This window comes from Rutilus rutilus, assembly GCF_951802725.1.
Source record: "Rutilus rutilus genome assembly, chromosome: 7".
Lineage (NCBI taxonomy): Eukaryota > Metazoa > Chordata > Actinopteri > Cypriniformes > Leuciscidae > Rutilus > Rutilus rutilus.
The window spans coordinates 21,950,410-22,001,931 of NC_140221.1; the positions used below are offsets into that span (position 1 = coordinate 21,950,410).

The following is a 51,522-nucleotide window of genomic DNA, read 5'->3' on the forward strand; positions in this document are numbered from 1 at the left end:
GTCAATAACATGGGTGGTTTAGTACTTGTACAGAAATGTAAATTTATATTGTGCTGAAAGAGCATTTGAAAGAATTCACATCAACTTTCAAAATTGTGATAAAACAAACTCTTCCTCATTACCAAGAACAATCATGACACTAAATGACAAGAGACCAGCACATATCCAAAGCTTTGAGCAAAGGCATTTCAAAGAAATGGGAAATCGAAACTGCTGTGCTTGTGAAAGTGAAACTGGGAACTGTGCCGTGCTATAAACCCCTGATCTTCTGATGGATATAAGCAGCTAATCGTCTTCAGTAATTAACAGCCTTAGACAGTCATCAAAACCTTAAACACAATGAAGACTGCTGCAGTTAGTGTTTTTCTGGTCTGTCTGCTTGCTGCAGAAGTACACGGTGAGTGTTGCTTATTAAGACCTATAATGCACTATTGATTCTGCAAAGGTTATCTCTTCTAAATAGTTTTAACCTCAAATAAATTATGTTCTGCAGCTAAAAAATCCTTAAAAAAATCATAATAATTATCTTCCAGGGCAGAACAAGATTCACAAAGGCAGGTGCTTCTGTGCTGGCAAAGGAGTGGATGTGGTTTTAAGAAAGAACATTGAAAAGTTGGAAATCATGCCTCCAAGTCCGTCTTGTGGAAAACAAGAGATTATGTAAGAACAAAAAACAATGATTTTACCTGGATATTCACACATTCTTAAACACATTCAGCTAATCTTTCCTTTTTTTTATTTCCAGTGTCACTTTGAAGAGTGCAGAGCGGAAATGCTTGAATCCAGAGTCTAAATTCACCCAGAAGTTAATCAGGAGGGTTCTTGAAAAGATGTAAGTGTAATTTTTTTTTTTTTTTAGTTTTGCTGTATGTTCAACTAAAACTGAAAAACAGTTTTTGAAATGATTAATTTTATGAAAATTCAATAAAAAGTTTCTGACCTTTACAGGGCCCAGCAGTCAGAGACGCTCATGTGAATCTGGATTAGCTGCTGTTTTACGCCCCTGAAGAACATCCTGATACCCATGAAATGCTGTATAACCTCTTGACATTAGACTGGAGAACATCTGTATAAACTGTTTAGTGTAAATATTTGCTTGTTAATTTATGCAACTGACTATAATTATAAAATGTTTTATTTCTTTTAAAATTTTATGTATATTATTGTTTTATGTACATTTTCTGTGCAGTGCATCTGTTACAACCCACTTATGGCGTTTAATTATTTCATTGTCCATCTGTGTCCAAATAAAAAAAAATTCTTAAATGAATGGGCTCTGTTAATTCTTAGGGAATTTTATTTTATTTCCCACCGTGCATGGTCAAAATTATATAGCATTTTTAGTGTACAGGACAATGATGCATCTTCCAATATATTATCAAGGGAATAAAGAATTTGCTAATTTAGTTTTTAAAGCACAAATTTGAACATCAGAAACATCATTTGATCATCATAGGGTAAGATGACCTTGTACAAGAAGGCTCCTGTGAGGAAGTGCCCTAAAAAAAAAAAAAAAAAAAAAATTCATTACATTTGATTTATGCATTTTGACAAGTTAGTTGAACAATTGAGAGTGTTACGAACTGCTCCAAGACACAAAGGTTGAGATCCAAACGCAGCTTTATTTGAGTAATCCAGTATCGTATAATCTAACCACAAGCAAAGGGTCAAGCACAGGAAAGCAGTCCAAACAAACAGGCAGGCAGGGGTCAAAGGCAATAAGAGAATCCAAGAAACAGGCAAGAACCAAGAGACAATGAAACTAGGGAGAATGCTCAGAGATGCAGTGTAAACAGCTAACAAAACCACACAGTGAATGACAGAGTGAACCAGGCTTATATACACAGAGTTAACAAGGCTATGAGGAACAGCTGATGACAATCATGGTTGATTAGTCTGGGCAGTGGGTTATGGGTAATGTCCGAGATGGTGTGGCAATAGTCCTGTGCTGCGTTCCAGTCCAAAACTGTCATGCCCTTCACTCGCAAACTTCCCTCCGTCTCGTTCACTCGGATGTACGTCATTGCGAGTGCCCACTACTGGCGGAAACTGCAATGGGCTGAACTGGAACGTCCTAAGCCCTTGATCACTTGGAATCAGCTGTGGAGTTGATTTATTATTTACATTTTTTTTCCTTTAAGAATTTGTTTAATGCAGCATCCAAATGTTTATGTGTGTTTGGGTTGTTTTAAACAAAAAATATATATAATTAATATATCATAGAGTTGTCTGTTGTGGTGGTGATTAGATGAGATATGTGGTGACGTCACAAACGTACTGCATTGTGGGACATATAGGTGCCTGAAGTGTACATTTGAAGCAGACTCGCTCCCTCGGTCAAAATCGAGGGAACGAGGGTCTGTCCATATAAACTTCCCTCGTCCACTTCACGAAGTGGAACGCACTTCAAAATGGCGGCAGGGATTCCCCCAAGGGGAAGTGCTTAGGGAAGTTCGCAAGTGCGTGTCTAAAAGTGGACTGGAACGCAGCACTGGGTTTGGCTATCAAGGGCACTTCAGCTGTTAATCGTGACAGAGAGACAAATCCAATAACATCATCCCTGTCAAAAAGATACATCTGAATTACATAATTGTTCTATGAATCATAAACAGGCCCAGAATTTTTAATGGACTGAAGGAATGTCATGATAGCAAAAACTGAATTCAGATTGAATGATTCTGCTCAGTGAAGTATATTGAAGATAAATGAAAATAATAGGGCTTCTGCCCAAGATCTTACCCTTTCTTAAAGACTATAGCTGTTCCAAATTAGACAGTTTAGTTTTAAAGCTTTAAAGTCGAAATGAAACGGAAGTTGTGACAGTCTTTTCTTCCAACTGTCTTTACTTCCCATTCTGTTAAGTCATGGCGTAACGAATACTGTTTCCGGGTCCAGGCCTCTACTCATTTCCATTGAGAACACTAACATATCACAGATTTAAAAGCTTTTAAAAACTCATGGTGTCTTTTTGATAAAGTATTGGATAGCTTGTGTCCATAATTATTACTCTATTCACTTCAACTTCAACTTTTTATTAATTACAAATCTTTCTAATCCAGAGGAGACCTGTGTGTGATATAACCATTAAAAAAATATGCTAATGATAATTTGATGTTATGTTTACTTAAGAGTGTTACTATGAAACAATGAATATGTTTTGATGATAAGGATGAATCACAGTGGATTTTGACTGTTCAGTCTCTCAGTAACTGCTATAGAATGAAATATTTCATTTGTCATTTGTAGAGCTGATTATAGCAGAATTGAACTTGTTTTATTGAAGACAGTTATTGAAATGAACTAAATTGAGCTGAATAATTATCTTGTTACATAAGCTTTACAGCAGAATTTGAATTTGCATCATTAATTCTGTCATGGGGGTGTGTGGAGATGAACCCAATTGCAGACAGTAGTCACAGCAACACAGTTTATTGTACAAATAACAGGAAAAACAAAGCCCACGAGGGGGCAAGACAAGACAGGACTACGAGTGACTAAACTATATGACTCTGACAATTAACTAGACTAGACTATAAACAAACAGCAAAAACAGAACTTTCTCTAGACAATACTCTTGACAGGACACTCACAAGGTTTCACAATGAATAACACGCCATGTTAGACAATGTACCAACACAGGACAGAGAACATGAGGGGATTAAATAGGGAGCAAACTAATCAGGAACAGGTGAAAGCAACAATCTAATGATTACAAGATGAGATAACAAGAGGGCGGGGTAAGGTGACAAGACAACGCAAGCACACAGCCAAAACAACATGGGCCTGTCATGATCCTGCCTCAAGACCAAGGAAAATCAGAGACAAGAAGGCAGAATCATGACCAATTCTGTTACTTTGTTTATATAGCCTATATATATATTGTGAAGCTGCTTTGAAACCATTTCTATTGTATAAAGTGCTATCAAAATAAATGTGACTTGACTTGACTGCAGAATAATATATTTAATGGGTGAAGTACTGTACATTCAATTTTGCCTCTGCAGAAAAGACCTTGGAAAAACTCAAGTGTGCAGTTTATAAGAAAATAACCTATTATCAGAAAGTGAAAGCACAAAAGGACACTCCAGTCATAATAGAGTGTCATTTTAGACTTGGGAGAAAACAGAAGTTGTACTGAATAAGGACCAAACTGATTACATGTTTATATCAGATGTTACAGTTTTGTATTATAAGAATAGTTCATATATAAATAAAATATGTTGAGAAGTTATCAGATGTAAGATTTAAAAATAGTAAAGCAAGTAAGACAGTTGGAGTGATTTAGACATAAACTGAAATATTTCGCTTATAATAAGATAAAGTCATTCTTTGATATTGTGCATTATTGGTTTGTCTTTACAATATTTCTGATGTGTGTGTGTGCATAAACACACACACACACACACACACACACACACACACACATAGTGAAGACAAAGCAATAATGCACAATATGAGTTTAAAGAATGACTTTTTAAATCACAAAACTGTTTTACTTCCTCCCCTACACCTACTATTATATCTTATATCTGATGACAGTAAAACTGTACTGTGATATATGTAAACATGATGACACAGCACTTAAAACACTTAAGTGCAATATCATCATAGTGTAATTGACATCATCTGCAATGTTGTTACTGTTAATTTCCCAGAAACTGGGTCTTATGAGATCTTATGAGATACAGGAAGTGTAACTGGAACTCAGTAAGATTCCATGCGCTAAAGCATCAAAAAGGGAAATCCCAGAATGTCTTAGACTTGTATAAAATGAAGCAAGTCAACTCATTTACTCACATTTGGTCAGCTAAGTGGTTTAAGGTGAAGACCATCAAGAGATTGAACAATGAAGACTGTGGCCGCTCTACTTGTTTTTATCAGTTTGGCTATTGTTGCTATCGAAGGTAATATTATTTTTGCTTATTTTAATATTTTACTAGCTCAACACAATCTGTTGCTTTGTTGTTTCAGACTAATCATTTTCATCATTTATTTCTACCATCCTCTAGGGCAGCCTGGGCTTGGAATCCAAAGATGTTTATGTCGGAGTCCTGGTGTAAAAATGGTGATGCCAAAGCTGATAGAGAAGGTGGAAATTCACCCTGTTAGTCCATCCTGTGGACGTCTGGAAGTTGTGTAAGTATATTGATTATTTATCTATCTATAGATTATTCATCTATCTGTTCATAAGATCTATATAGGTGATTTTTTATTTTTTAGCTTTATCTATATTCACTTAAAATAACTTGACTGTGTCTAAACAGTGTCTTGCTGAAGAACGGTGGGCGAAGATGCTTAAACCCAGAGTCATTGTTTACCAAGAATATCATTGAGAAGATTGCAAATAAGACCAGGTGAGTCTTATCAGTGACATTACAATTGATACTGAAAATTTGAGCTAAACATCTTTCATATGTTAAAAATGAAAAAAGGATAAAATGAAAGAAAAAAAATATATATCATATTATATTATATTATATATATGTGTGTGTGTGTGTGTGTGTGTGTGTGTGTGTGTTAAATATGATGATATAATATGGAATAATGTTTATTTATGTTTATTCTTTTTAGGAGTGCTCAGCGAAAAGTGTGAAGTGGGTCAACTGCATTTTCAGGTGTGAAGGTTGTGGCCAGTGTGGATTTTTATTAAACAGTCATTAAAAAGCTGTATTGATTAATTTTACAATAAAATATGTTATACAATATTTTATATTTTATATATATTTAATTTTTATACAATAAGTTATGAGTAGTTTAATTTATAATACAAAAAAAATAACATGTTATCACAAGTTTGTGTTTATTGTCAGAGAAAATGTTCAAATAAAATCTTATCAAGGTTTAATCATTTTTGTCTGAGTTAATGATCTTTGTTAGTGGTTCCTGGACAAATATTAGTTATGCCATATGTTATATACTGTGCATGGCCTCTGTCTCTGTGTGTGTAGGAGTAATAACACTCCTACTCCAACCTAGTTTTAATCAGGTTCCACAGGCTCACAACGCTTGTTATAAACATTCTCTGTCAACTCAGGTTTAATCCAAAGATTACGATTAAATTTGAAGTATGTGCACCTGAAAGTGTGACACGTGCGGCAAACAGCAAATCACACAGAACATGGAGAGTGCCAGTTTGATTCACTTCTTGTGAGAGATGGTGGATTCACTTCCCTGCTGAAGATTAAAGGGTTAGCTCACCCAAAAATGAAAATTATCCAATAATTTACTCACCCTTAAGCCAACCTAAGTGTGTATGTTCAGCCAAACACAGTCGGAGTTATATAAAAAAATATTCTGGCTCTTCCAAGCTTTATAATGAAGTGAATAGTACCAGAGATTTTGAAAAAGTGCATCCATCTGTCATAAAAGTAATCTATACAGCTCTAGAGAGTTAATAAAGGCATTCTGAAGCGAAGCGATGCATTTTTGTAAGAAAAATATCAATATTTATAACTTTATAAACTATAACCACTGGGTTCCGGTAATGGCCATGCGCAAGTCTGTTTCCGGCTAAAGAGTGACCTCTGACCCGACATATGACATATAAATGGATGAAGTTGTTAGTATAAACAAATATGTTAATGAGTATATAAAAAACTCACACTACTCATTTCTTCAAATATATAAAGATGGTTCGAAGAGTATAGAGACGGGAAGGACAGGGACTGCATTCTATGTTCCAGAGTTTAAGGTGAGGAAGGCTGGAAGGATAACAGATGGCACATCAGTATATACAGCTGAGATGCAGCTATTCTAATGGCACTAGAGTGGGTTTATGAAGTTAGACCTGATAAAGTAATAATATGCTCTGATTCAATGGCAGTTCTTGGGAGTTTACAATCATTGGAAACAAATAGAACTGACATTTTAGCAGAAATCATAATCAGGTTATACAGTTTACGACAGGTGGGAATAATAATTCGATTTATGTGGGTTCCAGCACACGTGGGAATTCAAGGTAATGAGGAAGCAGACAAGATAGCCAAAGAATCATTAAAAATGAAAGAACCAAATATATACATTTCACTCAGTAGTTTAGAAGGAAAACATTTTATTTTAGAAGTGTGCAATAAGAAATGGCAGACAGTTTGGGACTCGTGTCATACAGGTCGGCACTATTACAAGGTCCAAAAAAACATAAAAAGAGGCAATATAATTCACAACTTAAGTAGAAGAGAACAAGGTAGTTTCACACATTTAAGAACAGGGCATACTTTACACATTATAGGGAAGCATAACACAGGTTGTGATGTCTGTTTAATAGAGGAGACATTGAAGAAATGTAAGGCTTTTAATAAAGTAAGGAGGATTCTTAAGGAAGAATTACAAGCAGTAGGGTGCCAGGAATTCACTATAACCAACTTATAAATGATGGTCCAAATTCAGGAAAACAAATAAATGCAGTCATGAGATTTATTAAGAATAGTGGGTTATATAATAGGAAATAGTTCATTCTTTTCACACTCCATCACAGTAGGTGGCGTTATGCACCTTTAAAGTTGGTTTGCAACCCGCCATAAAACCAAAAGAAGAAGAAGACATATGACATAGGATCAAGGGGGTAATCCATCAGCCGGAAACCGAAGCTTCCCCGGGGGCCGCCATTGATTAGCAGACCATCACCTGCTGTTCGCATCCATTGACTCCTATTCATTTTGGCATCACTTTGACAGCGAATAACTTTACATCTGAGGCGTTTAAAGACTCCATTTGTCCATTTTTTTTTTTTTTTTACACGAAAATGTATAAAAGGCTCCATTACCTTGTATCTTACATTATGGCCCCGTAGAAACAGTTTTTGTAAAAATAGGCTAACGATTGCGTCATAACCACGCGACTCTCTGTCGCACAGTAGAAAGATTACCGTATAGACAGGAGGAGAAGCTCGCAGGCAATCGGGGGGGACGTGGAGGCAAAATGACAAAATTATTAATCAGAATACTTAGCAAAAGTTGCTCCTGCTCCTAGCTCATGGACACCTCCTACTCTCGCTCTCCGTTTCTGCAAGTTTCGGAAGGGAATGATTCAGATTTCTCTTGGCACAGCTACTAGAAGACAGAGGTTGCTCACGTCACATCTACGTCGTCAAGCTCAGTTTGAGTCTGCGCAGTACGGTCAGCCATCAGGAAGTGAGTGCTTCTAATTGACTACACTTTTCTCCATTGAAGTCTATGGCCCTGTCCCAAATGGCACACTCCGGACTTGTGGACTTCCTCAGAGTCCACACTTTGGTGACGTCATGTAGTGCAGACCTATAGGGCCCTTGGCGCGAGTCCACGAGGGCGCATTGAGAGGTATTTTTGGGACAGACTCGATCGTCAAGCCGGAAATAACGGTCTGGTTGTTGTTGGACATGAAGAAATCACATTTTTGCGCTCCGACGTCTTATCTCCATGTCAACTACACAGCCTAATTTTACAGTTCTATATTTTGATATTGCGCATGCCACCTGGGCATTAGACAATAGATACTTTTGCTAATTTGCTTTTAGATATTTTTGCTTATACTACATGCTTATTTAAATGATGTATACAGTTGTACATAATAATACATAATGTTCCATTTGAACTAAGATTACAATTTTAACACAAAATGAAAATGTGCATGAGTTTCAGATGAATTTACAGGTTTCAATATTCATACTATGTTTACATATGACTCAGTAAAGCCCTGACATTCGGTTCTATTTATTTAATGAATCATAATGTGATCGTATTATTCAACACACTATTATTATGTTTGAGACATCAACCACTGGTCGATGACCATAATGTTTGTATAAACTGTAGGTAACAACTGGTAAAATGTACATCTAGGTCATAAAAAACATAATATTTTCTTCTCAGCCATGTCAACAATTATCTGTGAGCGAAATTTCCTCCCATCCGTTGTCTGATTGGCCTGTCGCAAGGATTCCTGGGTAGTTAAAGTGTGTGAAGCCTGCATCTATGCGGGCTTCGCGGAAGACCGCTTCAAGGGTACAAAGGGGGCGCTGCTGAACACACTTCAGAGCATTAAAATGCTGAATGGGACGGCCTACAGACTCGTAGACTCGGCGAGCACGCGCAAGAAGAAGAAAAAGAAGATGAAGAAAATTGTCTCGGGTTACTTGACTGTAACCCTGTTCCCTAAAAAAGCAGGAACGATATCATACCCTAATGAGAACGTTCTTTGTTCAACCGGCTGTGAAGCATGTGTGGCAAACACACCAAGAACTTGGCTTAAGAGGTTATAACCTCTAACGATGACGTCATTGGAATGCAAGTTCGTGAGAGGATATAAATGGCATGAAACGGACATGTTTCCAGGTTACAACTTTGTCTGAAGAGACTAGACACGCCCACCAGTGCGGCAATGGGAAGCAGCATCTCATTCCTGCTTTTTCAGGGAACAGGGTTACAGTCAAGTAACCCAAGATGTTCCCTATCAAAAGCTAAACTCGATGCTGCGTATCATACGCTAATGAGAATGAGAATATGAACGCCACCGCACTAGCAAGTGTCTGGACCCTTCAAGGTTGTGTAGTGTGTCCGCACAAATGTTGGATGTCTCAGATATTACCTTGGGATGTTGACTCAAGGACACGGAAACCCGGAACAGCATGAACATCCAAACTATAAATCTGTTAAATATGTGTGGAGAGGACCAGCCTGCCGCATCACATACATGTTACAAGGGGGTGCCCCTTGCCAAAGCCTTGGGGGATGCAAAGTTTAAGCAGGATGGCGAGACAGACAGAGCCTGCAAATCCCCAATTCTCTTTAGAAAAGTAATAACCATGAGTGTCATGATCCCGGTATTCTCTCCTGTCTCTGTCTCCCCCTTGTGGCTTTTGTTTCTTTGATTCATTCATCTCTCTCTGACACACCCACACACACACACACGCTCGCTCTTCATTCACACACACCTCGCCCGGACACACCCACTTACTATTACGCTCATTCTACGCCAGCTGTTTTCCATCATTCTTCTCTTTACTCAATCTATCTCCTCACCTGCTTCCACTTTCTTCTAATTAGCGTTCCTACTTCTAGTACCCCTTTTCCCATTTTCCTCTGCCAGATTATTGTCAATGTTTCTTACGTCACGGAGCTTACCTGCTAGAATCTTGTCTTGTCCTGTCCTGTCCTGTCCTGTCTTGTCTTGTCCTGTCTTGTCCAAGTCCGGTATTGGTACACGTGTTTCTGGAAGCTACGCGCTGTCTGGACTGTTTAATGCTGAAGCTTTTCTCTGCCCAGCTACTCTGCATCTGATGACGAGAGACGGACCCCGAGCCCAGTTTGATTTGATGCTGCTGAATGCTGAGTTGAATGCTGAGTACCTTTGTGGGACTGTTCCTCGGTTGATTTATTAAGAGACTTTGAGTTCATCCTATTTTCTACAACAAGAGACATTCTGTTTGACAGCTACGCAGCCTGCCTAATTTCCATTAAAGACCTGTTGATCTTGAATTGCTTTTGGGTCCTAATTCCTGAACGTGTAACGTGACAATGAGTAAAAAAACATCTTTAGAGTCAGAAGCTTGACAGGCGCTGACTCTAGTGGCTCTAGTGGGACCTGGCCTTAGTTCTTGAGGGCCTATTCAAGAACTCAAGAACTAAGGTCAGGTCCCACAATGGGACTTTCACTCTGGTGCTGGTGTACCACCAGCCTTGGAGGGGTGATGGGGGTATGTGGCAGGCAGAGCAGGGGAGAGAGTTGTGGGAATGAGTCTCACGGAAGGAGAACCGGAAGGATAAAAGGAGGAATGACAACACTGCAAGACGGAAGAGGACCAGGGGTGTATTCCAGAAAGCTGGGTTAACTTACCATCAGATTAACCCTGAACTCTGGGTTGATTAACCCAAAACCGGCTTACTCGGGGTATGTCGGTTCCAAAACACCTGTGTTGAGTAAGAGTTAGTTTAATCAACCTACTGCTAATAACCTCGAGTTAATGCGCGTGCACGGCGAACATATAAAGGCATTTTCAATGGAACGCCGAATTCAGGAGTCACCATGGAAACTAAGGGTGAAAAGTTATGTGCCGCGTACTTCTCCGAAGCGGAGTTAGAAGTTTTAATGTTGGCTTATGAGGAGTTCAAGCCCATTATAATGAAAAAAAGCAATACAGCTGCCTATGCGAGGGAAAGACAATTGGCTTGGCAAAAAATAACTGACAGAGTAAATGCGTACGTTTTTTTTATTTTATTACATTTTAAATATGCTTGCCTTTCTTTTGTTAATTTGCAAAGTTGAACAATTGTCTTTTTGAGCATGTGGCATGACTCGACAAGCATTTACTTTTCTCTACATCAGTTTCTTAAGAATACAGTGCAATGTATGTTGACAAGAAATATTTAGGCCTCTTGTTTTATAAGGTGTAATCCTTCTGGAGCCAAAATAACTCTTTCCCAAGTCAAAATGAAACACAAAAACATTCTCCAAAAAGGTCATTTTATTTTAACTGTTGTAAGATCAATGTCTTAAGTTACTTTTACAGTATTCTTCCTATATAGCTAATAGAAAGAAGGCTGAGGCCCGTCTAACTGGCGGGGGTCCACCTCCACCTCCTCTCACCCCATCTGAGGAGTTGGCTCTTTCACTTAATAAAGGTCGCCCTGTGGTCGATGGTATAACAGAGGGCACTTCGTCACGAATCGTCAGACTTTGCTACCTCCCACAACAACTCAAGTGACTTGGTACAATGTAGGTATACCATATTAGTACTTATGATTATTTAGTCATACGTTTGGACAAAACAATCATTAACTCCTGTCATTAGGAAGAAGGCTAAATGCTTCCCAAATGCAGTCATTTTCACTTGTGCATTATGCATACATATTCTATTTTACAGCATATATGCTGTATACAGTAATCTGTTTTTTTTTTTATTCTTGCATGTTCCTAATGCCTTTATTCAGTGTCTGTCATACTTTAGTAATTTACACATTGAGTATCTTTTTTTCTTGCAGTTGCTGATGGACGCATTGTATTATTGGATCCTCCTGAAACCACACAGTCTGTCACAATTGTTAGTGATGCATTTTAAGAACCAGTTGCTTTTAGATCTTTCACTTTGTCTGCCAGACAAAGTAACCTTGCATATTTCCACTCTAGGTAGGATGATGATGAAGAGACCACATCTGCTGTGACTGAATTAGAAAGTGCTGGAAGACCCACAGAGGTATGATGCATAAACTGGACAATGCATAGCTTTTCAGATGGAGTGAAAAATGTGTCATTTGTCCTGTGACAGAATCTAGCTGGGGATGTACATGCAGATGAGGGTCCATCTACCTCTACACATAATCTTAGCAGTGTAAGAACTTGTCCCTGGTTGTCCTTATTTACATAATGTTACTATGTGGCAGATTTTCTTCTTTAACCATCTTATTTACTTTGCCTTCCTAGTTGTCTGCAAAGGACCTGTATAAGGTCCATCTATTAAGGCAAATTAAAAAAACTGACATGGACATGGACCTTATACAGCTTCAGCTAGAGGAGAAAAGGCTGGCCATTAAAAAGGCCAAACTTGAAATAGAACTACTGGAGCATCGCCTTAAAGCTGCCGTCGGCAACATTTTTTGATCATATTCAGTGAAATCGACACTATAATCCGATAGAACAACATAAATAAGGTGTTTTTAGAAAAAAACCCGAGCTTCTAACTCCACCTGGAGCGTGTTATTTGTTTTGCAAAAATCCACCGCTCCCGGATCATCGGGTCCAATCAGCGCAGGGGGGTGTGAGATCTGACTGTCAATCACAGGTCGTGCACACGCCACCAGTGTTGCCAACTTAGCGCCTTTGTCGCTATATTTAGCGAGTATTCAGACCCCTCTAGCGACACATTTTCAAAAAAGCGACTAGCGACAAATCTAACGACTTTTACTGGTATTTTTGGAGACTTTTAGAGACTTTTTGACGTGAAACCGCACATTGTTCTTACTCTTCTCAACGAGCAGCGGGTGCTGCCGTTTGACCCATCCCTGTGGCAAAGCACTCACAGGCGGCACAGTTCTCGCGCACCAGCCTCTTCCAGCTGCATTTTTGGACGAACCTCAGTAACCTCCAAATGTTGCCAGCACAGTCCTGCGAGCGCGAGGTTTAATTGCTTTCTCGTTGCCGTCACGCACCTCTTCGTCTACCCTGTTCAGTGAATGGTTGAGAGAGGAGCAGCAGCACGGCAGCCAACAGACGTGAATGAGCAGTGTTGTTTCCACGGACTTATCACTTATCTTTTGTTTTATATTTAAAGAATTTAGTTTGACCATTTTTTCCCTTTCTTTTCTTGTGCTTATCACTTAATACTCACTATCACAGTGCATTAGTTCACCCAGTTCCCGAACTCTCTCAATTCAGATAATTTTACACATATAAAAAATAGTCATTCAATAGCTACTCGTTCTATTGTCTGACAAAAAATATAGTAAATGAGAACAGCTTTATTGGACATTCGGCTATATTATATTACATTATATTATATTATATTATATTATATTAAATTAAAATACAGTATGTGAGCATGATTTTAATGAGAAAAAACATTAGGCAGGCAGAACGCAAGTATGCCGCGATGACGTCATGAATATGCTAATTGACGTATTACGTCATCTAGCGACATTTAGCGACTTTTAGGGGAGGCGTTAGCTACTTTCCTTTGAAAATAGTTGGCAACACTGCACGCCACAGATCCCACTCCCCCGTCGCGCACGTTACAATCACATGCACACGCCTGAAGTTCGCGCAGTAACGAAGAGTGATGGCGGAAAAGATTCCAATTCCTCGGTTAACCTCAAGAGCTAGGAGGTCAGAGCTTGCAACATTGCTTCTCGACAGGTAATTGTGCTTTATCAACCATTTACTTTACTCCATGGTGTTGATCGATGCTGATGAGACGGGCGCGTTCACAGAAAATCTGGTGCACACGCACTGACCCTCAAGAACTCGATGGGAGGGTATTAGTTGATAGTGGGGGAGGGGCATGAGAGTTGTAAACATTCAAAATTTTGGCTAAGTCCACTCAATCTTCCAGGGTTGCCGACGGGTGACGGCAGCTTTAAGGTGAGAATCATATGTGAACATGAATCTGTTATTTGTTTTGTTTTTTGTGTGTGTGTGTGTATAAAGCAATAAATGCACATCTGTCATGTCTCTTTTATTTCAGGATATGAAGAAATAGAACACATTAAATAAAGTGATTTTGACAAATCATGTCTCTAAGCATTCTGCCATCTCTGTGGTCTGCTAGATGCAATCGGTGTTGTTCTAGGTCATCTTCATCAGGACAGGGGGGATGCCTCTCTCCTCTTATTGTGGCAATGTTGTGAAGTACCACACAAGCAACTGTGATGTCACATGCCCTATTTGGAGTGACCCTGAGCCCACGCAGACACTGAAACCTTGCCTTCAGAATGCCTATTGTCATCTCCACCTTGGCCCGTGTTCTGCTGTGAGACCGCTTGAAGCGTGTCTGTGGTCCGGGCTCAGGATCAGGGTAGGGTGTCATCTTATAGGGGAGGCAAGGGTATCATCTGTCCCCCAGCAAGTAACCATAGAAGTGTCCTGTAATGTTTGAGGTGTTTTGTAAATGTAATAAAGTCTACAAGCATTTGTCTAACAAAACGTACCCTGTTGAAATTTGTTGCACAGAGATGACTCTCTAAATATTCTGGCATCATGTACAGACCCAGGCCATTTTGCCCCAACATTAGTGATGAGGTGGGTTGCATCACATATTACCTGTGGAGAACAATAAGTTTATTATTTGTAACACCAATATTAAGGAGCCAAAATATAGCTATTACCTGCACATTGATGCCATGCACATACTTCCTATTAACATAGTCTCCCTCATTGATAGATGGAGCTTTAATAGGAATGTGGGTGCCATCAATGCACCCAATCACGTTTGGGAACCCTGAAATTAAGATTAATTACAAGTTTAAGAAGTCTGTGTAGCCTTTACGTGTGTGTGTGCAGTCAAAATAAACCTATTAAGAAATGTCATTTAATTGAAGTAGATGACAGAATTTCTGAGAGCAAACCTGCCACCCTATAGAATTCTTCTTTAATAAAGCGCACAGGTTTATGGCCAGGGAACTGTACAAAAGTGTGTAGAAACCGTTTCAGTGCCATGCATACTGTACGAACGGCTCTACACACTGTTGCCTTTCCCACATGTTCTGCATCGCCCACATTGTAGAGAAAACTCCCCGTAGCAAAAAAGCGCAGAGCAATACAAAGAATTTGTTCGGCGCTAAGCGCTGACCCGCGGTTTGTCACGTTTGAGATGTGTGGTTTTAGTAGGTTTGTTAAATAAATTAATGACTCCCTAGAAAAACGATAGCGCTCCTGCAAATATTCGTTAGGATAAGAAAAGACATCGATACGTGGTCTTATCACCCTCTCACGGCAAAAAAAACCCTGTATAATCTGTTCCTCTACGTCCACAGGATCCTCATCAAAAGGGCACGCCATGCTCGGAAACCTCTCTGAAACAAACTAACCCTGCAACATAACCTGCTCCGGAGCAGGTTATCCTCAGAGAATCAGTTGCTATGGTTACTTAGATAACCCGAAAGTTACCTCCGTTTTTGGAACCGAAAGCAGAGGTTATCCGCTTACTTACTCCTAAACTTACCCAGGTAAGTCACATAACCTGCTTTCTGGAATACACCCCAGGCCTGGACTTTACGTTGTGTTTTGTGTATGTTTGTGTGGCAGTGGTCCGTGAAGGACTCCCACTTTACTTTCGTTTTGATATTTGTGTTTATTTTTTAATTAAAGTCAAGTTTATCGTTCACCGGTTCCCAGCTTCTTCTTCCTTGAGCCTTAAACCTTTGTTACATATGATAATTATTTTTGCATATTCTATCAAAACTGACAGTTATGACAGAGGTTTCCACTCAGGAGGCTTCTTGGCCCAGCCAGGTTCATCATACCCTATAGTGGGGCAGGGCAGTATAATCTCCTTTTATGTTCAAATTTGTGCTTTAATTAGCGAATGCTTTCTTCCCTTGATAATATATTGGAAAATACATCATTGTCCTGTATGCAAAATATGCTAAATTATATATTGATATATGACTGCACAGTGTGTAATTCAGTTTTTGAATTAACAGAGCCCAATCATTTAGGGATCTTTTTATTTTATTTGGTAACAGTGAACACAGAGGGAAATAAGATAATTAAACAAGTGGATTGTATAGCACTGCACAAAAGAATAACATAATGACATAAAAAAATTTAAACATTTTAGTAAATTACTACACAGTCAGTTGCATAAATTAACAAGCAAATATTTACACTACTTTATACTTCACTATGTTTATACAGATGTGTGTTCTCAAATGCAGTAACTGTCAACTAGAGGTTATACAGCATTTCATGGGTATCAGGATGTTCTTCAGTGGCGTAAAAAACAGCAGCTAATCCAGATTCACATGAGCGTCTCTGACTGCTGGGCCCTGTAAAGGTCAGAAACAGTTCATCATATTATTTTAGAAATGTTTATATAATTTATGAATTTAATAAGTAGCAATTTGGTGCTAATTTTTAGTTCAACACAGCAAATAAATTTACACTTACATCTTTTCAAGAACCCTCCTGATTATATTCTGGGTGAATTTAGACTCTGGATTTAAACATTTCCGCTCTGCACTCTTCAAAGTAACACTGGAAATAAAAAAAGGAAAGATGAGCTGAATGCGTTCAAGAATCTTGAGATAACAGTATGATCATTAATGTGTGAATATCCAGGTAAAATCATTGTTTTTGTTCTTACATAATCTCTTGTTTTCCACAAGACGGACTTGGAGGCATGATTTCAAACTTCTCAATATTCTTTCTTAAAACCACATCCACTCCTTTGCCAGCACAGAAGCATCTGCCTTTGTGAATCTTGTTCTGCCCTGGAAGAGAATTTTTTATTTTTATTTTTTAGCTGCAGAACATAATAAACTAATATTTAGAAGAGATACCTTTGCAGAATCAATAGTACATAAGGTCTTAATAAGCAACACTCACCGTGTACTTCTGCAGCAAGCAGACAGACCAGAAAAACAATAACTGCAGCAGTCTTCATTGTGTTTAAGGTTTTGATGACTGGCTGTCATTACTGAAGACGATTAGCTGCTTATATAGCCATCAGAAGATCAGGGGTTTATAGCACGGCACAGTTCCCAGTTTCACTTTCACAAGCACAGCTGTTTCGATTTCCCATTTCTTTGAAATGCCTTTGCTCAAAGCTTTGGATATGTGCTGGTCTCTTGTCATTTAGTGTCATGATTGTTCTTGGCAATGAGGAAGAGTTTGTTTTATCACAATTTTGAAAGCTGATGTGAATTATTTGAGCCAAATATACATTTAGAGACCAAATGTAATACATTAGATTAGATTAGATTAGATTAGATTAGATTAGATTAGATTAGATTCAACTTTATTGTCATTACACAAGTACAGGTAGAAGGCAACGAAATGCACATTCCTCCAGAAGTACTAAACCACCCTTAAAACTGACATTCATCTATAATTATAATGTCATTTGTACAAACAAATGTAAACAAACAATCAAATTTGCCACAAATGTGTTAAAAACCATGTGCACACATTGTTAAAATGTTTAAAATAATAATAATAAGCACTAACATTTTGGATCATGAAATGACCAATACAGTGATGATGAAAATTAGTGACATCACAGCAAACTAGGAAATGAACTAAACTTCTGTTTTCAGAGGAACAGAATCAATCATCAGTTTTCACTTCCCCTGTATCTGAAAATGGATTCTTAATGAGAAGCTCACATTTAATGGTAAACAATTACCAGCAAAAGACAGGACATTTTGTCAAAAAAAATAAATAAATAAAATAATCCACTATAAACTGCTTTAATTTAGAGTGAGTGATATAAGGGGAGTGGATTTATTGCATAAGATAAATGTCACTTTGCTCACAGCTGATTGTTCCAGTTTTGGTTTGCAATCTCTAACCAAGAATAAAACCTGCTCTGGGCCATGGCCAGAAACCCGCTCAAAACCAATCCACCTTCTTGAGCCTGAAAAAACAGAGTTTGTTCAAAATTACCTGGGTAGCAACTGAAACCGGCTTCATGCAACAGTCCACTGCACCAGACCCTACAACACATGTAATAAAGGCCTTCTGAAGCGTAAGTATTTGAACACCCTGCTATTTTGCAAGTTCTCCCACTTGGAAATCATGGAGGGGTCTGAAATTGTCATCGTAGGTGCATGTCCACTGTGAGAGACATAATCTAAAAAAAAAAAATCCAGAAATCACAATATATGAGCCATCACAAAATGTCCTGAGCCATCCTCAGTTTGTCAAGGTCTTGTCTTTCACTAAATGTGTATGAACTTACCTGCCTCATTCTTCATTTGTGCCTACTTGCCTTCATCATGCTATCCTCTCTTCCAGTCATCGAGCATCTGAAATACAAAGAGCTCTGTTCAGTTTAAAAGAGCTCTGTTCGTCTGAAATAAGAATGTCATTTTTGGGTGGGCTATTCCTTTAAGTCTGCCATTTTACCTGCCAGCAACTTTGTGCAATAAACAGGACTGCATTCCTGTTTTCTGTCCCTCTGTTACATGACAGTTTTGCTTCATTAAAAGTTATATTGCAAGAGATTGCGTTGATTGTTCGGTGTATTTTCTATCTTTCACTGTATTGATATACCTTAATTTGTGCACTAAATATACAAGAGATTGTGATGTGCTTAAAAACAGTTAATAAAAGCCATCAAAATAAATCAGTTATCATGTTTTACTTGCCCGAACTTTCAGTGTTTTGGTATGACGTCTAATATTACTCCCACCAAAACATAATTTACATGAATATTTCTGTCTATTTGTGCAATATTTACGTCCTCATTTATGTAAATTTCAGGCACTTCTGAGAAATCACAACTAAAAAGGAGAGGAAGCTGGAGTAGTGGGGAAAAAACGAGAACAAAAACTGAGGGCAAACCCCTGGTCCTAGAGTATTTAAATGAGCTCTGAATGCCTTCAGTCATAATCTCACTGACCCAGACAAGCACAGTTCACCAAGAACAAGACAATGAAGACTATTGCAGCTTTTGTTCTTCTTGCCTGCCTGATTGCTGTAGGAGTGAAAGGTGAGTTTGATCTCTGAGAGTTATAGATCAGAATCTTTTAGAATATCTTGTATCTTTGATTATGGTGATGTTCTGCAGCTAATACACTGTAATTAAATGTATTTTCCAGGGCAGGAAAGGTCTTCAAAGGGCAGGTGCTTCTGTGCAGACAAAGGTGCAAACATGGTTTTAGTGAAGAACATCGAGAAGGTTGAGATCATCCCTCCAAGTCCATCTTGTCGCAAACATGAGATTATGTAAGCATAGCCTACATTTGTATGCATTCATTTATTTAAATGTTCATCAACTCCACAAACTCTCCTGAGTAAGATTCAGCTCATCGGTTTTGTCGTTTCACAGTGTCACTCTGAAGAATGGTGCAGGACGGAAATGCATGAATCCTGAGTCAAAATTCACAAAAAATGTCATAATAAAGGCTCTTGAAAAGAGGTAAGAATATCTGCTTTAAGTTTATTTACTTATCATTTATATATTCAATACAAAGACATAAACTCATCTGGCAGAGGGAGACACATAGCAATTAACTAAATTAATTAACACAATTATATTAAATTCACTTTTTTCTGATTTTGCAGGAACAAGCAGTCTGTGCCACACAGTACAACTGTCACTGTGCCACTGAAGAACATCCTAACACCATCAGCACCAACATCCTTCAAATGACTTCATATGTATTCATACACTGCCTAAATAAGTTGGGATTCAATTTAGAAAAAATAACTTAAAATATTTAGTAATACCTAAGCTGGTTAAATTATTTTTATGTGAGCACTGCGTTGTAAAAAGCCTTCATTTTTTATTTCATATTTTCATAAGACCTGTGTCATATGTATAGTCTTTTTTAAATGTGATGTATGATTTTATTTTCATTGTCCTCAAAGAAGTGTTAAATAAAGCTTTTTATCTATGAATTACATCTTCTGACTTCTGAATTTCTGAGATTCTGAATAAAAATGCATATGATGCTTTATGATAAACAATAGTTCCACAGGAATCACTAAAACATCACAAAATTCAGTAAAGCTTTCAAGATTACTATATTGAAAACACTGTTTCACAAATACATTTTAGTGCATTTAGTTGAGACTAAATTGACTGGATTTAATGTTCCTGTCTCAGTTATAAGCTGCAGTTTATGACTGATCAGGGCTGCGTTTCCCAAAAGCATCGTGAGCCTAGCTGATCGTAGAACAATTGCAATAGTCTCTACAATCAATTTAGGATTACAATGCTATTGGTAAACCCAGCCGTTGCTGGTAGAAAGACTTTTGTCAGTGCAATCTAATGTAGATTTATTAGTCATATTAAACAAAAGTTTGACATGAATAAATAAATGTAGATAATTCTACATAATAGGGTTTACAAGGTTTATGTATAGGTATAATTTTATAATGTAGGGTTTACAAGGCCACATACACATATGTAAAGTGATATATATACACATAGGCTACTGTATATATTTCAACTATATATGTCAACTGCCTCATTTTTTTCTTTATATGACGTTGGACATAAGCATGTCCAATTTTATTTTCATACATACTTGTGTATACTTGTGTAGAATGATATATCTCAACTGATTGATTGCTTGTACAATTACAAAAAAACCTAAACTATATTTTCGACTCGCTCTAATCTGCTAATGGGCTTTATGCACAGCTGCACTACTTCCTGAACTTCAGGCAGGTCCTTTGTTTCCTGTCTGCCATTATTGGACAAACTGATTAATTCAGGTGGTCAGGCACACCTGGATTAATCAGTTTGTCCAATAATGGCAGACAGGAAACAAAGGACCTGCCTGAAGTTCAGGAAGTAGTGCAGCTGTGCATAAAGCCCATAGCGACTATAAGTCATGAAGATATTAAGATATTATAAACATTAACATCATGATTTTCTGTAAAGCATTATACAAATAAATTTGACTTGACTTGATAAATCAACTGAAAAAGCCACATTCCCATTTTACTCACATAATTAAAACCAAATCTACACATAAAGCTACTTCCAACAGTGATCAAAGGAAGCTGTAAAAGCTCCTCTCATAAACATGGGAACTTCCACTCTGGCTGTTGTTGCTTTTTGCAAATCCTCATTACTAATAGAAGAAAAAGAAATTACCAATTTGTCTCTCTTGAAACCGGTAGAGAGGAGGTGGTCACTCATTATCAGCTCTATCCTGCAAACAGATCATCATTAGTTCTTTGATAGCTTATTTCTGACGACGGTTCATATTTCATCATAGAGAATGTCATGAAAAAGAGTGAGTACTGTACAAATAAACAACAAAGTATGTGTTCGTTGTTATTTTCAGTGTTACAGCGGGCGTTGAGGACCCATACCAGCATTGTACAGTATATTTATAAAATTATACACGTAGTTATACCAGTCTTACACCAGTTTTTTCCCACATTGATGTAATTTGTGCATGTTAGCCTTTCCAAATTTCAATAAATCACTGTTTTCATTAGTACAGAGACTTTTCACATAGAACATGCAATGTAAAGTAAAAGGGTAATGAGACCGTGACCGACCTCTATTGAAAAAGAAGTGGTGGATCTGTGTGGTTTGTGGTTTACATCACACTCAGCTGTCGGCATGAAGCCACAAGCTGATACTCAAACCAACAGCACACTGTAGTTCAATAAGCAATGAGTTGTTATTGAGTGACGTACAGTTTTGACACAATATTGTCAATTCCTTTTGTCCATTATTCCTAACAAATATAGTTCAAAATAACCCGAATTCAGCCTGAATGATTCTGCTCAATGAAGAATAATGAAGATGCATGTGTAAAATTGATAAAAGATGAATATCTGTCTGGCCATCTGAGATTTTTGTATGGAGAAAAACATTGGGGTCATGATCTTTCGATAGTATTACATCATATCATGGGTGAATATTAGCACCATTCATTGTTTGCTTTTGGCATCTAGTAGTCTTTGGACTATGGAAATGGTGACGTGACGTCAGACTTAACAAGCAGATTGTGACGTATATCCAAGTGAAACGGCTTATTGAAGAAAGAACAAAGGTGGGTCAGGACTTGATTTTGTCCATTAAGAATTGGTTGGATGGTTGTGGATTGCTATTGCTGTAATCTCATGTGAGTGACAGGTTGATCCTGCCCTCGCGCCAGTAAACACATCATCAGAGAAGAGAAGAGATGTCGCTGCAAGAGGAAGGGAAGTTATTTTGATTAAAGATTACGAGTTCATGAATTTTAAAAGAAAATTTATTTAGGATAAATCATAAACGAAACACAAACTTTGGTTGACAGTTCAATTGATTGTGTGAGAGTCAAATTCTGATTGTTTTCTGAACAGACATCCACAATTCCAACAGTAAAAGACAGGAATACAAGTGTTAATTGAGTTTGAGGAGAACTAACTCCATAACAACACAAAATATGGACCATGTCTGGTTACTTAAAATCCTGGTTTAGTTAATAGAAACTGCATACAGTTCATTGAATGTATTTATGGTGCAAACAGTAACTCATATAATGAAAAAATGTCTCTATAATAAAAAGTAACTGTATATTATACTGTTCATGCATAATCACTCACAAAGAGTGGCATTTCCAGATTTCACAAGACTTTCAGTTTCTCCTTCATTTTCATCAGCATGATTGTGACATAACATGACTTCAGCACAATGTCTATATAAAGAAAAAGGTAGTGAAAACACTTGATGATGTTCCAGTGAAATGAGAAAGTTTGTGTAATGCCCTGATTTTTTTTATGTCTCAAACTATTAGGTATTTCTACATTTTAACTCTGATCAAAATTTCATCATTAGAACATTTTTATTATTCAAATATTAAAAAATCTGAAAACAAAAGTTATTTGCTGTATATTTAAACTGTATATGGCATAAGACAAACATTTTTTCAATTAAATGCTGAAGGTTTGGTTTACGTAAAGTTATTCTGAAACATATTTGGCTCACCAAGCATGTGTCATTTGAATAACCCATGAGTGCTTATAGAATAAATATAGAATAACCTGGACACTTTTATCAAACATTACCATGTGTTGCACCTGGACTGATGTCATCAGTGATGCTTCCAGGGGTCATCATCGGGTGTTTCGGATCTTTACAGTCAGACACTCTCACCGAAGTGACCCAGCTGCCTCCTTGGCAGACTTTATGCCCCTTAAAGTACTGGCCCCATTGCAACCCAGCATCTTATAGGCCCTGCAGAGAGATTGGGCTGCAAATCCTCTGTATCGCCTCAATAGGCTCAGAGCCTCGCAATAAGTTACTGCAACACTCTTGTACCAGACCAACAACACATTTATCCTCAATATTTATGTTAGCATCTTTTCAAAATCATGTCTGACAAATATTGTTTACACCGAGGACTTTTCTGAAAGAGGTTGTGAAAATGTTTGACCATCTTCCACAGAAAACGCGTTTTGTCCCACATCCTATTTTGTGGTTACTTAATGCCTTTGTAAAATATCTCCAACATCCACAAGCACACCAGCAAGACCAGTGGGTGTTAACCACAATTTGTGATTTATTTATTTATTTCACAGTACAAAAAGAGGATGCACTTTCATCACTACGAGGGTAAATATTTGTACATTTTAGAAAGCTTAGGGTTATTAACTACCAGATCACCAGGATTCAGTTAGATTTAATCCATAGCCTAGAGGTTGGTTGCTTCTTGCCTACCACTGTGTGTTTTACCTTTATTCTTTCAAACAATGGTTCATTAGTCTGCTCCATTATAGTATTTTGTTTCATTAAAAGTTACTGTATATTGCAAAAGATTGTGTTGATAAATAGTTTTATTGTGCATTTTCTTTCTTTCTCTGTATTGCTACCTTAAATTGTGCACACAATATAAGAGATTGTGATGTGTTTAAATACAACCATTAAAAGCCATCAAAATTAGTCATTTACCATGTTTGACATGCCCTAACTTTCAGTGTCTAATAGTACTCCCACCATTACATAATTAACATAAAAATTAATTAAAATCATTATTTCAGTCTAAGCAATATTTACTTCCTCATTCATGGAAAGCTCAAGAGTGGCCTAAATCAAAGCTTCTTTTTTTCCCAAGATGGTTTAGGAGGTGCTTCCGAGAAATCACAATAAAAAGAGTAAAAGGGGAGGAAGCTGAATAGTGAAAAAAAGAAAAAAAAAAGAAAAAGGAGAACAAAAACTGAGGGGAAACCCCTGATCCTAGAGTATTTAAATGAGCTCTGAATGCCTTCAGTCATAATCTCACTGACCCAGACAAGCACAGTTCACCGAGAACAAGACAATGAAGACTATTGCAGCTTTTGTTCTTCTTGCCTGCCTGATTGCTGTAGGAGTTCAAGGTGAGTTTGATCTCTGAGAGTTATAGATCAGAATCTTTTAGTATATCTTGTATCTTTGATTATGGTGATGTTCTGCAGCTAATACACTGTAATGAAATTTATTTTCCAGGGCAGGAAAGGTCTTCAAAGGGCAGGTGCTTCTGTGCAGACAAAGGTGCAAACATGGTTTTAGTGAAGAACATCGAGAAGGTTGAGATCATCCCTCCAAGTCCATCTTGTCGCAAGCATGAGATTATGTAAGCATAGCCTACATTTGTATGCATTCATTTATTTAAATGTTCATCAACTCCACAAACTCTCCTGAGTAAGATTTAGCTCATCGCTTTTGTCGTTTCACAGTGTCACTCTGAAGAATGGTGCAGGACGGAAATGCATGAATCCTGAGTCAAAATTCACTAAAAATATCATAAAGGCTCTTGAAAAGAGGTAAGAATATCTGCTTTAAGTTTATTTACTTATCCTTCACATATTCAATACAAAGACACAAATTCCTCTGGCAGAGGGAGACACATGGAAATTAACTAAATGAATGAATTCATGAGAAAATAAAAGTAAATTAGGCTAAATGAATTGTTTCTGATTTTACAGGAGCCAACAGTCTGTGCCACACAGTACAACTGTCACTGTGCCACTGAAGAACATCCTGACATCAACACCATCAGCACCAACATCCTTTAAATGACTTCATAGACTTCATTGGAGATCAATGTAAAAAAATAAATAGATCTTAAAATATCAAAATATTCAAAACATTTCCTAACGCCTAAGATGATTAAATTGTTTTTTTTTTTTTTAATCTGAGCACTTGGTGTAAATAGCTTTAAAGGTTGTTGTTGTTTTTTGTTTTCACAAAAATATTTTCATAAGACCACTGAACAATGTGTCATATGTACAGTCTTTTTATAATTGAATGTCTGATTTTATTTTCATTGTCCACAAAGAAGTGTTAAATAAAGCTTTTTATCTACAAATTACATCTTCTGACTTCTTTTAGAGTAGTTCTTGTATTCTGAGATTCTGAATAAAAATGCATATGATGCTACATTTATGATAAGCAATTCACAGGAATCACTAAAACATCACAAAACTCAATAAAGTTGAGCAAGTCCCAACTTTAAACTGTGGCAAGTCCCAGTTAGTCTAACAAAGTGCAATTTTTTTAATTATGTTTTATTAAAGTTCGGGAGGAGCACGTTCAGATAATTAAACACCTGTGGAGCACATTCAGATAATCAAAGCTAATTAAACAGGAGTGGAGCACATTCAGTTAATCACATTCAGTTAACCTAGCCAATAGCCTACAGCAAACTTACTAGTTGACAGTTAGCCTTTGGCTCAGAGGTAGGTGGCTGGAATAATATGGATTATAATGAAGGAGAAGATGAAGAAAGGGAAGAAAGTAGGAGACGGATGAGTGACAAAAGAACCAAAGGGAATAAAAGAGTCAGAAATGAGAAAGATAATGACACAGAAAGTGAAGAAGAGGGACAAGTCATGGTTCAAAAAGAAAGAGAGGAAAAGTATGTAGTCATAATAACTCGACGAGCCAGAGCTTAACGTCAGCCATGACGAACTTGAGCTTCACGTCTGCCTCAACGAACCTGCACCTCATGCCAGTTCTGACGAGCCTACTCCTCACACCAGCCCTGTCGAGCCGGCACTTCTGGTCCCGCCCGCTGCACAGGAGACTGTTCGTCGCTTGTCCGTCGAACATGCAGTTCCTGAGCCATTGTCAGTTCCTGAGCCCATGTTAGTTCCTGAACCGGTTCCTGTTCCAGCCTATGTCCCCGTAGGTTCCCCCAAGTATATGTCACGATGTGGGTTTTGTGTCCTGTCAGATTCTATGGTTCCCTGTCTTGTCTATTAGTTATCCCAGGTGTTTCTGATTTACCACGCCCCCTTGTTATCTTTGTCTAGCTCGTTTGTCCCTGATTATTTAAACCCTGTGTTTCTGCCTTGTCTTTGTGAGTTCTTGTATGTCTTACAGTTTGCTGTAGCATGTTAACGTTAACGTTAGTACGGGGGAGTACAAACAGATGCAAATGGTAAGATAATTGAAGAATTGATGGACGAAAGAGAATTGGTCAGTCTGGATGATGGAAGTGGAACTAGGATAAATTTAGTAACAGGAATGGAATCTGCATTAGACCTAACATTAGTGTCTAACACTCTGGCTGGAAATACTAGATGGGAGGTCTGGCTAACAACTACACTGGGTAGTGATCACTACCCAGTTTTATTCAGAGTAGGTGGGAGACAAGAAATAAGGGTAGAAGAAAGGATCCCAAAGTGGATATTTGAAAAAGCAGACTGGGATAAATTCAAGAAGATGAGTGAAGAAATAATGACTAGGATTGATACAGCAGGAAGTATAGAGGAGATAAGTAACCAAGTTACTTAAGCAATCATAATGGCAGCGGAAGCAGCTATTCCTAAAGGGAAAATCAGAGGTAATCGGAAATTGGTGCCTTGGTGGAATGAAGAGCGTCAAAAGGCAGTGAGGAAAAGAAATAAAGCGTTTAAACTAGTAAAGAGGGGTCACAACATGCAGTCACTAATTCAGTATAAAAAAGCGCAGGCAGAAGTGAGAAGAACTATTCGACAGGCAAACAGGGCGAGTTGGAGTAAATTTTGTGATGAAATTGGAAGATCAACACCTGTGGGTAAGGTTTGGTCAATGATAAAGAGGATGGGTGGAGATAGGAGACAGTGGGAGTACCCAGTGTTGATATTAGAGGAGGAGATAGGTGTCACTAATCTGGAAAAGGCAGAAATAATGGCAAAGTCGTTTACAAAGATACACAGTTCAGAAAATTTATCAGAAGAAGAGAGAAGGAGAAGGTCAGTAACTTTAAATCAAAATATGCATGCGTTAAATAGGAAGGAAGAGACTGGTAGAATCATTGATGAGCCTTTTTCTCTGGCGGAATTGGTTAGAGCGATCAAAAGAGCAAAGCCTACTTCTCCAGAGAAGGATCAGGTGTGTTATGTAATGTTAAAACACCTTGGGGAAAGATCACTTTTAAAGGTACTGGAGGTATTTAACAAGATATGGAAGGAGGGAAAACTGCCAGTTGCATGGAAAGAAGCAGTAGTGGTTCCAATTAGGAAACCTGGCAAAGATCCAAGTAAACCAATAAGTTATAGACCAATTGCTCTAACATCTAACTTGTGTAAGATAATGGAGAGGATGATAACAGAGAGATTGTCGTATGAAATGGAGAAAAGAGGATTACTGGTAAGTTGTCAGAGTGGTTTTAGGAAGGGAAGGAACACAATGGATTCAGTAGTAAGATTAGAGACTGAAATAAGAAGGGCACAAGCAAATAAAGAGACTGTAGTTGCAGTATTCTTTGATATTGAAAAGGCCTATGATATGATGTGGAAGGATGGGTTATTAATCAAGTTGGATAAAATAGGGATAGGTGGGAATTTGTTTAACTGGATAAAAGATTTTCTGTTTGGTAGGAAAATTCAAGTGAAAATAGGGGCAGAAATGTCAAGCCAATATGAGGTTGGGAACGGGACACCTCAAGGAAATGTGATAAGTCCTTTGTTATTTATTATAATGATAAATTATGTCTTTGTAAATGTTTCAGAAGACATTGGAACATCATTGTTTGCAGATGATGGGGCAGTGTGGAAAAGAGGAAGGAATATAGAGTATACAATTAGGAAGGTACAGAAAGCAATTGATAAAGTGGTAGAATGGGCTTATGACTGGGGATTTAGGTTCTCAATAGAAAAGACTCAGACAGTCTTTTTTACCAGGAAAAGAATTCAGGAAGAAATTAAGCTAATGATGTATGGGAGAGAGTTAGAGAGGGTAAGTTCCATTTAAGTTTTTGGGAGTGATTTTAGATGCAAGTGTTGGATTATGGTAGTATAGTGGTTGGGTCTGCAGCTAAGTCTCTTTTAATGAGGTTGGAGGTTATTCAGAATCAAGCTTTAAGAATTTGCTGTGGTGCTTTTAAAACTTCAGTACCTGCCATAAAAGTGGAAATGGGAGAATTGCCACTGGAATTAAGAAGGATTCAACTGATGGCTAATTATTGGGCTGGATTGCAGGGCCATAATGACTTCCCACGAAAGCAGTATTGCATGATTGCTGGGAAAATGGAAGAAAGTTAAAGGAAAACTTTGGTCGAATTGGAAATAATGTAGCAAAAGAGTTAGAAGTATTTAATCTTAGAATAAGCCCTATGGTAGTTTTTCCCAAGATTGCCCCTTGGAAGATGACATGGCCTGAGGTAGACTGGTATGTGCTGATTTATACAGATGGTGCTAAAAAAACAGAGACAGAAGAAACAGGGTTTGGGGTGGCAATTCCAGGGAAAGTCTAATAATTTAGGGGTATATACAGTAGAGATGATGGCAATTTTAATTGCTTTGCAATGGGTGGAAAAGGTAAGACAGGAAAAGGTTTTAATATGCTCTGATTCTTTATCAGTCTTGGCAAGTTTAAGGTCATTCCATTCAAAAGCTCGGCAAGATATCCTGTATGAATTAAACACAAGATTAAGTCATATGGGATGTCAGGTCAAATTTATGTGGGTCCCAGCACATGTTGGCATTACAGGTAATGAGATGGCAGATAGGCTGGCTAAAAGGGCGCTAACAAAAGAGAATGGAGAAGTGCATGTTAATGTTAGTAAAGCAGAGGTTAAAAGCATAATTTGGGAGAAAATAAATAAAAGGTGGCAAGAGAGGTGGGATAGAGAGGAGAAAGGGAGGCACTTATACCAAATTCAGAGAAATGTTAAAGAGGATAGGGTGGGAAGTGGGAATAGGAGAGAAGAGGCTGTGATGTTGAGGTTAAGGTTGGGACACTGTTCGCTGAATAAAACACTAAAGATGATAGTGAAGCACCAGACAGTTGTGTGAGGAATGTCGAGAAGAGGAGTCAGTGGAGCACAAAATTATGAGTTGTAAGAGATATGAAACGCAGAGGCAGGTAATGAAGAATAAGTTGAGGCAGATTGGGGTGCAGGAGATTACATTAAAAGGGTTATTAAGTGCAGTAAATGGGACACAGAGTAGAATATTGATGTCTTTTTTAAGGGAGGCGGGAGTTTTCAATAGGATTTAATCGATAATTAAAGTTTGTTTTGTGTGTGAGTGTTTATTTGAGGGAATGAGTGTTATGTAAGTGTAGGAAAGAGAATGGACAAAGCTGTATTGTAATCTATTATCTGATCCACACTCCGGAGCAGAGGGGGGCTGTAATGCACCAAAAAGCTGGATGCCAACCGCCGTAAAATTGGAAAGAAGAAGAAGATGGACAATAAGGCCCGCCGAGCACCATGCTCGCGTCTCGGGCAAACCCGCCCACTTCACGCGAAGGAGCGGGCCTTCCTCCAGCGTCAGGCCGCCGCCCTCATTGAGCCGCGCCGCAGATTCAGTCCCGGCCAGCCCACACTCTCAACCTCTGCCGGGTCAAGTCTGTGAGTGCTCAGCTCAAAACCATTTGAACAGAAACCATTTAAAACGCGTATTCCCCTGATCAAATTGAGTATCCAGATGGCATGACTGTGCTCGTGATTCAATTACTGAAGCGATGCGAAGTTCAACCAGGGACAGAAACCGAGAAGTTTTAACGGGGTCGCGATGCTTCCTTACTGTGGCTTAAAGGGACCGTGTGTAGGAATTTCTCCCATCTAGTGGTGAAATTGTATTTTGCATTCAAACGAATAATGCTCTCCAGCGCCTCACTTTTTCAAATGCGCGTTGCATCTACGGTAGCCGTTATGTACTAAAAAGCTATGACAGGATGTCTTATAATAGCACTTCGAGTTTTTCTTCGGGTGAACAGGTTTGTTATTTAACCCTCTGGGGACGGATTGGGCGGTACCGCCCAAAATGGCATACTTTTACAAATGTGTAATTATCTTAAAAACTATTAATGATAGAGAGATGCGGTCTTTTTTGCCGTCTTCCTCAGACTCCGCTGAAAACAGTGGTATATGGTGTACACACTTCCTTGTTGTGCAATACCACTGCGTAGAAGGCCAATGAAATCGATGTTGTTAGGAATATTCCACGCACAAAGACCAATGGAAAAATTGCCGCTGGGAGGAATATTTTTCTTGCCCAATCAGAGGAAGGTTACCATGACGTATTCTAGCTAATCAGAGGACTCTGTAGCCTTGCAAGGGGTGGTACTATAGTAAATGATATGACGCAAACAGCGTCGAGTGGAGAAGGAGACAGAGAGCGAACGGAGCGTAGAATTACACACACAGATTTATATGAGAGAGACAGAACAATTATAATGTTTATATATATAGCATATTAGCAATTATAGCATTATTATTTTATTGTTTTAGCACTTTTATGATGGCAAGCAGTAAAATATTTACCTCAGAACAAGCTCTGGAACAATTAACAGTTACTGGAAAGTGACGAGGAGAAATTCGAATCACTGGCATGCCTGAGAAAAAACGCCTGGGACTGTTTGTATATAAAGTTCATTATTTAATTGTTCTTTACACTTTTGATTGAACAATTACAAATGTCTGTCAAGTAAAGGGTTTGAAAAATATATATTTTGTTCAAAAACTGTTCACTATTGTTGTGTAAGGTGTGATTTTCAGTAATAAACTTCATACTTCCTTTATAAACACATTACATGCATTCTTTTGTTAGCTTAGGGTCTTCTGAATCCATAGATACCAAACACATGGTGTTCCATCTCCATTACTTGGTTTATAAGCCCAAATGTAAAAATAGAGAAAACTGACCAAAAAGGGCTTAGTCCCCAGAGGGTTAAAACAAACTGAAACTTGAAACAATGAAAAAAAGAATGTTACAGTATGAATTACTGACTGTGAAAAGCATTAACTATGGTAATTAGTAGTAATGCCTTCTTTACTCGTTATATTTTTTGAAGTACGTGCATTGTTAGATATCATCATCATCATCATCATCATCATCATCAGCGCCTTCTCTAACGTTACTTTACTCAATAGCTGCTATTCATCAAAGAGCCTGTTTAACTTTCAACTATAAATGTTCTACTGTCTATATAATAAAGTACACAACCAAGCAATAAAAAAAAAAGCTTGTAATTAAGACCGTAACATTGACTTACCTGTCAAGAAGAAAGCAGGCAACTTCAGGGTCTCTTTTGAAAGCTTTCTCCTGCATTAGCTATCCCGACATTAACCCTTGTTTTTGTAATCTCCGGTCACGTTTCCTTTTTACGGTCTATTTTGGACTTTTTCGACGACGAGGACTCATCCTGTGACTCAGCATATGTATGAATGAACGGTGTATAAATAACCGTGCAGTGCATCCTTTTAAACTTGCCGGGGCAGTGACAAGCGCCTCTCACTGCTCTGCTCCTCCGCTTCTGCTGGCTTCAGTCACGTGACACTGATTCTGAACGAAAACGCGTTGTGGAAACGCGTTGGCCTAGTACTTTTTGTCCCTCTCTGCTATTATAGTTTTTCAAGATGGCGGAACTACATGGAAGCCTCCGTGGACCTACCCGTCCCATGTATATAAAGATAATAAATTCTTCGTTTACGAGGATTAGTCTGATCATTGGCATAGGTATTTGTACACCATTGAGGGCATATTTATTCATTACAATATTGATTTTAGATAATAAAATACCTAAAAAGCTACACATAGTCCCTTTAACATACAGTTCCCTGATTTTTCTCTCCTTTCAATCACCTCATTCATCTCCCATCTCAACAGCGTTAAGGGCCTCCAAGTCGGGTCCATCAAAGGCTATCTTAGCGGCCTCCAATTTTTCCACAATTTGATTTACAGTGCCCCCTCCCCAGAGATAATTTACAAACCTCCCTCCTGATCAAAGGGATGCAATGATCCTAGCCCACCCGCTCTGACACCAGACAACCTATAACGCTAGAAATCCTCACCAAATCTATTCATACCTTTCGCACCAGTTACCAGCCCCTCAATACCGCCCGCACACTCTACTGAAGGGTTGGGGTCAGAATCCCTTGTCTCTTCAGTTTAAATACATATATCCTTTTGAATGATTACTTTATTCTTATTAAAAATTCAATAATCAAGTATATCCATGTATTCTTATTGTCTCTGTAAGTGTTTAACCATTTCTTTTAGGTGCATTCCAATGTGTGTACTTGGGTTGTGTTCCCATGCAAGGGGCCTTTTGATGATAAGGCGATGATAAGGTGAGTGGCGAGAGGGACTCTGCACCCAGGTGTTGCTTATATATCTGCTTTGGGTGACTTGTATAAGTTCGAGGGTCACTATATCTATATATCTGCATCTATATATCTGTCTTAGTTGACTTGTATAAGTTCGAAGGTCAATGTATACATAATTTCACCTGATGTTAGTTAAGTGAACTTCCTCGTGTATTTCGTTAGGGAGTAAAGGGGCTTATTGTCATTCCTGCTTTCCTTAGGAGTGAAATGTGTTATCAGTCTGTTATGGTGTGCTGCTCTTCTGATAATGAGCTCAGGCCTTCTTCAGCCTTGAAGAGGACTGTTGTTCATTAGTGTTGTGTGTGTGTTTGATGCTGGCTCTACCAATTTAACTGCAAACTATTCTTCAGTAAAATTGTACTTATTTGATTGAACTTCACGACTCCTGGTCTTCTTTCATCATATCTGGTCCTGGGTCTGACAACTGTACCCCCCTTACACTACGCTATGTTTCCTTTTTCCACATCGGGGCAGGAACCTAAGCAGCCTAAAAAGGCCTCTCCCAGCAATAGATCCAAGCTCTCGGAAGATAGTCCTTAGATGCTTTCCAAAGCTACATCAGGACCAACCGGTTCCACATTAAAGTCTACCAAACCCTCATCGATTAAAACCCTCCCGGTCATCCAACTGGGTTTTCTTTCTCCGTCTAGTGAGCATTGGTATCCCAGCGGACGTAGCATGCTGCTATGTTTCCTCCTACCACATCCAGCGAGCATTGGCCCGGCGTTATGAGCTGTTCCCGTCTAAGGTAACATGGGCCCTCCTGGTCAAGCAACCAGGCTTATTCTCAAAACGCCAGCCGGCCAAATCTCTGCGTTTTGGGTGGTCTTTAGTCTGGCGGCTGTCCTTTGCTCTTTTTGTTCGAGTCCCGGCTGAGCCATGAGTTAGCAGGTTCTCTGTGATTTCCTCCAGGTACAACAGTTTCCACCACAGTTCAAACACTGCAGCAAAGGTAAAAAAGGTATTACATTAACAAGTTATGGGAACGTTCCCTGTTAGCTGGGAAGGAGTTGTGTAGCATGATCCAATTGGAAGGGCCTGATCTTCCTAATGTTGTATAAAGGCAAATCTGCAGAACCAGGCATTTCTAGCAATGTGGTCCATGAAGTTTAACTGATCATCAATCATAAATCCAAGGTTCCTGGCTTTCTGGAAGGAGTTATGGTTGACAAACCTAGCTGAATGGAGAAGTTGTGATTAAGTGTTGGGTTGGCCGAGACCACAAGCAGTTCTGTCTTGGCAAGGTTGAGTTGAAGGTGATGGTCTTTCTTTCAAGCTCTGAGCCCTGAGGCACCCCATAGCTAGATGTTGCGACCTCACCCTTCCACGACATCCTGAAGGACCTAACCTAGACTTTTGTCTCCGAGCGCAGAGAGAAGGAGGGGAAGTGTGTGTGCCTGCTGTTAATATGTGTTTGTCAGTTTGTGGTGTGAAGAATTGGCCACTGATGGTTGTCACTTTATTTATGAAGAATGTCGCAAAGTCGTCAGCTGTTAGAGCTGAAGAAGGAGAGGGAGGATGAAGACAAAGAAGAGAGGAAAGGTATGTTGTTTTAGTAGTGGAGACATTTGCAGACAGTGACTGATACAAACTCAGTCAGTGGGATCTTTCGGTTTGCACCACTTCCTCTTTGCAGCCCTGAGTTTCACGAGTTCACACTTATAAATAAGTCAGATAGAAATTAGGGGTGACCCCGAATAGTCGAAGATTCGATGCTTCGATTGGAGGAGCCTGATTCGACTACCGATCTCATAGTCGAATCTTCGCAGAGGTGTAATGAAACGAGGATCATGCCACTTTGGCTATATGAGGGCGCTCAATGTCTGATTTCACATAGAACTACCGGTTTTCTGTCAATACGTTAATATTCAGCCTATTATGATAATGCTGTATATAAAAATGTATAAAGAAAGAAGCTTTTAATAAATATTTTTTTAACGTGCGTGAATAAATCCAAACACCCCGTGACAGATTTAAGTTTCACTTTAAATCCGTGACCGACAGAGGAGCGTCTTGGCGGCAAGGATTTAAATCTTTAACAATGTCTGGGATAAGAAAATCTAAAGTGTGGATGCACACCATCAGAAAGGATATTCTCCAAGGCTGGATTTAGCATCAGGAACACCATGATCGCACTTCTGCCGGCCAACGTTAACAAGCTGGTTTTCCACGGGACCTTCTAAAATGCTTAACGTGAAAAAAGCTTTTAAAACGCTTAAAAGGCACTTTAACGTGGCTTAATGCATGTACACAGTACACACTTTATTAAGAAACCATACTATGTGCAGATAAGCAGATGAACCCAGAATATGAATGCAATGCGTTCCTCCTATAGTAAAACGTTTTCATATTTTAATTTAACTATTTTAGGAGATTAAGTCGTTAAACGTTTTTCACGTTAAGTGTTTTAGAATGTATTTTATCCGCGCGCACTAAAGACTCCAACGGACACAGACAGAGTGAAAGACTGGATTTGTTCTCTCGATCAGGTAGGGTAAAAGTGATTTCAAAACTTTTCAGCCGGTTCTAATTTGATTTTTGGAGGCTGTGAACATTTTTAGCTAAAAAGACTGCCACTCCAGTTTAGCATTTATTGTTGTTTCTGCAGTTAAAAAGACAAGTTGAAAATTCTGGCTACTATCGTTATTTTAATAATTTATTTATTTTTATTTTATTTATTGATCTGTCAGGGTTATCTAATCTAACTATTTGTGGCTTGTGTTTTGAATATATGTTCCCCTGCACTTTAGGCATTTTGCACACATTTGCTCCTCATCTTGTGACTTGATTCTGATTTATTTCGTTTTGTATTTTTATTTATTAGAAAGGTATATTCTGTTCTAATTTAATTTTGTAAATGAATTGTTTATTTTTTCGGTGCATGATGCATCGATGTTGTGCTGTAGCCTACTTAGAGCCTGCTTGCACAGGTAATTTAGCCGATTTAATTTGATTTGCATGTGAATGTATATCCTGTCTGCAGTGTGGCCTTTCTGGAGTTATTGATGTTATTTCTTAGTTTTATTGATCCAAAATGTTTTTATACATTTTCTTCTATATCTTTGTGTGTGATTTCTTTTTTTTTTTTTTTTTTCTGTACATCGCGGCTTTGAAATGTTAAAGCCCCGCCCCCATACACATGATTCGACTATTAGTCGACTATAGGCAAGACTTGACGATTCTGATTCCACTATGAAAAACCATAGTCGGGGACACCCCTATAATAAATGGTATGCATATCTGGCGTGCTGTCCGAGGGGCCCCCCCTCAAAAAAGTTGCAAACTAATGTGGGACATCAGTCAGAAAATGATGTTGATAATCCACAAAAACTTGCAGATCGCGAAGCTGAAGGTGTGCCAATCGTAGGGAGGGGGTTAGTCACTGGATCGGGAGGGCTTCTTGCGTCATCAGATGAGAGTTTGATTGTTGTGGCATCAGAAGGGTGAGCCTCGCTGGTAGTCGGCTGTGGAAGGTCGCACCTTGCCGGAGCAAGAGAGATAATGCTGCTGCGGCAGTAGATGTATGTTGAAAGGAGAAACGAGGCTCCTGCGGGAGTGGAGGAGACGACTGCTGCAGCAGGGGAACCAAACGTGAGGGAATATCACTGCTGTGGCTGTGGCAATGGAGAAAATTTTCCAGAGAAACTGAGCTCCTGCGGGGGCAGTGGGAACATCACTGCTGCGGCAGTGGAGGAAATTTTGCTAGAGAACTAAGCTCCTGTGGGAGCAGGGATATAACATTGCTGCGGCAGTGAAGGCAAGGTTAGCCAGAGAAACTGCACTCCTCTGGGAGCAGATGGGAGCAGAAGGGACTGCTGCGGCAGTGGAGAAGGTTAGCCAGAGGAACTGAGCTCCTGCGGGACCGGGGAGATAGCACTGCTGCAGCCGTGAAGGCAAGGTTTTTTAATAAACCTGTGATTATTATCGTTATTGTTTTAATCAAAATGCTTGTTACAAATATTTTGGGTTCTATACTAAGTTATTGTTTCAAATTAATACGATACATTATTGTAGCTGGAGGGGTGTGTGTGTGTGCGTGTGTGAGAGAGATTGGTTATACATGCATGTTCAAGTCATTGCATGCCATTGTAGAGAGAGTTCTCGCAATACGCTTCATCCACGGTAAAGCAACGGTGAAGAAGCATTGCTTGGGAATGGGTATTCATTAAATCATCCTTTACAGGTATGAAATGTACAAAGTGCATACCATCATTGTTCTAATCAAGTTAAAAGAAAGACTGTTGATGCTGGTGATGCTGAGATGAAGTACAGAGTATATGTAGTGTTATTTTAAGCGTTTCATGTTATCCTTTATTTATTAATTCTGTGCAATGAGTTTATTATGTGCCGATTCACTGATAGTGTGAGGATGTATATGATGTCATGAGTTTACAGTTGAGTGAACTTGGATGTACATGTATGTCATGAATGAAATTGGAGTGTTTAGGTCATTGACAAATAAAGCTTCAAAAAAGGTGTTTAAAAAAAAACAACAAAAAAAAAAACTGATGTAATGCATATTTTTAAGTCATGAACAATGTGTTTAAACACGTTTCAGTTGTTAAATAACATTTCAAAGTATTTAAATTAATTGTTTGACTGTTTTTATGTCAGGCGGTACATCCAAATAGTTAGTATGGGGCAAAAAGGAGAGACGGAAGAGAAAGCAGGCATTGTCGCAGAATATTGAACATATGTTAAAAAAAACTGCAAAACAGGTTACGGTTGTTATATTTACTTCCTAACCTAACCGTTGAGATAACTAATGCTAGCTTTGTGCTAGCTAACAGTCGTCAACCCCACAGTAGCAGAAGGTAGCTAATGTGTTCACTCGCGTGTGTCTGTCTCTGTCAGGATTACGCAAAAACTATAAGACTTTTCTCAAGACAAGAGTTTTTCTCAAAAAGAGATTTTTCCCAAAAAGGGGTGTAGCATGGGTCAAGGAAGAATACAGTAAATTCTGACCATTATCCGTCCAGTGGAACTAGCTAGCTACAGTGACTGATTCAGAAGGTTTTTACCCTGCATATGCATGTACTCCTGTGTCAGCGCTCCATTCACTTGTGTGTGTGTGTGTGTGTGTGTGTGTGTGTGTGTGTGTGTGTGTGTGTGTGTGTGTGTGTGTGTGTGTGTGTGTGTGTAGGCCAAAAAAATAAAGCTGACAAATTGTAAGTTAATGATCCAACAAATGTTAATTTAAATTGGTGACTTCTTCAAAACTTCACGTTTCTCAACATGAAACAAAAACACTTTTACAATTTTTTTAGCTTAATAGGTCTGTCATGTGAATTTGTGGGGAACTTTTTGTGGGGAAGTTTTGGTTATCCATGCCAAATAATTTGCAAGCGTATTTCAGATAATGAAACAGTTGAATGCACTCCACACAACATCACTGATCAATGCATATACTGAATATTTACAGATGATTCACAACAGCTCAGGGAAGATCAAGGTGTTATGCAACAGCTCAGGGAAGATCAAGGTGAAATTCAACAGCTCAGGGAAGATCAAGGTGAAATTCACCAGCTCAGGGAAGATCAAGGTGAAATTCACCAGCTCAGGGAAGATCAAGGTGAAATTCACCAGCTCAGGGATGATCAAGGTGAAATTCACCAGCTCAGGGAAGATCAAGGTGAAATTCAACAGCTCAGGGAAGATCAAGGTGAAATTCAACAGCTCAGGGAAGATCAAGGTGAAATTCAACAGCTCAGGGAAGATCAAGGTGAAATTCAACAGCTCAGGGAAGATCAAGGTGAAATTCAACAGCTCAGGGATGAATTCAACAGCTCAGGGAAGATCAAGGTGAAATTCAACAGCTCAGGGATGATCAAGGTGAAATTCAACAGCTCAGGGAAGATCAAGGTGAAATTCAACAGCTCAGGGATGATCAAGGTGAAATTCAACAGCTCAGGGAAGATCAAGGTGAAATTCACCAGCTCAGGGATGATCAAGGTGAAATTCACCAGCTCAGGGAAGATCAAGGTGAAATTCAACAGCTCAGGGAAGATCAAGGTGAAATTCAACAGCTCAGGGAAGATCAAGGTGAAATTCAACAGCTCAGGGATGATCAAGGTGAAATTCACCAGCTCAGGGAAGATCAAGGTGAAATTCAACAGCTCAGGGAAGATCAAGGTGAAATTCAACAGCTCAGGGAAGATCAAGGTGAAATTCAACAGCTCAGGGAAGATCAAGGTGAAATTCAACAGCTCAGGGAAGATCAAGGTGAAATTCAACAGCTCAGGGATGAATTCAACAGCTCAGGGAAGATCAAGGTGAAATTCAACAGCTCAGGGATGATCAAGGTGAAATTCAACAGCTCAGGGAAGATCAAGGTGAAATTCAACAGCTCAGGGATGATCAAGGTGAAATTCAACAGCTCAGGGAAGATCAAGGTGAAATTCAACAGCTCAGGGAAGATCAAGGTGAAATTCAACAGCTCAGGGAAGATCAGGAGGACCCACACCCTGTCATGGAAGGTCAGGAGAAAGAGATGTTTAATGATCTAGGATTTTTCATTCAGGCCACTAAATTAGTTGAAGAAATTTCAGAGTGTGTGCATAAGATGTCTGATGGTCAGAAATACCATTTACTCAGGAACCACAACAAGCCTTCTAAACACTTCATTTTTCCAACACAATTCCTTGCTGTACAGTTCCAAGCTTGATGGTGCCTTCTGTGTGTGCTGTGCCTGTGCCCTGTTTGGCAATGCCAAAGAGAGAAAGCAAATGGGAGTGTTAGTCAATGCTCCATTCACAAAGTGGCACAAGAAAAACATGGTAAAAATCAGCTATTCAACATAAGCATATCACTTAGCTGCAGTCGAAAATGCTGAGTCGTTTCTCAAGTCAGTTGAAAAACCTCAGACCCAAATCTCAGTCCTTACATGGACAGTAAGCAAATATCAAACAAAACATGCACATACTCCAGTCTGTAGCAGAGAGTGTACTATGTGGTCGCCAGTGCATTGCACTTAAGAGGTACATCTAAGAAGCAGCATTCTGCTGGCAATCCTGAAAACTTCTTGGCCCTGATAAAACTACTTGCAAACCATGATAAGCTGAAGAAGTACATGGAACACCCAAAGCTCAGAAATGCCACCTACCTCTCGCCCCAAAATCAGATGGCCTGGATGCGGTTACAGATAGAGAACTAAATCTGGATTCAAACTCCAAGATGACATGGTCTAGGAAAGGTATAGCCATGTTGCAATGATAGTAGTCCTTCACGTTATCAGCAGGTACATTTTCTCTGTGTGTCTCAAAATGTATTGTACTAAATGTATGTACTAAAATAAATTTAGCTGTCAATGACAATTTGGTTTTAAAGGGGTCATATGATGCGATTTCTTGTTTTCCTTTTTTTGTGTGTGTTATGTAGCTGTTTGTGCATGTATACAATCTTCACAGTTACAAGGCTCAAAGTCTCAAACCCAAAGATATATTCTTTGTAAAATTTAAGGCTCAGCCACACCTTCCTAAAACGCTTCATTTAAACACGCCCCCACAAATCTACATCAGTGTGTGGGGGTATACCCCAACACACTGAATATATATACAGTACATATACAGTACAGTATATATACTGAATATATATACAGTACAATCTATAGAGTTTCATCACACCGCCCAAATGTATACGAAATTTATACGCAAAGAAAGAACCTTTTATTCTCTCTGTATTATTGTTGCTGCCGGCAACACCATGTCGTGGAGACGATGTGTCTACTTAGACTACTTAGTTTGGCCTTCCAAAAGAGGACACAATTATAAAACAGCGGTTAAGTTTTATTTACAACACTGTTCCAGACCAGTACAATCAAAATATTTGACTGTGTGCTGCGCATTTTCAGAGGACTGTTTCCAGAACCTGCGAGAGCATAAGGCCGGCCGTGCACAAAGGCTGATTCTAAAAAGTGGGTCAATTCCATCTTGTACAGTCTGGCGCTTCTCACAGACACAGTAAGTATGTTTTCATATTTTAAGAATTTGCTTCTAACTATTCAAATGCGAGTTTTGAGTAGTATAGTGTAGCGCTTGTTTGCTGTTTCTACAAACACAAATGCAGACATGGTTTCATGTTTACATGTTCTCCCCTCCGTAGCGCGGAGTGTATGTGGATGTGTATAAAAGTCATTATAATCAGTAATTATGTCCCCCAATGAAATAAAACCTTACCAATCTTATAAGTTTTGGTCCAGTCGCGCTGGCAAAGTTGATCGATCAGCTTGGTCATTGCATTTTCCGTCTCAAATTGCTAAGGTTGCACCAACAGTCACCTGTCATTTTTGCTTTGGGAGCTGATGTTCCAAATTTGGTAAGGGGCGTGACATTTCCGTCACACGCGTAAGGTAAGGATTTCAGGTGCAGGATTCCAATCACAATGCACTGGATCACTGGCCGATTAGAGCACACACGCTTTTCAGAACGATGAGCTTTGTAAAAATCGACAGGTTTCAGAAAGGCGGGGCATAGAGGAGCAAAAATAATGTACGGTATGTGTTAAATAGTTTTAAAAAATGTTTACCTACAACCGCATAAACACATTGCATTAAAACAAATACACAAAATAATGTTCTTTTCAGAACCATCATATGACCCCTTTAATTTTGCTTACTGCCAATTTAACGGGTTTCCCTTTACATATTTATAAACGTTTTTTGTAACTTGCCATTTGTGTCCTTGATGTTTTAATTCCATTAGGGTGAATTCAGTTTGATGATTGGCACTGAGAAAAACAAAGCACTACACGTTATAAAATGACATTAACACTCAACAAGGGACTAAGGAAAATCATGGGCTTAAATACACAAGGACTAGAGACAGGTGCTTAACATTATCAGTAACCATAGAAACAAAAAAGGATCAGGACCAGAACAGAACCAAACCAAAATACAAAGAAACTAACATACTCCTGACAATACAACATAAGAGTTCCAATTCTAATCAAGTACTTTATGTGTGCTTCAGTACGTTAGTCAATGCAAAATAAGTGCACTTCTTTAAAGAATGACAAAACGTTAAAAAAAACGTTTTATTTGACATTATTGCAAAGTGCAGTTTTTAAAGTTTTGCTACTTTTATTCTCATCTAAGCAAACAAATCTTATGGCCTAATGTTTTTCATTACATTAATTTATAGTATTGACACAAGAAATGATCTAATTCCTTCCTCATTCTTGGAAAGGTCAACTCTTATCAGATTTGATGAGAGAAAGTGTTTCTGAGAAATCAGACCAGTTCAGAGGCTGGGACTTTAAAAATAAAAACTGAAACATTCTCATGGGGAAACCCCTTTTAGAGCATATAAACAAAGCAGCTGAACTCAATCATCCATAACTTCATTAATTAGCCATTTGGGAGGTGAAGACAGAAGATCAGTACAATGAAAACTTTTACAGCTGTGGTTGTTCTGGGCTGCCTGCTTGCTGTAGAGGTGAAAAGTGAGTTTTATCTCTGAACTTTGCAGATTTATAAAATTCAAATATTCAAGGTTTTAATATTGTGCATTTATAATGTGAAACTATCTTTGTATGGCATGGTAGTTTATGGTATGCATTGATTTTTCTCTTTCAGGCCAGGCTAGAGCTCCAAAGGTCAGGTGTTTTTGTGTTGGCAAAGGTGTGAACATGGTTTCTCCAAAACTGATTGAGAAGGTTGAAATCATACCACCAAGTCCCTCTTGCGAAAACCAGGAGATTGTGTAAGTATATCAATATTTACAAATCCAAATCTCTCAATATTATACATCTCTGTTTAAATATGGTGACTGACGTAATCATGCAGCAAATTGTCTTGTGTTTTTGCAGTGTTACTCTGAAAAATGGTATGGAGCAGAAATGCTTAAATCCAGAATCTAAATTCACTCAAAAATACATCATGAAGGCTCTTAAAAAGAGGTTAGCATAACCGTTTAATACTTTTTCAATACAATATTTTGTGTTTGTAATTTGTCCACAAGACACAAACACCTCAAATTTGCAGAGTGAGAAATACAGTAAGAAATACTTTTAATGTTCCTTAATTAGCAGAGAAGACTCACTGATGACTGTTTCTGATTATTTTCAGGAGCCTGCAGAAGGAAGTTTGAAATATGAATCCAGATGAGCTATTGCTAAGTGAAGTACACATGATATTAACACCATGCAAGCAGCAACCAACATCCTTATGACAAGAGTTGAACCAAAAATTTTAGAATTCCTAATGCAGTTTAATGTTTCTTAATGTTAATCTTTGTTTAGCTGATAACCATTATCATTAATCACAGTAAAATAGTAATGCAAAACATGATTAAAGCTTCTGTGACATTTCAGTATTTTTATGATCTTTCTAATTTGTGAAATAAACAATATAATCAAACAAGCATTAAACAATCATTGTTATGTAATTAGCCTGCTTGTAAGAAATTTATTACATCTAAATGTGAACATTTCATTTTGAATCTAATTTCGAGTTGCACATTAAGTCGATATAATAAGTCTACATTTAGAACTCAATATTTAGTTATAAATAGAAAAGAAATGGAAAGCAAAGATGAACAATTCAACTACCAACTGAACATTAAAGCTTGTGTAAAGCTATTTTATTCAGTGTTTAAATTTTTCACTGGAGTAATAAAACTGAAAGTTTAGGGTAATGTTTTGTTTTTGAACATTATCTCTTTCCAGACAACAACAAAGCTGAACTGTTTAGTTATGTTATGAAACTATTATGACTGTCCAGGCAGTTACTGTGTATGAGACTAAGCCTCATTTGCCATTGCCATCATCCTGGCTGGTTTCTCTAATGCTGGGAAATGGAAATTGATATTCTGTGCCCATCGCCTTGTTATTGTAATGGTTAATACAACAAACATTCATAAATGAACATTCATAATGTTCATAAACATTTTTTTTTTAAATGCAGCTTTCAGCCTGATTACATTTTACCATTGTTGACAAGCCTGCACATGTTTGAATAATATATTATGAACCACCAAAACCACACAACTATGATTTGGATTCCTCAGCCTCATATTAATTATTATATAAATAAATATATATATATATTACAAATGCCAAAAGTAGATTAGTGAATTTGTATATTTACATAATCCATGAGTAGGCTATGATGAAAGTAAACAGATTTGGTTTGCTATTAAAACGTTTTTCTCTTTTCTTTCTTTCATTTTACATCTGCTCTGTGCAAGTTTATACTTCAATTTGAAATTGTGTATTATGAATAACTTTGACTCACGGCAAATTTCTTGTGATGTTCCCCTTTTGTAAGTCACTTTGGTTAAAAGCATCTTCTAAATCCAAGACAGAGCAAGCTCAAGACGTTAACCATTTTTATTGTTTATCTTTTCTCTGTTATAATTTCTATGTAACTTAAACAAGAGAAACACTACTGTGATGTTATCTCAGTGTGGAAGGTGAGGATGTCACCTAACTCTGATTTACAGCAAGAAAACTGTGGCTGTGGCGCCCCCTACCTTAAATCGGGCACTATTTTAGGGGACAGCCATTTGTAGTTGTGTCCGAAACCACGGCCCTGTCCCATATGGCACCCACCTCTGGTCTTCCTACAAGTTCGGACTTTCGTGACGTAACGCCACTTTGACTGTCGGGAAGAAGTCTGCTGCATAGCTCGTATCAGTGCGGGCTCAGCAAAAGTGTGCATCGAGGGCACATATCGACCGCAAGCACCCTTCTGAAACCTAAAATGACAAATGGGGCACCCACCCATGCGCACGCGGCAGCAATTGTAAGTCCACAAGACCAAAAGTGCATATGAAGTGTGCCATTTGGGACAGGGCCCATAGTGGACGTTATTGAGTGCACTCATTCCACAATAACGAGTGTACAACTGATGTACGCTCAACCATAGACATAATAAATACATAGACACCCCATTGGCCGCTTTGGAACATTGCTGTGATACGTCAACGCATCCGCCATATTGCTCAGGGCAAGACTGCGCTGTAAACAAATGCAAGTAAATGGGGGAGCTGTGGTTTTTCTGGATAAAAAACATCTATGTATTTATTTGTCTTGTCCAAATACCCACACTTGCGATCTTGGCCATTTGAGATGAAATGAGCCCATTTCTTAAAAATGCCAAAGTGCAGTGCTCTTAATGCACACTAAACCCACACTACCGCTTTGGAGCGGTATTCGAGGCTAAGCGTATCCCATCATGCATTATGTTCGGGAACTCATGTGCCCCGAAATCGCGAGATGTCGAGGAAAACATTCTACTGTAATTTAAATTAATTAGCTTAGTGCAAATAAAAAGCAGGATGCCAACGTGAGCTAGAGCTAAAGTTAATAGCTACCACCTGAAGTACTGACTGAACAGAACGATGGGTGGCATGCATGGGTTCCGTTGTTGTGCAGAATTTCAACCCCCTGCCAAATTATTACCCCCTCGTTGAAGTCAGTACCTGATTGCCTAATCCTAACCCCTCCCCCACAACTAATCCTAAACCTACCAATGCTAGGGGGGTAATAATTTAGCGGGGCTCGAAATTCGGCACAACACCTGGACCAAAATGTTATGAGGATCTGGTGAGTTTGCTGAAAAATCACTTTAATCCGAAGCCCAGTGCAATAGTTCAAAGGTGGAAGTTTAATTCACGTAACAGACGCTTTGATGAAAGCATAGTAGAATATGTGGCCGAACTGAGGAAGCTGGCACAAGATTTTGGAGACACGCTCACAGTTATGCTGAGAGACAGATTAGTGTGTGGTGTTAATGATGACAGCATACAACGGAGATTACTGGCTGAAGATGGACTGACGTTTGAGACAGCGCTAAGGAAAGCTCAGGCTATTGAAGCTGCTAATAAGGATATGGCTGATTTGCATAAAGATAAAGGAAATCGAATGGGTACCACTGTTTTCAAGATGGACACAGGAGAAAAAAGTAAGTCGAGTGTTACAGGAATGTGTTATCAATGTGGTGGAGGTAACCATGGGCCAAAAGACTAGATTTGTGAACGAAAAGTGTTATAATTGTGGTAAAATTGGACATGTGAAAAGAGTATGTAGAATGAAACCACAAGAAACTGGTGTTGATAAAGACAGGAAAGTTTGTAAATGGGGGAGAGGAAATCAAGCAAAGAGGGCAAATTATCTGCAAGAAGTGGAGGAAGATCAGTATGAAGAAGTTTTCAGGATGTATAGAGACACCACAGCCCCATGTACCCCCTATTACACAGACACTGTTTGTCAATGGACTGCATTTATATAGCACTTTCACAGACCTATGGCCACCAAAGCGCTTTACATATAGCCTCACATTCACCCATTCACTCACTCATTCATACACCGACGGCGGCGTCAGCCATGCAAGGTGCCATCCAGCTCGTCGGGAGCAGCTCATGGACACCTGAGCTCATGGACACCTGACACTTGGTCAGGTGGAACCGGGGATTGAACCACCAACCTTCCGGTTTGTAGACAACCTACATGAACCACTGAGCCACTGCCGCCACTTGAATGCCCATTCTAAGTGGATTGAGGCATATCCAGTAAATTCAGCAACTACTCTTAAGTGCCTCAGAAAGAGTTTAAGTACCCATGGCATTCCTGAAATGAAGCGAGCAAAGAATTTATGTCTAGGAATGGAATAATACGTCACTTCCGCCCTGTATCGTCCATCATCCAATGGTCTTGCTGAGCGGGCAGTCCAAACTTTTAAGGACCTCATGAAAAAAAGTTCTGGGAACACTATGGAGACCAAGTTGCATAGAGCATTGTTTAGTTATCGTATATCGTAGGTATTACACCTCAGTCTACCATGGGATTGTCACCTGCAGAAATGATGATGGGGAGGAAATTGCGATGCACCCTAGACAAAATGCACCCTGACTTCACCAGCAAAATTGAATTGAAACAACAAGTTCAAAAAGTCACGCATTGAATCAATGTCATTGGTCTCTATGAAGTGAAGCATCAGTTTCAGCGTTACCCATGCAACGCATTGCTGGTAAGCTGAGCATTGAAAAGCTCAAAGTTAAAAATAATGAACACCTTTTTTCATTACATATCTTTTAATGAATCAGCGTTTTTGAACGTGTTCGTTGAATGAATGGTTTGAAGGGTTAGTTCACCCAAAAATTTAAATTATGTCAGTAATTACTCACCCTCATGTTGTTCCAACCCGTAAGACTTTCGTTCATCTTCGGAACACAAATTAAGATATGGTGATGAACGCTGGGGATTTATCTTTTTGTTTGGCTTTGGTCCCGCCTATCTGAACCTTTCTGCAGCATGTTTTCGTTGCATGGACCGAAGGCAGGGATAATTGATCTCACCTGGAGTGGAGGACATTTAGGAGAGGAGAGGTGAGAGAAAGGAGGCTCGGCAGTGGAAAACGGGGACGCTTTGTGTTGCTCGAGACCATTAGGGGTTGTCCGGCAACGAAGATAGTTAGCTAGATAGATCGAATCTGTGTAGTTAGATAATAGTGGGACTGGGTGTGTAGGAGCGCTGGCCACATGTTCCAGGAGCGGTTTTAAGAGCTGTGTTGCGCAAAGAGGACTCATTCAGTAGCCTACTAGACATTGTGATTCCCAAAGAGAAGCGTGCTGCGCAAAGAGAACTAACTAATGCCAGTGCCATTGTGATTAATTGCTGTGACTGCGGGGACGGGAATAACGCGTGCTTTCTCTGCGGACAATTCGGCACGGCTGATTCCTTTCCCTAGACCCCAGGACGGGGTCTTGTTTCCTGAAAACGGGGAAGTGTTTATATTTTCATTCTTTCATGTGTTGTGTGCATGTGTGAGTGTGTATGTTCTAGTTTTGAGTTTTAGAGGTTGTATGAACATTACTTTGTGTACGCTGGACTGGGGACACTGATTTTTCCACTTGATAAACTGATTGCTGTTTGATCACGATTTCTATTGTGCCTTGCAGGGCTGGGGATAACCACTGGAGTGCAGTGTAGTGACGTTTTGGAGTTTCACTTGTGTATCATCGTTTGTCCTAGTGGAGGCGTTCTGAGTAAATGTTTGTTGAACTTCTTTAAATGCTTATTTACATAATGGTTATTATGGGCATATTATGCCTATAATGGGCATATTCAGTCGACAACAAAAAGAGATTCTGACTAAAGACTTTCAAGCTGCCTTGGGTGTTCAACCTTCTGATATTGATGGTGTGTATATATAAAATATAAATAGTGTATATATAAAATGCCAGAATCACTCAGTACGTCGACAACACTTGAATCAGTGCTAACTGTACATAACTGAGAGCCTGAGAATTCGAAATCTGGATTTCAAAGAAATCAATTGCCAGATTCACCCAATGCTCAAAGAATGCCTGAATTGACTCAAACTGTAGACAGAAAGGAGCCTGAGAGTGCACCCTCTGGATGTCTACGACGTTCACTAAGAGAGAGGAAACCACCAGCATATCTTGCTGCATTCTGTAACTTTTTGAATACAGTGCAGTGATAAAATAATTAACTGGTTCATCTGGCTCTTGTTTCCTGAAGTTAAACTTTGCTCTCTCATAGATCATATTTATTTTGCCAGTGAAGTATTCCTTGAATTTATTCTGCACAGTTTCATAATTTCCTGCACGTTGGAGACTGTTCTTGTCGCTTCTGACACCATGTTGTGCTTGTGAATGAGCCGAGACAGCGATCACACAGCATAGCCGGTATATAACTGAACTTTATTGAACACTAGCAGAGTACAAACCCCCTGCTTAGGGTGTGGCTCACTCAGTAGCGATCTCACCCATCAGATATCACTACAGTCTTTGCGTCACATCTGTACACATAAAGAAGGTGTCTCGGCTAGTAGGCTATATTGTGTGTGAGGATGTTGAAGGTGGAGATTTATAGCCTATTCTCACAGTACTTGATATAATTAAACTTATAAATTTGATGGTGGATCCAGAAAGGTTCAAACGACAATCACCAGCACAACAGGAGATTCACCCGTTGTAAAATGCAAAAGACTTTGTTCGGACTTCGGAGTGGCAACAGAAAAAAAGAGACTGCAACCGGGCCCATGCGAAAACAAGGATAATATCAGAAGGGCATTAAATGTAGTCATGCAATGCTGATATTGTTAACATAAACAATTTGAGAACAAGTATAATTTGCACGGTTTGACATGATATGATAAGTGATCGTTAGATTTAATCAGCCTTACATTTCCCTTAGTTGGTCAGAACAAAAATGGATGTTACTTGTTCAGATGACATTTTCCAGTGAAAATTCTTATGTTGGTCATACTTCCAAAAAGTAGAATCTGTGATCCTGAATGACAGTATCCACACCGGCGCGGTGACTGACAGACGCACATTCTCCTCAAAACATTGGATTCATCCACGCTGTGCCGTGTCGAGGCACAACCCACGTAAAGTTGATCATTCCGCAAATAACTGCAATTGCAGATTTCGAACAGAGATGGCGACAAAGAGGAAAAACTACAGACTGCAGCTTTAAAGACTGTGACATAAGAAATAGTGTCATCAAAAAGAAAATTAGAACCTATCCACCTTATTCCTACGGCCCATGACGCTTTGCACGAATTATGGGTGTAACCAAAGCCCGTCTACGGAAAGCCTGTTCACTCCAACGCCCTATTAAGTCCTATTGGTTGTAGTTCCAATCAGAGTTCCACTGGGGGCGCTTGCCATGAGTGCAGAATGAATGGGAGTCTATGGGGCTAGACGGCTAAATGTGTCTCTCTTACCCGATTGCCGTTGAGAAATCTCAGATTTGATTGTAGGTTTTGCAAGTTCAACATGGGTTATAGATCGAAAGTTGAATGAACGAGTACTTATTTATTTTCGATTTCTTACAGGTTGTTTTTGCCCATAACACGCTAGCATTCTGCTAATGATGTCAGCATTCTGACGTCATTGACATTTTGAAAGACTTTTTAAAGCAAATAAGTGACTCTAAATAATCTAACACCAAGCAATGTGTAATTTCTTTGCATCCCCTATCGAAAACAACATTCAAATTACTAGACAAAAAATTATATCCTAAGAAAAGTGGATTTTGAGCGGTATAGCTCCATAGACCTCCATTCATTCTGCACTCGTCATGTGAGCGCCCTCATATGGAACAAGAGTGGAACTGCAACCGGAAGTTTATTGAGTGGCACTTCTCCCCTCATTAGACTTTCTCTGGTGTAACTTCCATTAAAGGTGCTGTATGTAGGATCCAGCGGCCTCTAGCGGTGATGTTTCAGATTGCAACAACAGCGCTCGTGAAAAGCAATAAAGTTACAACTGTAGTCTTTCACATCAGATAACGTTAGCAAATGGTCGGCGTTAGCTGGCGAACTAATGATGTCTAACTTGAGCCAACTAAAGCACAAAATCACAATATATTTTACATGCTTTGAAGTATTGTTAGCTTACCTGTCCAAAAGGATGAAAGCCAACTCAGGGTCTGTTTTTATACCTAAAACAAAGCGGAGGTCTCTCCATAATTCAAACGCTCTGCCAATGTTGATCCGTGTTTTCGTCCTGAGTCGATCCGATTGACGTTTGGCCTGACGAGCTTCAGCAGATACATTTTTTTGGGGGGGGGAGTTTGTGTTGGAGTCTGTGTTGTGCTGGAGGCAGGTCGTTTTTTGGTGTTATCAGACTCCATGTCGTTAGCTGCAGTGCCGTCGCATATAAAACGGAGAGGCTCGAGAGCGCGCATGCACGTCACATCCGGTGGATTTCGCAGAAAATCCGACCCGGAGACTTCACATAAAAATAGGAATACTGGCCTTCAGAGGTAATAGCAAAACGCGAAAAGTGGATCATTGTAATGTGTGATTACAACCCCTTCACAGACGGGCAATAAAAAAAGGATTCATTTTATAAAAAAAGTTACATACAGCACCTTTAAGCTGTAAACAATCAGTGAAAAGGCTCGCTCTATGAATGCAATATGTTAAAAAATTGTCACAATGAGATGACATTAATCTACACACCCTTCAACCATCGAACATTAAAAGGAAATTTCAAAGTGTAAAAGCATCAACAAGGCAGGCTACTTTCAACAGACCAAATAACACCAAAAGCAGTCTTTCCACAGCAATAACGGACGGGTTAAATATCACTGCTTATGTTGCGTTAATCAAAAATGGTCATTAACTTCAGCATTACGTGATACTATTTCAAAGTGATTTCCGTCATTTTGACAGATTATAAATTGCATTTAGGCCTACCTGTGAAAACAAACCTGGGAGACGTGGGGGTTTGATGAGAATAACGAGATTCTTCGTGCATTCCAGTGAATTAGCTATTAATGGAATATATCGTAAATTAAATTCGGGAGAACAGACCACAAATTTGCAGTATATGTTGGCCTTTTTCATCCTTTTACAGCGGATTGCAAAGGGAAAAAAGAAAATAATCACGAGTAAAAACTAAGCAGCGATTGAAAAGAGCTCTTGCCATAGATATTCTTGTTATAACATGTCACGTTAAAATACCAAGTATAACGTTATTCTCATGATGTCAAAATAAATCATGATGGAAAATTGACAGCTCATCCAGTCAAACTGATGGATTAGCTTTATTTGTAGGGCAACCGTATGATTTGAAATTATTCGTTTCAGCCTTTTTGAATGGAAGTTCCCCAAACCGGAAGTGCCACCCATAATTCAAAACTGTATGATGTAAAAAAAAAAAATCACTGTAAAAGTATAAGATTTTGTGTCTTGGGGAAGGATTGCCTCTAATTAAGTGGAGGGGAAATGTTGTATGTTAAGGGTGGTATTGTGTTTGTCCAGTAGGGGTCGGTGGCGTACTGTGTTTGTGGGCTGTAGCACTGTTAGAAGCAGAGAAGGAAGTTCGGATCATTTTACTGACTCTCTTGTTCGATCTCGTTCATCAAAATGAACGAATCTTTTTTCGAG

General features: G+C 38.9%; 6 protein-coding genes across 6 annotated transcripts; 5 read left to right on the top strand and 1 right to left on the bottom strand.

Annotated features, from left to right (window-relative positions):
- Positions 1 to 288: 288 nt before the first annotated feature.
- Positions 289 to 1,242, top strand: LOC311294477 (C-X-C motif chemokine 11-6-like). Its single transcript, XM_084415387.1, has 4 exons — positions 289 to 397; positions 534 to 660; positions 746 to 832; positions 949 to 1,242. Exons 1-4 carry the CDS (start codon positions 340 to 342, stop codon positions 974 to 976), a joined length of 300 nt encoding a protein of 99 aa, XP_084271513.1. The 5' UTR covers positions 289 to 339; the 3' UTR covers positions 977 to 1,242.
- A 3,527-nt stretch (positions 1,243 to 4,769) lies between these two features.
- cxcl11.1 (chemokine (C-X-C motif) ligand 11, duplicate 1) lies at positions 4,770 to 5,845 on the top strand. Its single transcript, XM_084415388.1, has 4 exons — positions 4,770 to 4,904; positions 5,010 to 5,136; positions 5,265 to 5,354; positions 5,572 to 5,845. Exons 1-4 carry the CDS (start codon positions 4,847 to 4,849, stop codon positions 5,591 to 5,593), a joined length of 297 nt encoding a protein of 98 aa, XP_084271514.1. The 5' UTR covers positions 4,770 to 4,846; the 3' UTR covers positions 5,594 to 5,845.
- Positions 5,846 to 16,096: 10,251 nt separating this feature from the next.
- Positions 16,097 to 17,125, bottom strand: LOC311293135 (C-X-C motif chemokine 11-6-like). The gene is made up of 4 exons (XM_084413180.1): positions 17,011 to 17,125; positions 16,769 to 16,895; positions 16,573 to 16,659; positions 16,097 to 16,451 (listed from the first exon to the last, which is right to left on the bottom strand). Exons 1-4 carry the CDS (start codon positions 17,066 to 17,068, stop codon positions 16,424 to 16,426), a joined length of 300 nt encoding a protein of 99 aa, XP_084269306.1. The 5' UTR covers positions 17,069 to 17,125; the 3' UTR covers positions 16,097 to 16,423.
- Positions 17,126 to 18,972: 1,847 nt separating this feature from the next.
- On the top strand, positions 18,973 to 20,032 carry LOC311293603 (C-X-C motif chemokine 11-6-like). The gene is made up of 4 exons (XM_084414005.1): positions 18,973 to 19,117; positions 19,227 to 19,353; positions 19,457 to 19,546; positions 19,693 to 20,032. The coding sequence occupies exons 1-4, from the start codon at positions 19,060 to 19,062 to the stop codon at positions 19,778 to 19,780; spliced, it is 363 nt and encodes a 120-aa protein (XP_084270131.1). The 5' UTR covers positions 18,973 to 19,059; the 3' UTR covers positions 19,781 to 20,032.
- Positions 20,033 to 24,301: 4,269 nt separating this feature from the next.
- On the top strand, positions 24,302 to 25,426 carry LOC311294397 (C-X-C motif chemokine 11-6-like). The gene is made up of 4 exons (XM_084415249.1): positions 24,302 to 24,453; positions 24,563 to 24,689; positions 24,793 to 24,879; positions 25,042 to 25,426. The coding sequence occupies exons 1-4, from the start codon at positions 24,396 to 24,398 to the stop codon at positions 25,133 to 25,135; spliced, it is 366 nt and encodes a 121-aa protein (XP_084271375.1). The 5' UTR covers positions 24,302 to 24,395; the 3' UTR covers positions 25,136 to 25,426.
- A 16,531-nt stretch (positions 25,427 to 41,957) lies between these two features.
- On the top strand, positions 41,958 to 43,042 carry LOC311294399 (C-X-C motif chemokine 11-6-like). Its single transcript, XM_084415253.1, has 4 exons — positions 41,958 to 42,095; positions 42,229 to 42,355; positions 42,462 to 42,551; positions 42,721 to 43,042. Exons 1-4 carry the CDS (start codon positions 42,038 to 42,040, stop codon positions 42,740 to 42,742), a joined length of 297 nt encoding a protein of 98 aa, XP_084271379.1. The 5' UTR covers positions 41,958 to 42,037; the 3' UTR covers positions 42,743 to 43,042.
- The last annotated feature ends 8,480 nt before the right edge of the window (positions 43,043 to 51,522 follow it).

Excerpts from the sequence above, each read along its gene's own strand:
- cxcl11.1 (XM_084415388.1), top strand. The coding sequence starts at position 4,847 with ATGAAGACTGTGGCCGCTCTACTTGTTTTTATCAGTTTGGCTATTGTT. Across the intron at positions 5,137-5,264 it reads TGTGGACGTCTGGAAGTTGT|TGTCTTGCTGAAGAACGGTG; the intron begins GTAAGTATATTG and ends GTGTCTAAACAG. Across the intron at positions 5,355-5,571 it reads AAGATTGCAAATAAGACCAG|GAGTGCTCAGCGAAAAGTGT; the intron begins GTGAGTCTTATC and ends TATTCTTTTTAG.
- LOC311294397 (XM_084415249.1), top strand. The coding sequence starts at position 24,396 with ATGAAGACTATTGCAGCTTTTGTTCTTCTTGCCTGCCTGATTGCTGTA. Across the intron at positions 24,454-24,562 it reads GATTGCTGTAGGAGTTCAAG|GGCAGGAAAGGTCTTCAAAG; the intron begins GTGAGTTTGATC and ends TTTATTTTCCAG. Across the intron at positions 24,880-25,041 it reads ATAAAGGCTCTTGAAAAGAG|GAGCCAACAGTCTGTGCCAC; the intron begins GTAAGAATATCT and ends CTGATTTTACAG.
- LOC311294477 (XM_084415387.1), top strand. The coding sequence starts at position 340 with ATGAAGACTGCTGCAGTTAGTGTTTTTCTGGTCTGTCTGCTTGCTGCA. Across the intron at positions 398-533 it reads GCTTGCTGCAGAAGTACACG|GGCAGAACAAGATTCACAAA; the intron begins GTGAGTGTTGCT and ends ATTATCTTCCAG. Across the intron at positions 833-948 it reads AGGAGGGTTCTTGAAAAGAT|GGCCCAGCAGTCAGAGACGC; the intron begins GTAAGTGTAATT and ends TGACCTTTACAG.
- LOC311293135 (XM_084413180.1), bottom strand. The coding sequence starts at position 17,068 with ATGAAGACTGCTGCAGTTATTGTTTTTCTGGTCTGTCTGCTTGCTGCA. Across the intron at positions 16,896-17,010 it reads GCTTGCTGCAGAAGTACACG|GGCAGAACAAGATTCACAAA; the intron begins GTGAGTGTTGCT and ends ATTCTCTTCCAG. Across the intron at positions 16,452-16,572 it reads AGGAGGGTTCTTGAAAAGAT|GGCCCAGCAGTCAGAGACGC; the intron begins GTAAGTGTAAAT and ends TGACCTTTACAG.
- LOC311294399 (XM_084415253.1), top strand. The coding sequence starts at position 42,038 with ATGAAAACTTTTACAGCTGTGGTTGTTCTGGGCTGCCTGCTTGCTGTA. Across the intron at positions 42,096-42,228 it reads GCTTGCTGTAGAGGTGAAAA|GCCAGGCTAGAGCTCCAAAG; the intron begins GTGAGTTTTATC and ends TTTCTCTTTCAG. Across the intron at positions 42,356-42,461 it reads TGCGAAAACCAGGAGATTGT|TGTTACTCTGAAAAATGGTA; the intron begins GTAAGTATATCA and ends GTGTTTTTGCAG.
- LOC311293603 (XM_084414005.1), top strand. The coding sequence starts at position 19,060 with ATGAAGACTATTGCAGCTTTTGTTCTTCTTGCCTGCCTGATTGCTGTA. Across the intron at positions 19,118-19,226 it reads GATTGCTGTAGGAGTGAAAG|GGCAGGAAAGGTCTTCAAAG; the intron begins GTGAGTTTGATC and ends TGTATTTTCCAG. Across the intron at positions 19,354-19,456 it reads TGTCGCAAACATGAGATTAT|TGTCACTCTGAAGAATGGTG; the intron begins GTAAGCATAGCC and ends GTCGTTTCACAG.